The sequence below is a fragment of the Mauremys reevesii genome, linkage group 2, assembly GCF_016161935.1.
Source record: "Mauremys reevesii isolate NIE-2019 linkage group 2, ASM1616193v1, whole genome shotgun sequence".
NCBI lineage: Eukaryota > Metazoa > Chordata > Testudines > Geoemydidae > Mauremys > Mauremys reevesii.
The window spans coordinates 90,913,007-90,985,095 of NC_052624.1; the positions used below are offsets into that span (position 1 = coordinate 90,913,007).

Sequence of the window (72,089 nt, forward strand, 5' to 3'; positions counted from 1 at the left end):
CTATGTCGACACCCAAAATCGACAAAACAAAAATCGCCAAAGGGTGTTCACACTAGCTCCCTCTGTCGACAGATCATGTCCACACTGGGGACACCATCATCGACAGGGTGAGCAACGCACTGTGGGTATGTATCCCACAGTGCAGTGTTGTGGGAAGGAAGAGCTGATTGCTGCGTATCTTGGGATTCTCTCCGGGAGTTCTCCCACAGCCCCCTCAGCAGCCGAGAGCAGCATCATGAGTAGCTCTGTGAGCTCTCTGTGCTGAAGAATGGCAAAGCAGCACAGCAGTCTGTCCCTCTCCGCCTGCAGCAGTGTCTGCCTGATGCTGTGTTCCTAGCGCAGGGCAGAACAGGAGCATTCCAATTATTTGCTCTTTGTTTGTTCCCCAAAGGGAGCAGCACACAGATACTTCCCGGAGCTTTGAAAGGGAAAGGGCGCATGCCTGCAGGGCAGCAGAGATCAAAACACTGAGCAGAACAATCAGGGGCAGGAATTGTGGGATACTGGTGGAAGCCAGTTCTGCCGACAAAACAATCAGCAGTGTCTACACTGGCTCTTTGTCAATGGTAAAGGGAGGGGAAAAGACAAAAGTCTCTCATAGGGGTGGAAGTTTTTTGTCACCAAAACTGGGCATTTTTTGCAACAAAAGTCCCATTGTACTGTGTACACTCTTGCTGTTTTGTTGTCAAAACGCAGTTTTTGGTGACAAAATTTGGTAGTGTAGGCAAGGCCTAAGAAGCAATACTTCCCCTCTCACAAGCACTGAGTCTGTGTACAACAAAATAAGAGAAACAAGGTGGATGAGACAATATCTTTTATTGGACCAACTTTTGTTGGTGAGAGAGACAAGCTTTCAAGCTATCCAGAGCTCTTCCTCAGGTCTGGGAAAGGTACTCAGAGTGTCACAGCTAAATACAGATAGTTCAGCCTAAGTAGTCAGCACATATTCTAAGAGACCATTCAAGGCACGACCTGTAAACACTCCTATGGTCATAGGTCAGAAAGGGAGGTTAGTGGGTTAAAGATTGTTGTAACCAACTAACCCTCTTCTTGTCTTCTGACTACAGGGGTGTTAACACCTTTCACTCAAACAATAAGGATAACAACATTTCATTACCTCTGCATTGAAATACTGGAGTGATTTGTAACTCAAACCAGCCAAAATCGATCATTTTGGCAAAGCAGCTCCATCATGCTGATCACCTAGGCAAAGTAGACATATCTATGCAAACATGATCTAATTCTGAAGTCTTTTCCCCTCCCTGCATTCCTAGATGTCAGGGAGAGCTAATTCAGACCCTGCTTACAGTAGAAAAACAATTTCTTTTTTTTTTTTAAATAAGAAAACTAAAACTTTTGCACAGACACTTATCAGTTCATCTTCATTGTCCTGCTTTCCTGTAGGCAGGACAGGAAATACAGAACAAGAACATGATAGCTGAAGGGTATACTGGTAAACAGTTCTGTTTTAAAGATAGCTTTCGATACAAATGTTGTGGTTGGGGCTGTGCTCTTTAAATAGTTTTGTGGCTTTTAACTTTAACTGATGACACACGGGTTGCAATCATTAAATTTGAAAACATGAAAAAATGTTTGCAGGCCTTCAGATTTCTAATCATCTTATTGAAACAAAAAGAAAATGTAATTTGCTGACCACCACAACCAAGCCATACTGATAAATTACCCCGCCTCCTCCTTAAAATCACAACTGAACACAAGCTGCTGGGTTTATTATTCATTTTCTTTACAATGAGAACACAGTGACCTTTTTCACCAGGGTGCAGATCCTTCTGCTTTTAGTGAGAGCAAACATTCAGAATTTGCCATAAAAGTAATGCAGAACGTTGCTGACATCACAGTAAAGAACATTACAAACAGTTCCAAGTCAGAGAAGTCTGATTCCAATGCCTCTTTCAGCTCTCCTTCCTTTACTTCTCCAAGCAGCCAAAGTGTTTAACATTCAGTATACATTCAGAGACAGGGATTGGTCCTGCTTTGAGCAGGGGGTTGGACTAGATGACCTCCTGAGGTCCCTTCCAACCCTGACAGTCTATGATTCCATGTATTTTCAACTTGAAGTAAATGTTTAGTGAGGTCATTAGCTTTCACAAGTTCAGATGAGAAACAATACTGGGACTGGTTATAGCACAAGAATGGGAATCAGACGACCAGGATTCTAATCCTGGCTTTTCCTCCACATTTGCTATGTAACGTTGAACAAATCCTCTAAATGCACTGTGTCTGAGTTTCCCTATCTGTAAAATGGGGGTAATAGTACATCACAGAGTTATTAAGAGGAATTCATCTGTGCTTTCAAAGCACTTTAGCTCCTCAGATGGATGTCAGGGGATGAAAGCAACATAATAAAGTATTATGGTTATCGTTCGGAAAGTATGATTATTCCATTTAAGGATTAAAGTGATTGTAAGCTTTAAATCCAGGATGATTACAATTTTATAGAAAAGGTTTCATAACCAAAACCTACCAGTAATTGGAGGAATAATTTTCTTATTAAATTTTAAAAAAACCCAACTGTCTAGCCATCATTAGAAGCAGTCATCATTTTTTTCATTATTGCCCTTTATCCTGTATGATCTTTACATTAGACTAGATCAGAAAATGAAATGACCTTTCTGGTTTCTCTAGTTTTCCAAAAATAAATATCCTCCTAGTTTTGTGGAAAACGAATATTCTTGTTTTTCACATGCCTTAGAAAATATCATCACCTTTTATTATTCTATTATACTTACTATTTTTGAGTATAGATAGCATTTATCTGCAGCTCTAAAAGTACTTTACAAACAGATATGTAAAATACGTAAAATACCTATGTATAAACCATAGTGATACAGTCTTTTGTGGTATAGTAGGGAATAGAGTCATCTAAAACCATTCTATGGCATTCACTCTTAATGCTACTCCTTCTCTCTCTTCCTTGTAAACTGTTTGAAGAAAATGCAAGGGATTCAACTTCTTCAACCTGGTCTAATATAAAATATACTGCTATAAGATACCACAGAAGCAGGGATAATTTAAGTGTTGCCCTTTCGCTCTGTTTAGTAATTGGATAACGAACTTCAATAAGAACATGTCTGTCTGGAGATTAAATTAAACCCATTCGCTAGACAAGCCACAGGAAGTGCCCACAGTCAAGTTTGTCCAGTTCTTATGGCGAGCACACGTTAGTCTAACAGCCTTTTTGTATAGTTTAGGGTTAGATATTGTAATCTGGCAAGAAACAGAAACAGATGCTACAGAATATAATATGGATAATATAGTCCCAAGAGTTAAAACATTTAAGAATAATCACTTGGTTGCACCTGCTGAATCGACCTATGGGACAGTTAGAACAAGTGAAGTAATGACAGCCATAATGTAAAATTATATATTTCAAATGTTACCATGTGCCGTGCAGCAGCATGCTTTAAACAAGCAAAGGAAGTGGAGTAATATTTCAGTGTTTCTTGCCAGACTGTGGGCACTTCCTGTGGCTAGTCTAGCGAATGGGTTTACTGGCACGAAGATTCACAGAAAAAGCACATTTTAAGCAAATATTGGAGAGTGCTTGGAGAAGGGATTAGAACAACTCTCTAGCTCACCCCCAGAAGTCCGCATCAGGACAGGGGCTGCTTTCGCACTGGGCAATACAGCGGGATGTGAAGGCATTCTGCTGAGTCTCTATACAACAATAAGAATAGGAGGAGACTTCCTGGACGTAGATGGGTTCCAAATAATTGTGTTTATTAACTACATCTAACCATACAAGGCCTAGCTACATTTATATACTGGCACGCTGCCAGGGTTCTGGTGGATTCTCCAGTAGAAGAGAAGGAGGCACACGAGAGGACTCAAATAGAGAGAGGCACTCACCAGAGAAGAGGCACTGCAGGGTTTAAGTTTTGCAGAAGATCTTGCACAGATCAGTTAGATCCCTGAGTGACTTGTATACACCATGCTTATTGGTAACCACACAACCTCTGGGACTCTAATCCTAATTACAAAAATGATTTATTTCTATCCTTCTTTCACGGCCCCCAGCTGAGGCTGCTTTCCCCAATCAGCTCCGCTTTTCCTTCCCTGCCACCGCCCTCTCCCCGGGCTGTTTTAAGCCTTTTAAGGCAGGAGTGGGTGACAACCCCACTACACTCCCCACCTCAAGATCCCCTCCACTGGGGGGGGGGGGTTGTTCCTATCTCCCTCGCTTCCCTCTCAGCTGGGCCTGCAGGAGATCTTTCTCCCACTACAGGTTTTCTATTAGGAGAAGCAACCTGCTTCCCTTTTCTTCAGTCTGGGTCCCCACCATAGGTTGTCTCGCTCCCACGTGGGTTCCACTTTTTATCTGGGGCCTTTCTGTCCCAGACAATCTCTCTTCTGGGCCCCTGGTCTTCCCCACCCCCTCCTTTCGAGTAGTCTCAGACTGAGCCTCTGGCCTCCCGCTCCTTCTCTGGAGCAAGGCCGTCTTTCAGGCCATCCTTGTGGCACAGGAAGCACAGCCAGTGCCTTCCTTTGGCCACCTCTGGTCTAGGCCTGGCGCTGTGAGTTCCATGAGGGCACTCCCTCTTCTTGTGCCCAGGCTTCCCACAGGCCCAACAAGTTTGGAGCCCCCCTGTTAGCTTCACAGGGGGCACTCGAGTCTCTCCACCATGTCCCAGTCGGAGCCTCTTTGCTCCGTCCTGATAGGAGCACTCCCTTTTCAAGTGTCCCTGTTGCCCACAGGTGAAACAGTCTTTAGGCCCCAGCACTGGCCTCCAGCCCCAGGTGCCTGGCCCCTGTTGAGGACCATATGCCCTCCCCCGCTGCAGCTGAAGCAGCCCCGCTTGCTGCTCGGCGAGCTGGGCCACACAGGCTCTCCAATAATAGTCCCTCATTCTGTCCTGCATCTCCACCTTCAGTTTCTTCACTCAGATCTGGGCAACTGTCCCACAGTCAGTGGTAATTGGGACAAAATACAACATGGTTTTACAAAAGGTAGATCGTGCCAAACCAACCTGAACTCCTTCTTTGAGAAGGTAACAGATTTTTTAGACAAAGGAAATGCAGTGAATCTAATTTACCTCAATTTCAGTAAGGCATTAGATATGGTTCCACATGGGGAATTAGTAGCTAAATTGGAAAAGATGGGGATCAATATGAACATTTAAAGGTGGATAAGGAACCGGTTAAAGGGAAGACTACAACGGGTCATACTGAAAGGTGACCTGTCAGGCTGGAAGGAGGTTACTAGTGGAGTTCCTCAGGGGTTGGTTTTGGGACAAACCTTGGCACAAAAAGTGGGAATGTGCTAATAAAGTTTGCAGATGACACAAAGCTGGGAGGTATTGCTAACACAGAGAAGGACCGGGATATCATACAGGAAGATCTGGATGACCTTGTAAACTGGAGTAACAGTAATAGGATGAAATTTAATAGGGAAAAGTGCAAGGTCATGCATTTAGGGATTAATAACAAGAATTTCGGTTATAAATTGGGGATGCATCAGTTGGAAGTAACAGAGGAGGAGAAGGACGTCGAAGTATTGGTTGATCACAGGATGACTATGAGCCACCAATGTGATATGGCCGTTAAAAAGCTAATGTGGTCTTAGGATGCATCAGGCAAGGTATTTACAGTAAAGATAAGTAGGTGTTAGTACCATTATACAAGGCACTAGTGAGACCTCATCTGGAATATTGTGTGCAGTTCTGGTCTCCCATGTTTAAGAAGGATAAATTCAAACTGGAACAGGTACAGAGAAGGGCTACTAGGATGATCCGAGGAATGGAAAACCTGTCTTATGAAAGGAGACTCAAAGAGCTTGGCTTGTTTAGCCTAACCAAAGAAGGCTGAGGGAGATATGATTGCTTTTTATAAATATATCAGAGGGATAAATATCAGGGAGGGAGAGGAATTATTTAAGCTTAGTACCAATGTGGACACAAGAACAAATGGATATAAACTGGACACTAGGAAGTTTAGACTTGAAATTAGATGAAGGTTTCTAACCATTAGAGGAGTGAAGTTCTGGAACAGCCTTCCAAGAGGAGTAGTGGGGGCAAAAGACATATCTGGCTTCAAGACTAAGCTTGATAAGTTTATGGAGGGGATGGTATGATGGGATAGCCTAACTTTGACAATTAATTAATCTTTGATTATTAGCGGGTAAATATGCCCAATGGTCTGTGATGGGATGTTAGATGGGGTGGGATCTGAGTTACTACAGAGAATTCTTTCCTGGGTGCTGGCTGGTGAGTCTTGCCCACATGCTCAGGGTTTAACTGATCGCCATATTTGGGATTGGGAAGGAATTTTCCTCCAGGGCAGATTGGCAGAGACCCTGGAGGTTTTTCGCCTTCCTCTGTAGCGTGGGGCACGGGTCACTTGCTGGAGGATTCTCTGCACCTTGAGGTCTTTGAACCACAATTTGAGGACTTCAATAACTCAGACATAGGTTAGAGGATTGTTACAGGAGTGGGTGGGTGAGATTCTGTGGCCTGTGTTGTGCAAGAGGTCAGACTAGATTATCATAATGGTCCCTCTGACCTTAAAGTCTGTGAGTCTATGAGAGTCCTTGCCCTGGCCCCTTGTATCAAGGGCAGACCGCATGTGTCTGCATTCTGCACCATAATGTAATGGGGCGGGACTCACCCCTGCGGCACCTTCTGCTGGTCATCTCAGTGAATTAGCATTTCCAGCCTATGGAGCGCCCTCTGCAGGCCGGTGTCCCGCTGCCCCCTAGCAATACCGCCACATTCTGCCTCTGGGTCTCCCTCTCCAGGGAACCCCCAACCCTCTAATCCCCACCTTGCCTCAGTTGTGGGCTGCTGCCAGTCACCATCTAGCCCCCGCTCACTGGGGCAGACTGCAGTGTAAAAGTAACTCATCATACGTAAGGGGGGTTCGGACCCGCTGCACCTGCCTACCCGTGGGCTGCCCCCTGCAACCCCAGTACCTAATTGGCCTTCCACTAGGCCACAGCCTGAGGGGTTTCCAGGCCACAGCTCCCCAGCTCCCTTGGCCTTCCCCCAGCCTTGCTCCACTCCAGGTACCTTCTCTTAGCTCCCTGCAGCCAGGTCCCTCCCTCTCAAAGCTAGTGAGAGTCTCTCTCTGGATCAGGGCCGGCTCTAGGCACCAGCCCTCCAAGCATGTGCTTGGGGCGGCACTTTCTAAGGGGCGGCATTTAGCCCCCTCCTTTTTTTATTTTTATTTTTTTGCTTGGAGCCTCATTGCCGGGAGCCGGCCCTGGCGCAGCCACTTGCCTGAGCCGGGATCCGCGCCCACTGCCCAGTCCGGCGGGCGCCCTGCAGAGCCCACTAGGAAACGCGGCGCCGCCGGGAGTGACAGCGGCAGCAGGACCCCTCCTCCCTCTGTCCCCGGCTCCTCGCACATTCCAGGAGCCCCTTTCACTGCTGCCGCAGGCCGGGCTTGGCTTCCCCTCCGTCCCCGGCTCCTCACACACTCCGGGAGCTCCTCACACAGCCGAGCCCGGGCTGCGGCGACGGCGAGAGGGGCTCCCAGAGTCAGGGCTGCCCTAGTGGGGGGGCGCAAGTGAGGCAATTTTCCCCAGGCTCCGGGCCCCGCAGGGTATGTCGGAGGCTCCCCCAGCCTCCGGTGTCTCAGCTGGTAAGGGGGCGGGGCTGCGAGCTGCAGCCGAGCCGAGGGAACTCAGGCCCCGCTGGAGACACCACGCTGCTGCAGCGCTGTCGGGGAGAGGGGGCAAGTGGCATGGTAAGGGGCCGGGCCAGAGCCAGGCACCCCGCAACCCCATCCCCCCCAGCCCTGACCCCCAGCTCCGAGCCCAGCCCCTCAGAGCTGGGCACTCCCCCGACCCCATCTCCCACTGCCCCGACCCCCAGCTCTGAGCCCAGCCCCTCTGAGCTGGGCACCCCCAACCCCATCCCCTACAGCCCTGACCCCCAGCTCTGAGCTCAGCCCCTCTGAGCCAGGCACCCCCCGACACCATCCCCCCCAGCCCTGACGACCCCCAGCTCCGAGCCCAGCCCCTCTGAGCCAGACAACCTCCGACCCAGAGCCCAGCTCCCCACCCAGCCCTGGGCAACAGCAGCGCCACCCCCAGGCAGCGACAGCCCATTGGCACAAACCATCACCATCACCCAGTGACAGCCCATTATGTAACTGCAAATGTAGACATACCAGTAAAGCATTTAATGTTTTTAAATCATGTATTTGGTGTATTTTCAAATTATTACAAATTAATTTTTGAATGTATTTCACTAGTTATTTTTTACATTTCCAAATACGTTACTATAGTATTACAACTTTTTTTTATGGAAGGGGCCCCTGAAATTGCTTTGCCCCAGGCCCCCTGAATCCTCTGGGTGGCCCTGCCCAGTGTGTGTGAGGAGCTGGGGAGGGAGGGAAATGGGTCCCCTGGAGCCGAGCCCGGGCTGCAATGGCGGTGAGAGGGGCTCCCGGAGTGTGTGAGGAGGTGAGCGGCCGGCTGGGCTCGTCAGTGCTGAGCAGGTAGCCCCGCAGCCAGAGATCCTTGCCTTCCCTCCTGCCGGAGCTGGGCCAGGGCACCGTGAGGCTGAAGAGCAGCAGGTCCGGGGGGCTCTCCAGGTCCTCGGCCGCCAGCATGTCGGGGGTGAGGGCAGTGAGCACGAACTGATCCACCTTGGCCACCAGCAGTGCTGCAAAGCCCAGGGAGGGGGCCGTGTTCTTCGCGCCGCCCCGTAGCTGCACCGCCACCAGGAAGTACTCCTGCTCCGCTCCGCCCAGCAGCTCCACCCGCATGGGGACAGAGTCGTAGCTGGGCCAGAGCTCAGCTGCAGTGTGCTGGTAGCGGATCCCACGTTTGGGGGGGATCCCAGTGCTGGGGCAGCAGGGGGTGTGAGTGGGGGGGGCACCAGTGGGCAGGAGGGGAGCTCATGTCTGGGGGGGGAGGGGGCAGCCAAAAATTTTTTTGCTTGGGGCGGCCCTGCTCTGGATTCTGTCCCCAGCCCTTTTATAAGGGCCATCTGGGCCCTCATTAAGCCAGCCTGGGCCTGATTGGGGAATGGCCCCCAGCTGAGGCTGCTTTCTCCAATCAGCCCCGCTTTTCCTTCCCCGCCACAGCCCTCTCCCTGGGCTGTTTTAAGCCTTTTAAGGCAGGAGAATGTGACCACCTCGCTACAATGATCTCATGTATATGAGACTATGTGTGGCAATTGAAAATATTTTACAAAAGGATTGCTTTGATAAGTTTTATTTGTACGAGCCTGAAGCAACAGAATGGGCCTGTGACAGTATCTCTCATAAGATTTTATGGAAATATGCTTAGAATGTGTTTTATGCTATATATGCCATGTAACATATCTCAAAGGTTATGATCTACTGAATGTATTAATCCTATTTGTATGCATGTATCATTTTTGTATTCGAAGTTATGAATGTTATGAATGTTGGCTGTGTACTGGCTTGATTTCTAAGGGCTTGGCTACACTTGAGAGTTGCAGCGCTGGGAGTTTACAGCGCTGGTCATCCAGCTGTGTAGGACAGGGCTGGTCATCCAGCTGTGCAGGAACAGCGCTGGTGTGTGGCCACACTCACAGCTACCAGCGCTGGTGTGTGGCCACATTTGCAGCATTTGCAGTGCTGTTGGGAGTGATGCATTATGAGCAGCTATCCCAGCGTTCAAGTGGCAGCAACGTGCTTTTCAAAAGAGGGGGGTGGGGTGTAGTGTGACAGGGAGCAGGGGAGAGAGAGAGAGTGGATTTTTGGAGCCAACACTGTGTGTTAGCTTCCTGCCTTGCAAAATCAGAAAATGTTCCTGACCCCTTACTCTTAACTCTTAACTGCAAACAGCCTGCATCCAACGGACTCCCTTTCTCTGTCAAGCAAACACTCACTCCCTGCCTGCCTCATTCACAGGGGTTATCTCATTTGATTGTTCACAGTCAGGTACAGATTGATCACAGCAAACAGGAGCTGTGTTTATTTTTTAGATAAGCAGCTCCCGGAGCAACGGAGCTCCAGAGCTCCGAGTTCACAACAAAACAAAGAGAGGCTGCATAACAAAACAAAGAGAGTAATTTAGTTAAAAGCATTCTGAGATATCTGCTAATACCCTGGAGGCCAATAACAGCACTGGTGTGTGTTCACACTTGATGAGCAGTGCTGGATCACCAGCGCTGCACTCACTACACCCCAAGCAGACCAGGTGGTCAGCCAGCGCTGCAGCCAGGGAGTTGCAGCGCTGGATGTGCCTTGCAGGTGTGGACAGTTACTAAGTTGCTGCGCTGGAAAGCCTCCACCAGCGCTGCAACTCTCAAGTGTAGCCAAGCCCTAAGTAACCTTGGTAGAGAATTTGGTCAGTTCCTGGAGAAAGGAATGTTGAAATTAAGTACCTAATCAAGAAACACTTAAAGGACAATGGATGTTGGAATGCTCCAATCTACATGTAAACAATGGATGCTACCTGTTAAAACTGTGAGTGGTGCATGGACATGTGACTTGCCCAGGTGACTCCTAAACTCCATCTTGGAGCTGGACTTTGCATAGAGGTAAGGAGGGGGGTCTCCATCCACAAGATAAAATCTATTTAAACTCCTGAGAGACCCCTCCATTTTGGCTAAAAAGAGAACCTCTCCACCCCCAGGGCCGGTGCAACCATTTAGGCGACCAAGGCGGTCGCCTAGGGCACTAGGATTTGTGGGGGCACCATTTTCTTCGGCAGTGACCGCGGCAGCCAAATTGCTAGAGCCGCCCCTGGTGGGGGGTGGCATGCAGGGGAACTCCCCGCCTCAGCTCACCCCTGCACCGCCTCCTCCCCGAGCACACCATGGCTGCTTCACTTCTCCCGCCTCCCAGGCTTGCAGCGCCTAAGCTGATGTGCGGAGCAGGGGTGAGCTGGGGCAGGGGGGAGGTGCCTCAGGGCGGAGGGTGTGGGGTGGGGAGCTGCCGCAAGGGGGGCGCCTCAGGTGAAGGGGGGAGCTGCTGCGGGGGCGGAGGGGGGGGGAGGGCGCAAGATGGAAGTTTCGCCTAGGGCACAAAACATCCTTGCACCGGCCCTGTCCACCCGCCAGGATACTTGAAAGAAACTGGAACAAAGGACAGTGTGCAAAGGGTGTGAGTGTTTGCTGGACCCAGGCTAAAAGGAGATTAGTCTGTAAAAGGATGCATTGTGGAACTGGTGAGGATCTTATCTGTATTCAGTTTGATTAGACATAGATTTGCGCATTTTATATTCTTTTGCTTGGTGACTTACTTTGTTCTGTCTGTTACTACTTGGAACCACTTAAATCCTACTTTCTGTATTTAATAAAATCATGTTTTAATTGTTAATTAACTCAGTGTATGTATTAATACCAGGGGGAGCAAACAACTGTGCATATCTCTCTATCAATGTTATAGAGGACGAACAATTTATGAGTTTACCCTGCATATGCTTTATACAGGGTAAAACAGATTTATTTGGGTTTAGACCTCACTGGGTTAGTTGGGCATCTGAGTGTTAGAGACAAGCACACTCTGTTAGCTGCTTTCAGGTAAACCTGCAGCTTTGGGGCAAGTAATCCAGACCCTGGGTCTTTGTTGGAGCAGAAAGGAGTGTTTGGCTCAGCAAGACACAATGCTGGAGTCCTGAGATGGCAGAGAAAACAGGAGCAGAGGTAGTCTTGGCACATCGGGTGGAGTTTCTGTGATCCAACTCATCACAGTGCCAAATCCCCAAATTCTCCTTACCATACTCATGTGTAAAAACATAGAATTTAAATTCCATTGACTTAAAATCCCCCTCAATTTACTTATGGCAGCAGTCCCATTCAAATCAGACACAGATGGTAAAAAAAAAAGAAGCAAATTCAACTTTACGCTTTATGCTTATTGACTCTGACAAAAACCAAAGACCAGCAGGAGTCCTGATGAACTGTTTAACCAGGACCACAGAATGAAGAACAGCCACAAGAGCTACACAAAGTTATAAACTCTTGCAAGCACTGAATCAAATTTTAAATGCTGGCTTGCACACCATGCTACAGATTAGAACTTGTTCCCACTCTCTCACATGCACTCTTTCACACACAATGTTTTCCCCTTTCAATTACTTTGGATCCCTTTTTTATGCAGGTGCAATTGTTTTCAAACAGTTGTCTGTTATAATAATTGGAAATATTTAATGTATGTTAAAATAAAATAAGACACTTAGAAATTTTACATCAGGTCATTGGATGAAGCAGAGTGAGTTTGTCAGACATCCGTTTGTGGTTTGTTGTGATATTTCAGGAACCATAAACATTTGGTCTCAGTTCTTCAGCAGTAGCTGTTTGTACAGTGTTGAATTCCCAATGAACTCTGTGATTCTCCTGCTAAATATCTGCATTTTTCTGCATAATGAATGTGAGGTAAGCACTTTTAATTGTATTTAACAGTGGTACTGAAGTTGGAATCTTGTTCTCAGGAACAAGAAGACAAAGCAACTGAGCTGTCCTCTTAAACTCAAACGAGAACACTTCAGCTTTAAACTGAATTTACCAGATTCCGTCAGGAGATAAAACTTAAAAAAAAAAAAAAAAAGCTACCAGAAAAATCTTTAGGATTAAGTTTTAAAAAAGTCACATTTGTACTTAGGCTGCAGCAGCTGAGGTGAATATTGTGCTCTGTGAAGTTTATGTTAGATAAGTACAATAATGTTAAAAGTGTTTACTTAGTGGTCAGGGATGCATGTACAGGAACGTTGGCCTGCTTCTATCGTACTGTCTACTGTGACCAAGGGGTGCTGGAACAATTTGTATAGTGGGGGGTGCTCAGAGCCATTGAATCAAACTGTATACTCTGTATGTGATGGAAACCGCTTCACGCCATGGGCTGCTGCTGCACCCCCAGCACCCCTAGTTCCAGCACCTATGCTGTGACCACCAAAACCTCTGAATGCCAATTGGCAAGGTGGTTGCAGGAATATCCTGATTCTGATGTATACATTCTGGTTCACCAAAGAATATCATGCAAGGTCTTAAATTAAAAGATGGTGTCACACTGGTCATCAATACCATTGTGACAAGTATGTACAGATACTATGTAAGGAGCTATGTATATGTATGGAAAACATGTCCTTAGAGTCTGTATCAAGGTATTAGTCACCAGCAAAGGTAAAATAGAAACATTTTTGTCTAAGAGAAAACTTGTTTCTCTGTCAGGATGTAAATTAAGCATTGTAAGCTAACACAACGGATGTTTATTTACATATGAAGTCAAATGTTAATGAAGAGATGTGAAATCAACATGAAAAGAACACGCAGAAAAAAACCGCAAATTCCGGGGGGGTTATCCTGTTTATGAGTAAAGACAATGGGCTTTGGGGTTATTTCTAGAAGGCAAAGAAGACACCCAGGCACCCTTTGCTAAGGAAGAAAACAAGGGCTTCTGCATTCATGAAGGTGGGGTCTCATTCTGTCTTGGTTGAAAATGCTGAAGAGAACTTTAGTGAGAGAAAACTTCTTTAGACATGAGGTTGACCTATTAGTTTAGTCTCTAGAATGTGTTTTATTATTTTGTTTTATATGTAATCATTTGTTTCCAATATTCTTACTCACAGTTCCTTGAATCTCTGATCATAAATGTATTCTTGTCTTCACCATAAATATATCTGACTACTGTAGAGTTAAGCAAAGTGCTGGTCCTGAGTTGAATCTTGCAATCTGGTGTGTGCTGTTCCCTTGGGAATAGTAGACCTGATAATTCTGGGAGTGTTCAGTAGATAGGGGGCTGGACATTGCACAGAACACTCAGAGTATTCGGGGGCTGATGTGTGCCTGTCACTACCTATATAGAACATGTCAGGCCTGTGGAGGCCCGGGAGGCTGTGTTTGTATTGTCAGAGGCTGTTGGTTTCAGGGAGCTGACCCCCAGCAAGCACTCCTTCATGCTAAGGTCAGATAGTGGTGAGGTGCCCCAGGGGAGCATCACATCTACACCCTAGAAATCCTTTCCAACATTTAATACACATTTCTGAAAAGAAAATGCAAGACAGAAACATTAACATTATGAGTGGTGCTGGTGACTAGTCTCATCCTAACAATGGATGAAGAGCAACTATCCAATTACCCAAAACCTGAGTGCCACTGCTACCCCATGTGCCACGTCATAATGTCACTTAGGCCTTGGCTACACTTGAGAGTTACAGCGCTGGTGTGGCTTTACAGTGCTGTAACTCACTCCCCGTCCACACTGGCAAGGCACGTACAACGCTGTATCTCCCTGGCTATAGTGCTGCATGTACTCCACCTCGACGAGAGGAATAAAGAGAATAGCGCTGGTGCTGCAGCGCTGGGGTGCCCGTGTAAACAGGGAATAATCTTAGTACGCTGTGACTGATCTCCGGAAGCTTCCCATAATGCTTTTAAGTAAAGATTACGCTCTTTGTTTTGTTGTGATGCCTCTGTTTGTTTTGTTGTGAACACCGGGCTCCTGAAGCTGCTTATCAAAAAAACAAACACAGCCCCTGTTTGCTGTGAATGAGCTCCCTTTGGAACACCCACAGCTAGTGTTTGCTTGAAGAGAGGGGGCTTGAGGAGAGAAGCAGCATGGCGAGCGGGGTGGGGTCCATTTCGGGGAGGCTGATTATCTGGTCTGTGAGGATAAAAACAAAGAGGGCTATTTGCTTTCAGTGAGCAAGAGAGGGTGAGGGAGGGGGTCGGAAGTTGCAGCTGCTGACAGAGTGTCGGCTCCAAAAATCCACTCTCTCTCCCCCCCACACTCCCTGTTACACTCCACCCTTTCCCCTTTTGAAAAGCATGTTGCAGCCACTTGAACGCTGGGATAGCTGCCCATAATGCACCGCTCCCAATGCCACTGCAGATGCTGCAAATGTGGTCACGACAGTTCACTGGTAGCTGTCAGTGTGGCCAGATTGCAGCACTTTCCCCACTTCGCTGTACGATGACAGGTTTAACTCCTAGCGCTGTACAGCTGCAAGTGTAGCCATACCCTTAGTTAAGGGGAACTCTCAAACAGGGGCCTGGGGCAAACTGCCCATTTTGCCCCCCACCATTGCCCCACCACTGACTGTAGTCATGTCTTTGTTGATAATTACTTATGTATCTGCAACTAAGGAGTCTGGCCGGATTCTCAAATATCATTGCATGATTGTCTTTCAACGGTAGCCAAGATGGCTTGTTTTCATTTCATTTCAAGCTAGAAGGTTGAAGTTTTTTTTCTGTTGTGAACCTCACCAGTATAATTCAGGCCTTTGTCACCTTGAAACTAGACTTTTGTATTTAGGACCACCTCTTAAAGCTAGTGAAGAATATGTCAGTCTCCTCGCTACGAGGCGATTCTTGCCACAAGCATTTTTAAGCAGTGCTCAATGTTCTACACTGGCTGCCTGTAGTTTGTGGATAGTTTAAGGTGTTGGTTCTGACATTTAAAGCCTCAGATGGCTCAAGACCATCCCACCTGAGAGACTGACTCTTTCCCTGGGATATTTTGCCACAATTAAGATCTGCTGAGGCACTTGAGCCAGAGCCTTCTCATTATAAAAGAGAAGGAACCAAGGAGGATATTCTCAGTGAGGACTCCTTTCCTTTGAAATATATGGCTGTCCCTTGGTCCAAAACAGCCTGAATCTGCTGACCTTCAGGGCATGCTCCAAGGCACATCTTTTTAAGAGGGCAGCTGAAGATGCACATGTTGTTCAAGACTAATGTGTTGTGAAGTGGGAACTGTGTTTGTTTATTTCAGGGGGGAGGGATAGCTCAGTGGTTTGAGCATTGGTCTGCTAAACCCAGGATTGTGAGTTCAATCCTTGAGGGGGCCACTTAGGGATCTGGGGCAAAAATTGGTCCTGCTAGTAAAGGCAGGGGGCTGGACTCAATGACCTTTCAAGGTCCCTTCCAGTTCTAGGACATTGGTATATCTCCAATTATTACCTATTTTGCTTTGTCTTGCTGCACAATTATTAGTATGATCATGTGCTGCAGGAGTGCTGTTTATTTTGCTATACTGACATGATGCTTTCTTGGAGTTCCTAGGACTGTGAGTCATCATGTTACCCCCTGCCTGCCAGCATGAAGGGGTCTTTCTTGTGGTTGCTGTGAGCCAGCTCCCTACCACAATCAGCCTCACCGCCACTCAAGCACTCTCCTCAGAACTCTGCCAGCCCTTCCTTTGCCTTGCAGAGAACACAAGGTATACCCCATCCCAAAGTCCCTCTAGCAGCAGCTCTTGCAAGGTCCAGCCCCTATCACTGGACACACAGAAATAACCGGCACACATGGAGTGGAAAATACAGGAGCAGGTATAAATACATGAAAAGATGTGATTTGCCTTACCAAGTGTGAGGTCAGTCTAATGAGACAATTCAATTAACAGCAGAATAAAATAAATTATAAATAAATAAAGGGAGGAAAAATAAATTTTGAAGTGGTAATGAGTGAGAGTGGCCCATTTCAGACAGTTGACAAGAAAGTGTGGGTAACAGTAGGGGGAAATTAGTATTGGGGAAATTAGGTTTAGATTTTGTAATGACCCAGTCTTTATTCAGGCCTAATATGATGGTGTCTAGTTTGCAAATTAATTTCAGTTCTGCAATTTCAAGTTGGAGTCTGTTTTTGAAGTTTTTTGTTGAAGAATTGCCACTTTCAGGTCTATTATTGAGTGAGTAGGGAGACTGAAATGTTCTCCTACTAGTTTTTGAACATTATGCTTCCTGATATCAGACTTGTGTCCATTTATTCTTTTGTGTAGAGACTGCCCGGTTTGGCCAATGTACATGGCAGAGGGGTGTAGATGTGCAGACTCAGCCCTGCGGCGCCTCCTGCTGGTGACTTCTGGGAATTAGCTCATTCCAGCTCTGGAGCGCCCTCTGCAGGCCAGTGATCCACCTGTCCTCTGGCCCCCATGTCCCTCCCAGGACCCCGGTGCCCCTTTATCTAGGGTGCTGCCCCCTGGCAGTAACCCCTTAGTCTTAGGGTCTCCCCTCCCCAGGGAACCCCCACCCACTATTCCCACCTCGCCTCAGTATAAGGCTACTGCCAGTCATCGTCTAGCCCTGGGGCAGACTGCAGTATCAGCCTACTCATCACTGGCAAGGAGGGTTTGGACCTGCTGCCTTGGCCTACCCCTGGGCTACCCTCTGCAACCCCCAGTACCAGTTGGCCTTATGCTAGGCCGCAGCCTGGGGCTTTCCAGGCTGGAGCTCCCCAGCTCCTCTGCCTTTCTCCCCAGCCCTGCTTCACTCAGGTACCCTGTCTCTAGCTCCCTGCAGCCAGGCCCATCTCCCTCTACAAACAGAGAGAGACTGTTGCTTCTGGCTTCTCTGGCCGCCTAATAAGGCCCTGTTGCTCAATTTGGGGCGTGGCCCCAGCTGCAGCCGCTTCCCCAATCAGCTTAGCTTTTCCCTGCCACAGCCCTCTTCCTGGCTGTTTTACGCCCTTCAGGGCAAGAGCAGGGTTCACCCCGCCACAAGGGGTATTGTTGCTCCTGTATTTTCCACTCCATGCAGCTGATGAAGTGGGTTCTAGCCCACAAAAGCTTATGCCCAAATAAATTTCTTAGTCTCTAAGGTACCACAAGGACTCCCTGTTGTTTTGCTGATACAGACTAATACGGCTACTACTCTGAAACCTGTCAGAAATAACCAAGTTCACTGTCCCCAAAGGAAACAGTATACACATCAGCTTATTTGATTCAACTGAGGATTCACACTTGGCTTAATACCCTAGCATTAAGATGCATTTATAATAAAAATAAGGATAAGTTTATTAACACAGAACAGAGATTCAAAGATTCAGATAAATAGTGAGTAACCATATTGGAAACAGAATGGTTACAAACAAAACAAAACCTGAATCACAATCCGAGGTCCACACTTATTAATGGCTACCTTTCCTATTTAATAAGCAGATTTTCTCCCAAGGATTCCGTTTTTGACAGAGCTGCTAGTTTCCAGTCAAACCAGGATCCAAGTTTTCATGAATACCCTATGCCCTTCAAGGGTGATTCCTCAGTAAATGGATACCAAAATGGCCTTTTGTTCCTTCTTATATTTCCCCAAACTCATTGATTTGACCCCAGTGACGGGATGAACTCCTGTGATTCCCTTCCTGGTGTGCTCTTGCAAGTTGTCTTCATATCCACATGTTGACTTGAAATGGAAATGTAGCTCCAATTGTGTCTGGCTTACAATATTTAATCTACATATGAACCTAGGCAGATGTATGAATATACAACCCTTTGTCTGTCAAAATCAGATTTTCACCTCTGCTGGGGAATAACACCTTTATACAAACTATAAGGACATATTTTCAGCATATAGACATAACTTTTAAAATATAATCAGTACATACATTTCACAACAGTATAAATGACCATCATGATCCTGGCTTTCATTTAAGATCTCACATGATATTCTTTATACATATGTAACCCTTTGGGGTCTAGAGAGCATGGCCCCTTTAAATCTTTTTCCCAAGGGGGAGGGGGAGAGTAAGAAAAAGGAGGGAAACTCCAGGGGGCAGGGCTGGAGCTGGAGGGAGAGAGAGGAGAGCAACATGGCTGGCCCTGGGGAAGGAAGCAGAGAGAACCTGCTGGAGGCCTGAGGAGGACAAGCCTGATCGGGGCAGCCCAGGACAGGAGCCAGGAGAAGTCCTGTGCCGGGGGGAATCGCCCGAGAAGGACAGGCCAGAGCTGGACCCAGTATCACGGCTGCCCGGAGCTGCCTGGGGCTGTGAGTACTGGGGCTTGTGACTCTGCACTGGAAATAAGGAGGAGGCTGTTAGATAGTTATGGAGGTGGCCGCTCTGTGGGGCTTTGCAGAGAGCGGCAGAAGAGGTACCGGAGGGTTTCCTGGGGAGAGTTCACTGGCGCTGAAGACGACCAGGAGCACCCAAGACTCACCACCGGACTGGAACTTTGCTCAGGCCTCCTGAACACTGTGTACAGACACGTTGCTCGGTATCTGCCCTGTCAGACTGTGCTACCACTGGGTCCGTGGGGCCTTGGTTTGAATGCAGCCTGTTTTACTGCTCCCCCTATATTTCCCCTTGTTGTTTTTCTCCTCCCAGCCCTCTGTAAATAAATATCTCCCTTTGTTATATAGACTGTGCTTTTCCTGTGGGTGGGTGTGTTCACTCTGGGGGTTGGAACAGGTGCCCTGGGGTGGAAGGGATTTCTCCTGCTGCATTCCTGCACGCGCTGTCTGAGCTGCCTGCAGAGCAGACTCCATCTTTTGCAACACACACACATACCCACACCCCTGGGCTTTTTCTTCACAGAGAAAGAAACTCCTGAGTGACTTTCATCTCAGTAAAAAAATGGAGAGGATTATTAGAGGACCTGTGCCGAGGGGCACGAATACCAGTAACCAAAGCTGTGCTGGTGGCGGGGTTCCCAGAAGAGATGGAACCAAATGAGATTGAGGAGAGCCTAGATGCAGCTGAAATACTGGGGAGGGTAAAGGTCCACACTCTTATTTACAACCGCAAAGTGAAGGGCATGGTAGCACTATGTACTCACTCCAAGGAAGCAGATCTTGACAAAGTGCCCAAAGAGGTGAAAGTAGAAGGTATCCCCTGGACAATTCTCAGAGCAGTCCTCCTAGTGTGCCTGAGTCACTTGAGGTGGATTCTTTAGCACAGAAATTGCAAGCTCTGATGGTAGATGAGAAGCGGACAAGAGAAGAATTAATTTTAGCATTAGGAGGGGCTCCAACACCTGCAGCACCCAGCCTGGTGGGATGGGCCAAAGAGCTGGGAAATGCTCTCAAAGATGCATCATTCTCGGGGTGTCACCTGTACCCTCAGGGAGGATGATTATGAAACATGGAGGATTTTACGGTGCCACTTGTCCAAGAGTGGGAATGCTCTGATGCTGAGAAGCGGAAGCGGGTGCTTGAGAGTCTGAGGGGACCTGCCATGCGAATTATCCGAGCCCTGAAAGACTCACAACCAGCTGCCACGGTGCAAGACTATTTAACCGCTCTTGAGAGTGTCTATGGTGCTACTGATAGCAGTGAAGACCTGTATTATCGGTTCCGCCATACCTATCAGCGATTGTCTGATTTCATCAGGAGACTAGAGGATTTGCTACAGCAGGTAGTGCGGAAGGAGGGCATCGACAAGATGGGTTGATGTTGTGGAAACTGCAGCTGAGAAGATCCACCCCATTCCACAAGCTCATTGCGGATGCAGTGTTGCAGCCGAAGACAGCAGGAGTCACACCACCACAGTGCTTGGAGAGATGGAAGATGCCCCATCAGTGGCAGCAGCACTGAGAGATTTGACCGTGGCCATGATGAAAGCTCAGGGACATACTGTGCCATCCTCAAGAGAGGAGAGTAGCAGGAGGGGTGATAGCCAGCGTGCAGGTTTCTGTTATAACTGTGGAAGAGATGGTCACTATGGATTGTCAAAACAAGACAGATCATGCAAGGGTATCTCAGAGATTGCAGCAGACCCTTAGGAGGCTTCAGGAAACACCAACAGGTCTTGGGAAGGAGCAACCCAAGACAAGGCTCCCAGAAAAACAAACAGAGGCTACCATAGAAGGACGATTGTGTGAGGCCTTGCTGGACAGTGGATCACAGGTCACCAGAACACCTGCAGCATTTGCCTGTCTGGCCTGACAGTCTGGGAGGAGGATATATCCTGTTGAATGTTCAGTTCCCAATAAACCAGGAAATAGAAACTTTGGCACTGGTCTGCCCAGATCCAAAGGGAAGAAAGTATGCACCTTTAATCCTAGGGACAAATGCAAACCTGTTCCAGAGGTTGGCGTGGAAATGCCGTGAGATGGCAGGGAACAACTATCTGCAGGAGCTGCCAATGCATGCGTTATGTAAAGCTGCATACCAATCCCAAGAGAAGACCAAGGCTAGGCCTTTTGGGAGGATAGTTTATTCCTGCTGAGTGGAAGGACGAGAAGTTAATCAAGAGGAAGGCTGTTTTCTCTATGCACGAATGGGATGTTGGGTGTGCACATGATGTGGAGCACCATATCCAAATGCAGGATGGTCGGCCTTGCTGATATTGAAGATGTGAGGCAGCACCTACAGGAACTGGTTCAAGCAGGTATCATTGAGGAATCCAAGAAAAGTGGAAACTCTGAACCAGCGGACGATCCTGACCAATACACAATGCCCGGGTGGATGGCGCTTTGGATAGCTTGAATGGTAGCTGCTGGTTCTCTGTCTTTGACCTCCGCAGTGGATACTATCAAGTGCCCATGGCACCCGAGGACCGGGAGAAGACAGCATTCATCTGCCCTTAGATTTTACCAATTTAATCGCATGCCTCAAGGAGTATCTGGAGCTCCAGCCACATTTCAGCGACTCATGGAGCGGGTGGTAGGGACATGCACCTGTTGGAGTGTCTGGTATACCTGGATGACATTATAGTGTTCGCACTTTAGAAGAACACCTGTGCAAAGTCCTGGATCGGTTGGAACAGGCTGGCCTCAAGTTATCCTTAGACAAGTGCATCTTTTGCCAAACATCCGTGCGGTATGTGGGACACATAGTGTCTGCAGATGGTATAGCTACAGACCCAGAGAAGGTGAGCGGTAAACTACCTGGCCGAGGCCCACAACTCTCAAGGAATTAAGGTCATTTCTGGGATTCTGTGGCTATAGTTTATCAAGAATTTTCATGCACTCACAGAGCTCACCAAGGGATACCCCACAAATAAGAAGAAGGAACTCACCTCGCCATAAATACTTCAATGTGGGTGCACCTTTTGGAAACGGTGGACTGCTGAGTGTGAAGAAGCTTTCCATAAAATCATTCAACAGCTCAGCACCTGTTTTGGTGTACGCTGATCCCACCCAGCCGTATGAACTTCATGTTGATGCAAGCTACACTGGTTTAGCGCTGTCCTTTATCAAGAGCGTGAGGTAGCATTTGCAAGTCGAGGTCTCACACCGCCTGAGAGAAACTACCCTGCACATCAAGTGGAGTTCCTGGCATTGAAATGGGCCATCACAGAGAGGTTCCATGACTACCTCTATGGGGCCAAGTTCACTGTAAAACTGATAATAACCCTTTGACATACATCAAGACAACAGCAAAATTATCCGTAGCAGGACACGCACTCTCTGCCTATGATTTCACTCTGCAGAACAAACATGGATGCAGATGCCTTGTCCAACCTCACTCTAAGGATTTATTACTCAATGATCAGATGAATGTGGGGACCTCTGAACTGAGAGCTTTATGGTATCCATTGTGGAGGAAAAATCCACAGCCAATGGAGAACGGGCAATTGACTGTCTGGGTGCACCACCAGAAGCCATACCCATAGCCTACTCAAGTTTTACTAGAGTACTGGACCCACAGCTGCCCAAACTAAAGGATCGAGACTGATCCACGGATGAAGGACATCCTTTATGCATTGGAAAGGGAAAAGATCCCAGGGCTATAGTCACCCAGAGGAGGCCCTTTTGCTGAAAGAATGGGATCGCTTATTGGTTCGGGATGGACGACTTTACCGAGGGCAGAAGCATCCTCAGAGGCCTCACCATAAGCAGTTGGTGCTACAGAGGCCTGCCACGATCGAATGGGGCATCTGGGAATCGAGCGGTTGGAGGCCCTAGTTAAGGCAAGATTCTATTGGCCCGAATGGGGGCCTGACATCGCCACCATATTCGCACCTGCACCAGATGTATCCAACGAAAGACTCTGCCTAAGCAGGCAGCTCCTCTTGTCAGCATCACAAGTTCTGCACCCATGGAGCTTGTCTTTATGGACTTTCTGTCATTAGAGCCTGACCGTACTGCAAATATCTTGGTGGTCACTGACCATTTTACTCGTTATGCCCAGGCTTATCCACCAAAGATCAAAAGCTTCCACGGTTGCCAAGGTCCTGTGGGAAAAGTTCTTCGTCCACTATGGGACTACACTCAGATCAGGACGGGATTTTGAAAGTCGATTAATAAAGAACTTTGTAAGATCATGGGGATAAAAATCACGCACCACCTTATCATCCCCAAGGGGATCCACTACCAGAACGATTCAAACGCTACTGAACATGCTGGGAACTCTGGAGCCTCAGCAGAAAAATACTGGAGCCAGCACGTAGAGCATTTGGTTCATGCATATAACTGCACTCGACACGATGCAACTGGGTTCACACCATACATGTTAATGTTCGGTCGAGAGCCGGCTGCCGATCGATCTCTGTTTTGAAGTGTCTTCAGATGGGGCACTCCCAAAAACATACTTGGGGTATGTGGCGAGAGATCAACTGAAAGAGGCATATCGAATAGCGACGCAAGCAGCTGGTCACCAGAATCAAAAGAATAAAACCCGATATGATCAGCGAGTGAGGCAACAGGAGATTCGGGTTGGTGAAATCTCGGCCTACAGGAAAACACAAAATTGCAGATCGTTGGGAGTCACACCACATTATAGAGAAGAAACTTGGGGATCTACCAGTGTATCGCCCTGAGGGCAGTCGCGGCCCCACCAAAACTCTCCACCAGAATCATCTGTTACCTATAGGACAAGTATTGTTTCCCTGTGAGGATGTTTCCACAGATTCTGAGACTCCCGGACCTGGAAGTCGGACACGGTCCCAACGACGGAAATATACCCGTCCTCTGCAAACACCCAGCTCCTCGGAGAGTGAGGATGAAATAGGGTTTGGTGAACATCCAGTTGGGAATGACCTGACCCTAATGGATCCTTTTGTTGTCACGCAAAGAGATGGTGAAGGGGAAGACCCCACACTGAGCATTCCCGAGGCCTCACTGTCCCAAGCTGTGGACACCCCCCAAGAACATGATGAGGAAGGCTCAGTGCAGGCAGAGAACCCTGTACCCCAAACAGCCACTTTAAACCCAGATGCACTTGAATTCGTGCCTCAAGGACCCATCATCTTGCCTCCATGTCCGGTGGTGTCACCTCAGCCAACATCCGACAGCCAGCCTAGACGTTCCTCTAGGGAAGGGAAGCCCAGGTGTGTGCTGACATATGATCGTTTAGGGGAACCCAGTGACCTACAGCTTCCTGGGGTGCCACGGGGGGCGAGCTGCCTCATGGGAAACCTGTTCCACCCCTCGGGGTCCTGTGGGATGGATGATGGGAATGCTTCTAACGAATGGGGGCCCTGGGTCTCCTGCTGGGGATCCATGGCTTAAAGTTGCCTACCTTGATGGGGACATCAAGGATTATTTCTTTTGGGGGGGGAGAGTGTAACCCTTTGGGGTCTAGAGAGCATGGCCCCTTTAAATCTTTTTCCCAAGGGGGAGGGGGAGAGTAAGAAAAAGGAGGGAAACTCCAGGGGGCAGGGCTGGAGCTGGAGGGAGAGAGAGGAGAGCAACATGGCTGGCCCTGGGGAAGGAAGCAGAGAGAACCTGCTGGAGGCCTGAGGAGGACAAGCCTGATCGGGGCAGCCCAGGACAGGAGCCAGGAGAAGTCCTGTGCCGGGGGGAATCGCCCGAGAAGGACAGGCCAGAGCTGGACCCAGTATCACGGCTGCCCGGAGCTGCCTGGGGCTGTGAGTACTGGGGCTTGTGACTCTGCACTGGAAATAAGGAGGGAGGCTGTTAGATAGTTAAGTGGGGAGGTGGCCGCTCTGTGGGGCTTTGCAGAGAGCGGCAGAAGAGGTACCGGAGGGGTTTCCTGGGGAGAGTTCACTGGCGCTGAAGACGACCAGGAGCACCCAAGACTCACCACCGGACTGGAACTTTGCTCAGGCCTCCTGAACACTGTGTACAGACACGTTGCTCGGTATCTGCCCTGTCAGACTGTGCTACCACTGGGTCCGTGGGGCCTTGGTTTGAATGCAGCCTGTTTTACTGCTCCCCCTATATTTCCCCTTGTTGTTTTTCTCCTCCCAGCCCTCTGTAAATAAATATCTCCCTTTGTTATATAGACTGTGCTTTTCCTGTGGGTGGGTGTGTTCACTCTGGGGGTTGGAACAGGTGCCCCTGGGGTGGAAGGGATTTCTCCTGCTGCATTCCTGCACGCGCTGTCTCTTGGCCAGAGCTGCCTGCAGAGCAGACTCCATCTTGGCCACGAGGGCGCTAAAGTTACACATAAATACTATCGCAGCAATGTGTTAGGTGTAGTGAGTTTGTCAGGCCTGGTAGAAGTTGCTGTTACTGAACAGGGACCCTTTTGCCAGCTGGCACTGAGGGATTCTTAGGGTCACAACTGAATTACTGTATTTTAAAATAAATTGTCAGAGGCACCTAGACTCTCATAAAAGTGCCTCTTCTCATTTTAAGTGTAAAGAAAGAAAAATATAAACAGATGAAATATTTGGAATTCAAAAGTGACATAGGTTACTCAGTCTGGGAAACTTCTTGTTCTTTCATTTGCCATTGATAAGGTCATATAAAATAAAAGAAAATATTAATTAAGAACTAGGCTCTTGCTGGAAACAAGTCTTTCTTGCGTGGGGGTGGGGGGATCATTCCATTGTTGGGTTTTAGCTCAGCAGCTAAGAATATTTTGGTGACGTATGAGGGGTGTCCATGTTGCAATCGTCATTCTTGTTAAGGAATATCTGAGAGAGGGAATTAATTGTGAGGAAACGAAGAGACTGCCAGTGTCAAGAGATGGTTTCTTGAGCATGGATCTGAAAATCACTTCTTTAAGAAAAGCTGGCATTATGCCCTTCTGTAGGGAAGTATTATATTCTCTCTGCTAGCCATCAACTGCCAGGAACAGCAGGGATTTAACTCATGTGGCAGCATGAACATCTCTTTCTGTCAGTGCTACTAGCTGAAGATGAAGCAGAGAACATGTTGCCATGCTCCACCTCTAGTCTCAGACCCAACTTCACAACCACAGATGCAGCAGCTAAGTCTGAATCAGAGCAATCTTACCTACAAAATAATGTGAAAGTTCCTGAAAGGGTGTAACAGTTGACACTGTCACCATATGCAAATAACATGAATTCATCAAGTTGTTTAACACCCAGAAGAGCTCCCACAGTTCAAACATGAACTCAAGGTGGAAATGATTTCCCTTCATGTTGAGTGCTGGATAAGGAACGATGTAGGATTAGAGTTCATATGTCCAACACTTTCTACACGGGGAAAGTGAACCCACAAATTATTTAGGGATTCTTGTTTAATGCTGAGTGGGATTTTTTTTCTTTGTCAGCTTAATATAGACAATGAAATATATTTTTTCCTCCCTGAATCAAACTAAGAAAAAAAATCTGGGTTTGAACCAAGGAGGTAGATTGAGCAAATTGATCCTGGGCAAGTTGATGCCTTTTGGTCCAAATTTAGTAAATCAATCAAGCACACACTTAAGTGTTTTGCTGAATAGGGGCACTAGTCTCTCAGGAAGAAATGGTGAAGACCCTAAATTCATAGTCAACGGAAAGACTTCTACTGATGTCAATTGGCTTTGGCTAAGTGTCAGGGCTTGTAACCTGGCAGTCTGACCTGGAGGTTGAGCTAGGCATTGCGCCAGGGTCAGAAGCCAAAGATCAGAGTCAGAGTCCAAAGCCACACCAAAGGTCAAGCCAAAGCATAGATGACTGGTGCCTCCTGATACCAGTCAGGGGGAGAGGGGGAACAATGTAAAGGAGGAGAAAACACATGACCCCATAATGTGTTGCCTCTGGGAGGAACTTCCAGCCCCACCTCCCTGGACCAGGTCAGCCTATCCTGCTGGCTCCTGAGGGGCTGGGGCCACAGGACCAGGGAGCATGTGCCTCTGGGCTTGGCTGGGGCTAGGCCCAGCCTGGGGAGACTCACAGCATTAGTGTTTCCTCAGAGCTCACAGACACATCAGCAGGGGAGGTGCAGGCAATGCAGGGTGACCAGATGCCCTGATTTTAGACGGACAGTCCTGATATTTGGATTTTTTTCTTATATAGGCTCCTATTACCCCCCACCCCGTCTCGATTTTTCACACTTGCTATATGGTCACCCTAAGGCAATGCCCCTACCTCCAGCTAGGTGGAGACCAGGGAACCTGCTCCCGGTGCCTTCTCTAGAGACCCTCCACCCAGTGCCCAGCCTGGGGCTGCCACACTATCCCAATCCCATTGGAATTACCTTGCGGGGGTGGGGGAGCTCTGTCCTTCTCCCGCTGTACCTCCCCGCTGGCATATTCAGTCCCTTACTGGCAGCCAGGCCCAGGAGGGGCGTGGGAGGGAGATACTTCTCACCCCGGCTGAAGGTGGCTGCTCTGGGTCACTGTCTTTGTGCAGCGCGGCAGCTGCTTGAGAGAGAGCCTAGCTGGGAAGGCAGGAGTGGCCCACCCCTTCTGCTAGGGTGACCAGATGTCCCGATTTTATAGGGACATTCCCGATTTTTGGGTCTTTTTCTTATATAGGCTCCTATTACCCTCCCCACCCCCGTCCTGATTTTTCACATTTGCTGTCTGATCACCCTACCTTCTGCTCTCCACCCAGGCCTGGCTGCCAGGGACAGGGGCCAAGCAAGCCGGAAATGTGCTGGGGGCACGGAGGAGCTCTGCCCCACTCAGCCTCTGTCCCTGGCAGCCAGGCCTGAATGGGAAACGGAGAGGGTGGGCTGCCACCACCTTTCCAGCCAGGTTCTCACAGGCAGCTGCAGTGCGGCACAGAGCAGTGACCTGGAGCAGCTGGCATGAGACTTGGCTGGTCCCACCCCCTCCACTCCCTGCCAGGGACAGGGGCCGAGCATGCTGGTGGGCAGATGCAGCAGCAGAAGGACAGAGCCCCTCTCCCTCTCCCCTCATCCCAGCAGGCCAAGCAGAAATCTGGAGGTGCACTTGAGCCCGGGATGCCCTCCCCATTGCAGTCACCTATAAGCAACAACCCCTAGCAACTAGGTGTTAGACAAGGGGTGGGACAGGAACATGAAGCTTTATGCCTGGTGATATCAAATCAGCAGTCTGCTGCTGGTCACCTGACCCTGCTGAGTCACAGCCGTAGCCTCTGGTGGTAGGGTGTTAGTTGCAGTACCCAGAACTGCGGTAGCACAGAGGGTGAGGCTCTCATTTAGCAACCCTCTAGGCTGGGGATTACTGTTGTAGTGCCTGCTACTAAGGTCTTAAGAGTAGTGCTTCTCATATCAGACAGCAGTATGCTGCCAATCTAGCTTCAGTGTGAGGAGGCTGGGGAATTAACACCCTCCTGGACTGGCACACTTGTAAACTCCCCAGGGTGAAGGCTGAAAAAGAAGGGAGGACATGTAGAGAATCCAGGCTTCAGCTCCTAACATGTTCCTGCTGCAGCAAAAATGCACACAGATCTCTAAGAAAGGCTGATAATGAGATTATTGTTAATGCAATTAGTTTCACACTTTTGCAAATGCTCACATTAAGACGCTTAATCTAACATGCACACGCAGATATTTACCATTAGCCTGGAATAGAAATCTCAGAGTTTATTCATTTTACTGCAACACACACTGTGTCGGGCCAAACAATTTGTCTGTAATGGAGCAATAGGCGCTTACAGTGCCTTGTTTAATTATGCATTCTTTGGCTTCTCTAATTAGGAAAGGCTATTGCACACCACTGTACTTTTAAAATACAACACAGAGCTATTCCTGTGCTGTAACTCCCCAGAAAGAGGTACAAGGAGAAAACCTTTCATCCATGCCCCTGTTTATCCCAAATGATTTCCCTACCGTAGTGATATAATAATGTATTTAATATTTATGAATGTTGAAATAGGAAAGAATCGTCTGTATCTATTCTGTTTACCAATGGTATTTCTACAAGCCTATTCCCATGGTATTTTTAATATTGATACTTGAGTGTAATGTAGATAGATCAGGGGGATTCATACAGCACACTTTATTATATTATGCTTCATACAGATTATGTTTTTGCAGCATGAAAGAGACTTTTATTACAAAAATTAAAATTTGCTGCACATCTTATAGCCGTTGTATTAACCTCTCTAAATGGACAGCAAAGGCAAAAAATTGTGGGAATAAGAGCAAGAGAGCAGTGGCTTCAATAACAGTTTCGATAGACAGTAGTGTGAGACTTGCTATTTTGACAGAATTTTTTCTTCTTTTGAAAGAAACTTCTTCAAAATATGCTACCTGCGGTGGCAAGCAGGTAATGATGAACCCACGTGCATTTGAAACAAATGTTAGGGTGGATACCATCTTTCTGAAAACACAAGTGCTTAATTTTCTTGGAATGGCTTGTAAGGTAGAAGTGAGTCTATTCCCTGCAATCTAATCTCACCTTTAAGCTGGGAGCAACTGTCCTTCCCTGTCAATCACTTTTCCCTCAGTGATTTTTATCATGCTGCTGAGAACAAGTTCTGATAACAAGTGAATGGCTGTACTGGATTTTTGATGAAAAGCATGTCTATTGAACATCTAGTGGTATGTGACAGATGTGAACCAGCAAAAACCTGCAGGAAGAGATAAAATTAAGCAGGTGATATATTGCTAGAAGTGTGCCGTTATTAAAAATAAATAACAGCCTTTCTGAAAATATCAGAGTCTAGATTGGAGTCTGACTTGGCATTTTGTGTAAATTGTTCTGGATGCTTCAAATGCTCTCAGTAATAAGGAACTGAGGGCAAAGCAGAATGTCAGTAGAGAATGTAAATAGATACAGGAAACGTTTGGGTGGTTGTTAGAGTCAGAGCTGTTATTTTTATAGATTTGTGAATTAAAAAAAATTAATTATTCATTGGTAAAGAGAAGCACAATGGATTGTGATGTGTTTTAGTGGGTAACCATCTACAGTATTGCTCTTACGAAAGTTCTGGTATAGGGAACAGCTACCATGAAACTTTATGTGGGTGGTTTTGGTACTTTATTCTTTAACAAAAAATGGTGAGTGACTTTCGTGCTTGTAAGTGAGACATTACCAACGCTGGTTTGGCCCAGACAGAGAGCTGCTGGCTACCACTATATACGTTTTCTCCACATAATCCTGCCTCCTCTCCTCACTCTTGATCTGCAACACCCTAGGCATTTCTGTCGTGGACCTCCTGAACGGACACAGCCAATGAATCAGGATGAATTGTCTGGTGGTTTTGTGAAGTAGGAAAAGGGAACCAGCATTAGACCATCTCATTTAGTTCACACGGCAGCCAGAATTTGAATCCTTGCTATGATAAGATGTATGCTGGTGTAAAGCCATGGTAGATGAGAGCAGAATCATGATCATAGGTTATTATCGTGGGCTTGTCTACCTGGCGAATTACACTGCAGTAAACCAGGGTGCGAATCTACAGCCCACCAGCTTTGCTACAACACACAATGAAAGTGTCATAAAAGCACCGTAGCACTGCAGATGGTCACATAGTAGTTCACCGTGTAGACAAGCCTTGTGTCTAACATGAAATGAGAGGCCAGTCAGTGGTGGATTAGCCACTGGGCTGATGGGGCCCGTACCCTGGGCCCCAGCCAACTGGGGGTCTCTGGAAAAAATCCGCTGCTGGAGCCCTGGCTGCTTGTTGGGGTGAGTCATGGGATGCCCCTGTACCCCGAATCCACTCTGCGGCAGCAGCGCAGGGCAGGCAGGGTAGGGGAACCCTTCTCCAGCACCCTCTGACCTGTCCCTGGCAGAAGTCGCGGGATGAGGGAAGCTCCCCTCAGCAGCCCCTGACCTCATCCCTGGCAGAAGCCACAAGGGAAGCCCCCTCCAGTGGCCTCGACCCCTTCCCCATTCTAAGCCCCTGGGCAGGGGTAGCCTCAGCGCTCCCCACCCATCCCTGACAGAAGCCGCGGGCAGCCAGGGAAGCCCCCACGCTCGACCCCACTCTCTGGCTGAAGCGCCGGGCGGACAGGGCAGGAGAAGCCCCAGTGCCCTGACTCAGGTCTCCTGCAAAAGCGTGAGGGGCGGCAGGGGAAGCCCCAGCAACCGAACTCCCACTGCAGCCATTGGACTGGAGGAGCTCTCACTCCTCACTGCACCCCAGTGCCGTGGCATGGGGTCAGAAATTCTCCTGTCTTGGGGCCGCAGTGGGGGGGGAGAGGAGCAAAAGGGGTTGTGGGCCTGCAGTGGGGAAGGTGGGGGGGACGGACCCTAGGTGGTTCAGGTTCTGTAGTTTCCTCATCGGAGTGTTGCTCTTTTAAGACTTCTGAAAGCATGTTTCACACCTCAGATTTTGGAAGACACTTTAGATTCTTAAACCCTGGGTCGAATACTGTATCTACCTTTAAAAATCTCGCCTTCTTCATGTTTTGTCAAATCTGCAGTGAAAGTGTTAAAATGAACAACATGTCTGAGTCATCATCTGAGACTGCTATAACATGAAATATATGGCAGAATGTGGATAAAACAGCTGGAGACATACAGTTCTCTCACAAGGAGTTCAGTCACAAATTTAATTAATGCATTATTTTGTTAATGGGTGTCATCAGCACAGAAGCATGTCCTCTGGAATGGTGACTGAAGTTTCAACTGGTATTCTATTGTTTAACAGTGCAATTAAAACGGTGATGAATCACGATTAATTTTTTTGAGATAATCACGTGAGTTAACTGTGATTAATTGACAGCCCTAATCAGAAGTAATCACTCACAATACAGTCAGGCCAAGAAGATTTAGTAATCTGGCCAGATTCTCAACTGGTGTAAATTAGTGTAGTCTATTGGAGTCAATGAAGTAATGCTGATTTACACCAACTGAGTATCTGACCCTGATGCCCAAAGGACAGTAAATAGTGATTCTGCAACTACTACCTATTTGCATTTGTTTTATTTGGCATTTTATTAAGGCACTTCCCTGTTAGTCACAAATTTAAAATAATGTAGATTTCTAGCACCTGCATTCTAACACAGCTGGAGTTGTATAGTATAGCTTTGATAAAGTAATCACAGTCTCTGTTTGCTGCTCAGTATGTTGCTGATGGAAATGTAAACTTTCCCTCCCATAAACTATTCTCTGCAAGGTGGTATGTAACACTTTGGGTTTTTTTTAATGTCCAAAGAAAAATATAGATATATACTGTAGCAAATTCTTGGCCATTAGCTTAGTGAGGATGACTGAATTTCAGGTAGGTGTACCCAGATCTTCCATACCTATCTAGAGCTTGAAACTAGACACCAGTTAGGGCTGGTTAAAAATCAGATTTTCTGTCCCAAAGGAAATTCCAGGGTATCAACATATGTCTTAATCCAAAATCTAGATGAAAAGTAAAATATAAATTTTTTTAGCAGAATGGAAATTTCTGAAGAATTTCAGTGTAGAAATGTTGAAACACAGGGTAATGAAATCCTGCCAGGGAGCCCAGCCCATAAGGGAAGATGGGGGCATGAGGCAACTGCATTACAGTTCCCATGAGGCACCTTAGCCAGATGCTGTTCCGTGTCTAGCTGGTTTGAAACAAAATGTTTCATTTCAGTTCAACATACCCAAATGTTTTAATTCAGATTGCTTGAGTCCAACAGCAAACATTTTGTTTTTATTTTCCTACATGGAAAATCAATATTTTTTTAGCAAAATTGCAATGTTCCCATGGAAAATTTTGATTATGCAGAAACTGCATTTTCTATTGAAAATCAGAGAAAATTCCCACTAGCTCTAATGCCAACCAAAGCAAAACTATTATGTAGGCTTGTTAAGGGCTGTGCTAAGTGTGGCTCTGCATCGCTGTTCTCACAGAATCCTAGAGATAAGTGACCAGTAGCTCATCTAGTCTGACCTCCTGTATATCACAGGCCATCAACTGCACCCTCCAGCACCAAACACAACCACCAAAATTAAACTATTTCTCCTATGCCCTCACCATTTTCTGTAAAAATTATGCACTCGTTTAAAACAAAGTTTACTGCCCATAACCTTGTGGATATAGCATGATCTGAGTCTGCAGATATATAAAGGTATGGACTGCTCCCATTAAGCATAGTGGCACATTAACTCTGAAGCCTAATGAAAACAATTGAAAATGCCAACGTTGTTGCATAATTTTCATAAAAAACAGCCGGCTAATGTTTCTATGCTGATTTTAAGAATACTGTGACTATTTCCCCCATCAGTAATCTGACCCGTGGATACACAAACATTCTAGACCCACCCGATGCAGAAGACAAGGCAGAGTGGCCTAGCCGCAAAGAGCACTAGATTGGGACTGAAGAGACCTGGGATCTATTTGCATCTCTACTACTGGCCCGCTGGGTGACTTTGGGCAAATCAGTTCGCATCCTCGTGCCTCAGTTTCTCCATCTGTAAAGTGGAGATAATGATACTAACCTCCTTTGTAAAGTGCTTTGAGATCTACTGCTGAAAAAGAGCTAGGGATATTTTTATTACTATTATCTGATACGTGACCATCTCTATTGTCATTACCCATTACCAAAATTACTAGGACAATGTAAGCCAAAGAGCCTTTAATGCTACTGTTTAGTGTCCCATTGTGTAAATACCACAGAACTACATTGCATCATGTATGGTAACTTTCTGGGAAACAACAGGATGTAATAACGTAAGACGGTATCTAAATGGTGAAAGCTTTGCATGCTTGCTTTCAAATCCAGTATTCTATATTCTAACAAACAACAACTTCATTAGAAACCCACGAAAGGCTCCTTACACGCAAGACCCACTCATACAAACCCATACGAGTAAGGAAATCCAAAGCTGAGCCACACTTCTTAACACACACACGTTATTACACTTTCCATTGTCACTGACAGGGTCTGAACCTCCACCCTCCAGTGAGAAAGAAACACACTGCACATAACAGACTGACATAGCCCAGGCTGTATTGCAAAACCTCATATTTCTGCGCACACACTAGAAATGACACATTTACTATGCTCCAAATAGTAGTGGATGGGGGGAAGGGGCAGCCCTAGCTTTTCTGTTGGCCTCCCTTGCTTTTTGATAGTACTATTGCCGTTCCTTCCCCGTGGCCTGACATTGCTGCTTGTTCCTGTTGCATTCCAGCTTCTGCAGCTCCTTTGAAACGTCTGCAGAAATGTTTTTATTCCTGTGGAATTCCCCACTGCATTGCTCCTTCTCGCCAAGCTAAAGAAATCCAGGACTGGGCAGCAGCACAAGGCTTCCTTGCAGCTTTACAGGATGCCATATCCTGTGTGCTCAAAAAGGGGGGATAGCAGGAGGAGAGGCATTTCCAGAACATCCTGGGCATTCTAAAGGAGGTGGGGGGGTAGGTTTGCGGTCAGTGTGGCCTCTGGGCAGCAGAGTTCAACACTGTGACCAGTGCAGTCATTGTCATGGGGCACTGGGGAATTGTTGCTGGTGCACCGTTTTACTGGTACAGGTGATACACAGGTGCTGTACCTGTGGAATGGTGCCAGTTGAGGGATTAAGTCATTCAGGAGCTGGTTTAACTTAACTGACAGAAAGTCAGGCTTTTACCGACAGGACTCAAAACTGAGTGTGGACTCATGCAAGGATATGCAGAAATAAGGCAAGTTTTACCGGTAAAACTTTTTAGCATAGACCAGGCCTGAGTCACTGCACATATAACAGCACACAACATAGGCTAATCACGGTGAGGTCATGTTACAGGTCTTTGTGTTGTAGCATGAGCTACCTTCACTCCTTCCAACTGCAGCAGAGACAGAACAGGGAGAGGGGAAGAGTGTCAACTCCCACAGAACAGAATTGAGAGTTTCATCCCTGAGGTGGCCTCTGTTTGACAAAAACTTTCATCATTGCCAGAGAGGTAGAGGGGGAGGAGAAGCTACATACACGGGACATACATGCGGGAGTGAGACATCCAACACAAGAGAAATAGGAGGGATAGCTTTAATAATGATGGATGTGGAGGTAGAGGAGAAGGCTGTGTGGGGGATAAATGAGGGTCCGTGCAGCTAGGCAGCACAGAGGACTGAGCTCATCAAAGCCTTCTCAAAGCCCTTCCTACAAATCTCCTCCCAGATTCCAAGAAATAATCTCACAGGCAGTCTCAGTGTGGAAAGCCATGTGTGGCTCTTCAGAGTGTCAGCCCGTGATCCATTGAGAAATCACCAACTGTAACTGTTTGGGCAGCAGTAGAACTTAGAGCTTTGATCTTTACTGCTCATCTCCTCTGTCTAACCCCAGTGAAGTCCTTTGTCTGGAGGAGGATGAAGAGTGGGCAGCTGCTAATTAAGAAGCTAGCTCCAAGGTCCACTATTCTCCAAGCAGCCTCAACCAGCCACATATCTGTGGATTGCTGGTTGAGAGTCTCACTTCTCACTGTAACTTCCCCAGCCAGTGAATCATGGTTAAGGCTAAGATTTTGTCACGGGTATTTTTAGCAAAAGTTATGGACAGGTCTCGTGCAATAAATAAAAATTCACAGCCCATGACCTGTCCGTGAATTTTACTCTATAAATACCCTGGACTAAAACTTAGCATCTCCTAGGACCCTGCCACTGTGCTAGCCCCTGCACTGGCTGCAGGAACTGACTGCCCTCAGCCATCCCTGCTCCGAGGCATTGGGAACTGCTGCTCAGGTGCTCCCCACAGCCAGCTGCCCCGGAGACAACTGCTCAGGCACTCCTCAGAGCTGTCCCTGGGACCGATGTCCCGGGGCCTGCTGCTCTGGGACCGCTGCTTGGGTGCTTCCCCTGTGCCAGCCGCCCGAGCAACAGCTGGTGTGGCTGGCCCTGGCCCAGTCCCCGGGACCGCTGCTCAGGTGCTCCCTGGGGCTAGTCGCCCTGGGACTACCTGAGCAGCGGCCGGTGCAGCTGGCCCTGGGGCCACTAGAGCAACACTTGGTGCGGTTGGCTGCAGGGTGCCCAAGAAGCTGGCCCTAAGGTCACTGCTCTGGCAGCCCTGGGATCAGCCACACTGGCCATTGCAGCTGCGAAAGTCACAGAGGTCGTAGAAAGTCATGGAATCTGTGACATCCACAACCTCTGTGACAGAATCGCAGCCTTAATCATGGTTTTCTGGCTTATCTCACTGCTCTATCACAGACACACCACCCACCCACCCCTCAATCACTTCAGCACCGGGGAATGTATAATTTACAGAATTGTCTATAACTATGTATAAATGATACTTTTATATTTCTGAAGAGTGTAACAATATCAAAATTATATGGATTGAGGGCTCCAACATGCAAACCACTACTCACATAGGTAGACCTCATTCATATGAGAAACCCTGTTGACTTCAGAGTAAATAGGTCCTTTTGGCATAATATGCATGTAACCCTTCTGCCCCTCTGAGTTGGCAGCAACAAGGGCCGGGTTCAGTATCCAGGGGTTCCGTTTCAATAACACAATGCAAAACCGGCTCGAGCCCCCACCCAGTGACCTGGGACAATTACCTACCACCCCCCCAGGCGCCTCTAGGAGGCAATACTTCCCCACTCGCAAGCACAGAGTCCGAGTGTAGCAAAATCCTTTTTATAAAGGAGGGAAACAATGCGGCATCACGTTGGAGAGACACCGCAAACAGGACTATACACAAACCATAAGCAAAAAAAACACCACCTCCAAGTACATTTGGCACTGTCCTCTCCCCCTTAGGGTCTTAAGTCCAATCACCCCAAAGTCCAACAATCCAAGAGTCTCTGTCTCTGGTCAGTGCCACCCCAGAGTTCAAAAGTTTATCTGCAGAGTTTTACCCCCCCAGCCTGGGTGGAAATGTGGGGGGGCACACACAGGGTGTTAAGGGACACCTTACGTGGGCCAGGGCCGACTGCCCCACTTCTCCGTGGAGTTCTGCTGCAGCCTTCACCACGACTGGCTCCACTCCATCAGCTGTGCCGCTCCTCCAGCCAACCCGTGAACCGCATCAGCCGTCCACGCGAACCGCTCCACACTGCTCACTGTTCCACGGGCTGCGCCAACGTGCTGCAGACTGCTCCGCTCTGCCAGCTGCTTAGCGATCGATCTTCAGGCTCCCCCACTCAGTGATCTCAGCTCAGTAAGCTTAGCTCTTTTAGTGATTTCAGCTTGTAGTAGAGGAGCCCCAGTGCCACCTTGGGCCAACGTGAATTCAGGTCAGCAGCCTCCAGATGGACTCCTAAAGGATTCAAAATTAGCTCTGCTCTTTAACAGTGGAGAGAGGAGGATGTGCAATTGGTGTTCCAGGCCCTCAAAAGGGACCCATACCATCAGGTACACACACCATTCCCCAGCCTCTCTCCCTTCACTGGGTTTTGGAACCCATGTCCCTTGTCTAGCAAGTACTATTTAATGTAGGTTGAGTCATTTCTGTCATAAAGCAGTCTCATAGTTCCTCATTCACATAATTAAGGTAACAGCCCTTTTTTTTCCTTCCTGCCCCAATAACAAAGAAATTGGGGATTCCACAGTGTGAAAATAACCATCCCATGCTGCTGTGTGTTATGCTAAGTGGAGTGGGTTTACCAATGCAAATGCACATTCCTAAAATTCCTTTGCCCACTCCTCATAATGTACCACCAGATGTCAGGGTAAATCTCATCCTGACTCTGCTTACATGCATAATGGCTTTAAAGCAAAACATTATATAGTACAGTGTTTTTTCCCCTGAAACAGCATAGAGGATTCTGTGATATAGAACACAAAGGATTCTGGGATATGGAACACAAAGGATTCTGGGACATAAAGATCACAGGATAAAATATGGGGTGTTTTGGGAGCCACAGAAGAAAAAAGAGCATTGTTCAGATTTTAAATCTGAGAATCCATTGTGGCATACAAAGGGCCTATGACAGAAAACATTACGCTGACTGAATACCAGTTGCTAAGGAAACTCACAGCATGCCTATTTTAAAAATTTTCCAGAGAAAAAAGAAAAGCCAGTTGGGTAGTAAGGTTGGATCCTTGGCTTAGAGTGGAAATGAAATCCTAGGGTCATCTGAGGAGTGGACAGAAGGGGTTAGTACTGTAGTTAGCTTAGAGGCTCCCTGGGAGTGAAGAACAATAGGTCAAGCTTCAGAAGTTTGACTGATGAATGGGGGAAGGGGAAGCGTCTCTAAAATTTCCAGACTGAGATTAAGTGACAAGGATTCTTATTATAAGATTTTATTATGGTTCGTATTGCCATTTTTTTCTTGTTTTTTTCAAGCATAGTTTGATTTCTCCTTCAGTTTCCTGGCATAATTTAAAGGAACTTGTGGCTTACTCTAAATTGTGCTGAATGCCCTTACACCAAAGGGGAGGGCCAGATTAACTTTTTGTGGGCTTGGCACCAAACATATTTGTGGGCCCCCCTGGGGAATGAAGGAGCCAGGCGCAAGAGCACAGCAGAGAGGGTGGATTTGATTTAAATCATGATTTAAATCACTAGTCAGGAAAACTCGATTTAATCATGGATTTCTACATAAAACTGCATTCTTGTTGGTTGTTATAACCTTAATACATATTCTTCACAACTCAGAGATGTAGGCTTCATTTTTAGAAGGTACACACTATACATTTTTAAACAGTGATTTATTTTGAAAACTTTTCAGATGAGTTTTACAGCTATATCAGAAAATGAATGATTGTTTGGTTATTTCATTTACCAAAGATAATTGAAACAGATATTTATGAAGTCATTGGGAGGTGAACTATCTTCAATTCCACAGGTTAATCATTAATATTTGGAGGATTTTCTTGCCATGCTGTATTAGGAGAAGAACATCATCAGACAGACATTTAAATTGTTTTAGTTAACTAAAACAACAACATTAAGTATTCTGGATATTTTTCTTCAACAGCAAACATAATATTTTAACAAAAAAGCATACGTCCCTCGCTTCTCACAGACTTCTTCTCCTTGTCCAGATCTATTCTGCCCTCAACAATCGTCTATTCATTGAACTTTTTGAAACTTTGCACTTTTAGAGAGAGGTAAGGGATTGACTCTATGTAGACAAATTTGAAGAGGGACAATAGAGTTGAGGTCTGTTATTTCTCACCTCTATATATTATTTATTTATTTAAAACATTTTTGCTATTAACAAGCATATTACCTCTGGAGACACAAATCCACAGTTTGAGAACTGCAAAATTAAGCATCTCTGATGGTATCTTCTAGACTGAGTACTGAGTCCCATTGAGTAGATAGAACGATTAACTTAAATAATCTCTACAGACGCCTGTGGAACCCCATAGGATTGGGTCCCTAATCCATGAACTATTAGAACTCATTTACAAAACTCTTAAACATTACATGAATATATTGTCTCATACTATAGATTAGAATTTATAATCCCTATTGCATGATGAGATATAATGTATCTTAATGAAAACGATCTTTAGGTTTTTTTCCCTCAAAAATCCGATTTAAATTTTAAAAAATCCAATTTTTTTATTTAAAAAAAATAATTGATTTTTATCCACCCTGACAGCAGGGCATGGTGTGCGGGGGGAAGGATTGGTCCTCAGCTGGAGCGAGGCAGGGGCCAGGAGGAAGGTGAGCACAGTGGGGCATGGGGGAAGGATTAGTCCCTGCTGATTGGATCAAGGCAGGGGCCGGGAGCAAAAGCATAGCGGGGCAGGAGCTAGGGTTGGTCCCTGGAGCAAAGGAGGGCCCGGGGGTAAACTGCAAGCGCAGCAGGGTTGGGGAGGGGGTAAACAGGATTCCCCACCCCCACCCTGCCCACATAGAGCGAGTACCTACCTTCTCCCTGGTTCTAGCCCATTCTCTTCATCTCTCTCTGCACTGAGCTGGGGGGGGGGAGGGATGCACTGAGCACAGGGCTGGGGGTGCAGGGTCTGGGAGGCAGTTAGGGTGAGGGAGGGGGCTCAGGGTTGGGGCAGGAGGTTGGCGTGTGGAGCGCTTACCTGGGACAGCTCCTGTTTGGTGGTGGTGGTGGGGATGTGGAGGGTGAAGGAGTCAGGGCATAGGATGTGGGGGGACTAGGTATGTGTGGCAGGTGCAGGAGTCAGGGCTGGGGTCGTGGCGTTCTGTGAGGGGGTGCAAGAGTCAGGGCAGGGGGCTGGGGGCATGGGGCTACCCCCTTCCCCAAGGCCATGCCCCCGCCTCATCTCTGCCTCCTCCTTCAAGCGGTGAGCGCGTTGCAGCCCTTCTCCTCCCCTTCCCTCGTGCCAGCAAACAGCTATTCGGTGGCAGGGAGAGGGAGGGGAAGGGGCAGGAACGTGGCACACTGGGGGAAGAGGCGGGGGAGGAGCTTGGCTGCCGGCGGAGCCTGCCCTACTGCAGCAGAAGCCCCAGGAGCTGGGAGCATCAAGCTTCTGCCCCCACAGGAGAGAGCGGGGGGCAGAGAAGAGCAGGCTGCGCCGGGGCCCCTTTGGACCGTGGGCCCGGCACCATGGCGCCAGTGGCACCATGGTAAATCCGGTACTGCCAAAGGGTCATTGGGGCAGGTAGAGATTACTAAGGTATTATGGCATTCCAGTGTCCTTTCCCCTGCCCATATCCTCTGGACTGACTCCAGGGAGGTGGAAAAGGTATAAAAGCTGTTACTGAGGCTCTAAACCACTTGAGCATCCCCTTATGCAAGGGAAACCCAGGGACTAGATAAAACAGCTTTAGGCACAAAGCTGCCTAATGCAGCTGAGGATCATGGTCACCAATTTTGACAGGGTCCAAAGGAGAAAGTAACATAATGACATTTATTTGAAATTGAAAACCACTTATTAATTTAGGCTCAGATCCTCAAAGGTATTCAGGTGCTTAACTTTCATGGATTTCAATTAGAGTTAAGAACTTAAATACCTTTGAGAATCTGGATCTTAATTATTTTAGATTGTACAAAATGAAGATACAAATCAATGAGCTTCAAAATGTGGAGGACAAACCCTGATTAGGAACAAAGTGTATGTGTTAGGCAAAGCAGAATCCGTTTTGTGATTCAATTTGTAACTGGTTTTAAAGCAAGGTTTGTAACTAAAAAAATGCATCCGACTGGCTCTTTTTCTTTCTTATTTTAAACACATGTAAGAGCTTTTATGTATGGCCATTTTTCATAACTGTTACGTATGGATGCTGTTCTGACACATGAAGAAACATTTTTTGTGGTATTATTTTCCTAACACATACTCTTTTGGGTTTCCGGTATACAGAGGTCACTTTTCCTTCCCTTCCTCCTTCCTCTTTTGTGCATAAATCTTGGGTTCGTTCTCCCTTCTTTTCTCTGACGCTGCTGGTGGTAAATCAGATAACATGCCCATGGCAGCTAGGATGGTAAAGAAGATTGTGAGGAAAGTTCTATTGTGTAACCACACATTATTTATTTGTTTATTTTCAAAAAAACAGAACTAAGAATACAGCATTTTTGGAAGTTTCCTTTATTCAGTGGCGAGTTATATGTCCTTTGTCTACATCTACTTCGATAGACTGGATTTCTACTGCAAAGTTTCAGTCAAATGGCAGCACACACAGAGGGACCTCCATCTCACATCCAGTAAATGAACTACACAAAAAGTGACAGAGATCTCCAAAACTTGTTTGGAAAAATCATAGGTATGTACAGTAAATGTCTACTCTTCTATCTGATATATTTAATCACTGCAGTTTTCTCTAAGCAAAAATTTATTTTACAAGTTTCATATGGGTCTGTTTGTTTGTTGAAGTGTGGGTATTGTAGTTACTGTCAATCATGAATCTACAGCATGAAGAATCATAGAAATATAGGGTTGGATTTCCTAATATCTAACTTAAACCTCCCTTGCTGTAGGTTAAGCCCATTATTTCTTGTCCTATGTTCAGTGGACATGGAGGACATGGAAGACAACTGATCACCATCAGGTCCCCCTCAGTCTTCTTTTCTCAAGGTTATTTTTACCTTTCCTCAGCAGTCAGGTTTTCTAAATTTTTTATCCTCCCTCCTCCTTTCCCTATTTGTCCACATCTGTCTTAATGTGTGGCACCCAGAATTAGATACAGTCCTCTAGCTGAGGCCTCACCAGTGTTAAGTAGAGCAGGACAATTACCTCCTGTGTCTTACATATGACACTGCTGTTAATACACTCCAGAATGATGTTAGTCTTTCTTGCACCTGCATCACATTGTTGACTTGTATTCAATTTGTGATCTGCTATAACCCTCGGATCCTTTTCAGCGGTACCATCACCTATCCAGTTATTTCCCCATTTAAGAGTTGTACATTTAATTTTTCCTCTCTAGGTTAAGTACTTTGCATTTGTTTTTATTTAATTTCATCTTGTTGATTTCAGACCAATTTGTCAAGGTCATTTTTAATTCCAATCCTGTCTCTCATGTTTTTGCAATCCATCCCGGCTTGGTGTCATCTGCAAATTTTATAAGCATATTCTTAATTATAATTAGTCAAAAATCATTAGAATGAGTCAAAAACTGTCATACTTTTTTAACATAAAATAGCTTTTTGACTAAATGAAATTTTTTGTGAAAAAATTTGTTTAAAATTTTCCAGGTTTTTGTAAAAAAAAATAAATTGGTTTTTGGTTGTCGATAATTGGTAAAATTTGGTTTAGGGTTTTCAGCTATCATGAAAACCAAAACAATTTCTACTAAAAACTTCAACTCAAAAGGAAAATTTTCATTCTCATTGAGATTTTGAGAGGGAAAACAGGTCCTAGCAGCTGTACAAAGAATATATATATCTCTTCCATGGAGTCCAACCTTTGGATTACATGAAAATCTACATGATTATGGAGTGCAATTCTGACAGTCCTGATACAGATCTTTATCACAGGATAAATTTTGCAAAGACACTTGTGAGAGAGAGAGAAAGAGAGAGAGAGAGAGAGAGATTAATTCATTCATCAACACAGATTAGAATACATTTTAGAGATTTTGTCAAACTTGATTTTTTAAAAATGAGATTACAAGTTTTCTTGATTAAGGTAATAGTGTTGATGTAATAAATTTAGACTTCTGTAAGGCACCTGGCTTGGCACCACATGACATTTTTATTAAGAAACTAGAACAATACATAATCAACATGGCATACATTAAATGGATTAAAAATTGGCTAACTGATACGTCTCAAAATGTAATTGTACATGGGGAATCATCATTAATCATCATGTGTTTCTAGGGAGGTCCCACTGGGATTGGTTCTTGGTCCTAAGCTATTTAATATTTTTATCAATGACCTGGGAGAACATATAAAATAATTAATAATAAAGTTTGCAAATGAGACAAAGATTAGGGGAGTGGTAAATAAGGAAAAGAACTAGTCACTGATCCAGTGTTCTGGATCTGGGCACAAGCACACAATATGTGTATTACTATGTGTATAGTACGATATAAAGTCATACATCTAGGGAAGAAGAATTAAAAAAAAATACGTACGGGATGGGGGACTCTATCCTGGGAAACAGTGATGGTGAATTATAGCTGAACATAAGCTCCCATTGCAATCATCTGACCAAAATGGTTAATGTGATCCTTGGATGTATAATCAAAGGAATATCAAGTTGGAATAGGAAAGTTATATTTAGGGCTGTCAAGCAATTAAAAAAATCGCAGTTAATCGCACTGTTAAACAATAATACAATACCATTTATTTAAATATTTTGAATCTTTTCTACATTGTCAAATATACCAGTTTCAATTATAACACAGAATACAAAGTGTACAGTGCTGTGTACAAAAGAAATAGTATTTTTCAATTCACCTAATACAAGTACTGTAGTGCAATCTCTTTATCACGAAAGTTGAACTTACAAATGTAGAATTATGTACGAAAAAACTTGCACTCAAAAATAAAACAATGTAAAACTTTAGAGCCTACAAGTCCCCTCAGTCCTACTTCTTGTTCAGCCATTCGCTCAGACAAACAAGTTTATTTACATTTGCAGGAGATAATGCTGCCCGCTTCTTTTTTACAATGTCACCTGAAAGTGAGAACAGGGGTTTGCATGGCACTGTTGTAGCCAGCGTTGCAAGATATTTACGTGCCAGATGAACTAAAGATTCATATGTCCCTTCATGCTTCAACCACCATTCCAGAGGACATACTTCCATGCTGATGACGGGTTCTGCTCCATAATGCTCTAAAGTAGAGTGAACCAATTCATGTTCATTTTCATCATCTGAGTCAGATGTTACCAGCAGAATGTTCATTTTCTTTTTTGAGGTTCGGTCTCTGCATTGGAGTGTTGCTCTTTTAAGACTTCTGAAAGCATGTTCCACACTTCATCCCTCTCAGATTTTGGAAGGCACTTCGGATTCTTGAACCTTGGGTCAAGTGCTGTAGCCATCTTTAGAAATCTCACATTGGTACCTTCTTTGAGTTTTGTCAAATCTACAGTGAAAGTGTTCTTAAATCGAACAACCTGTGCTAGGTCATCATACGAGACAGCTATAACATGAAATACATGGCAGAATGCTGGTAAAACACAGAGCAGGAGACATACAATTCTTCCCCAGGGAGTTCAATCTCAAATTTAATTAATGCATTATTTTTTTAACAAGCGCCATCAGTATGGAAGTATATCCTCTGGAATGGTGGCCGAAGCATGAAAGTACCATATCTGGCATGCAAATACCTTGCAATGCCGGCTAAAACAGTGCCATACAAACACCTGTTCTCACTTTCAGGTGACATTGTCCAGAAGTGGGCAGCATTATCTCCTGTAAATGTAAACAATGTGAACAATTGCCTGAACAAGAAGTAGGACTGAGTGGACTTGTAGGCGCTAAAGTTTTACATTGTTTTGTTTTTGAGTGCAGTTATGTAATTTAAAAAAATCTACATTTGTAAATTGCAATTACACAATAAAGAGATTGCACTCCAGTACTTGTATGAGATGAATTGAAAAATACTTTCTTTTGCTTATCATTTTTACAGTGCAAATATTTGTATTAAAACTAATATAAAATGAGCACTGTACACTTTGTATTCTGTGTTGTATTGAAATCGATATATTTGAAAATGTTGAAAAATATCCAAAAATATTTAATAAATTTCAATTGATATTTTATTGTTTAATTGTGTAATTAAAACTGTGATTAATCATGATTTTTTTTTAGTTAATCGCATGAGTTACCTGTGTTTAATCGACAGCCCTAGTTATACTGCTTCTGTATTTGGCGCTGGTGCAACCGGTACTAAAATATTATGCCCAGTTCTGGTGGTTATATTTCAAGAAGGATGTTGATAAATTGGAGAATGTTCAGAGAGCCACGAGAATGATTAAAGGGTTCGAAAACATGCTGTATAGTGATATGCTAAATAAATTGAGCTCCTTGAGTCTAACAAGGAGAAGGTTAAGGGGCAACTTGATTGCAGACTATAAGTACCTACATGGGGAACAGAAATTTGATAATAATGGGCTCTTCAGTCTAGAGACAAAGGTATAATAAGATCCAGTGGTTGGAAATTGAAACTAGACAAACTCAGACTAGAAATAAATTGCTAATTTTAATGGTGAGGGTAATTAACCACTGGAACAATTTACCAAGGGTTGTATTGGATTCTCCATCACAGGAAATTCTAAATCAAGATTGGATGTTTTTCTAAAACATATGTTGTAGTTCAAACAGGAATGAATTCAGGGAAGTCCTATGGCCTGTGTCATATTAATAATATATAATAATAATGTAATCTATGAATTTATGAAACATCAATACTCAAATTTACCACAAAAATCTTTTTGTGAATCATTATTCTGAAAGACTCTAGTTTCTAGACTTCTGCCTGGCATAAACTGCTACCTCTTCTGCTGAAACAAAATATTGATGTTTTGATGATTTTCTGAAAGCCCCCAACATCAACAGATGCGCCTCTGGCTTCTATATGATGCCCAATTAGGTGGTTGTGTGCCCTTGTGCTACTATTCTTCAAAACCCCTGTCTCCCAAAAGTTTAGCCAAACAAGAAGACATTTAGTGTAGAGAAGGATTTGAGATTTGCTTCTGATCTCACGTAATACCACTGACCATGATGTAGCCTGAGTGGGAGGGAACCAGGAAAGGAAGATGACACAAGCCCCTCCTTGAAGTGCCCTGAACATATATGTTTCAGGGTCAATCCAATCCCCCTCCATTGTCATGGGCATAGTAAACTGGTGTAATTCTGCAACACAGAAGTGAGGGCCAGAATGAAGCAACCCTATGCAGCAACAAAACTCAATCCTGCAGTGAATCCATAGTGTGGAGGAGTCTTTTGGAGGTGGGACTGAGCCAGCAGATCTGCAACTACATAATCTTAGTGGGGAAACCACATGGGAGAGAGAGTCATCTTCTCAGAAGCTAGTGCAACCAACCCTGACGCTGCATTAGTGGCCACAGAGTGGTTTCCTCTGCTGTTTCTCAGCCTGTGGCAGTTATTTGTCTGCCCTTTGACCCTCAGATACAGTCTATCTCTTGGGCTGCACACAGATTCCAAGATCCTGCACTAATGTCATAAAGTGTTTACCTTTCAATACATAAGACTTCATGTTCTCATTCCATGTGTCTCCTGCTAAAAGTTATGTCTGTAAGACCTGGCACTTGCAATTCTGGTCAGTGTTTTCTGGCTCTTCAGGTGTCTGCACAGTAGGAAGCTGTGTCTTCTGAGAAGGTACCAATTTTCTCTGTGAAGCATATTATGCTATGTCATGCTATGTTACGTATTCTCAACATAAATAAGTTTCAACTGGATGGCTGTAACAGTGGTGGGCAGATAAGCTGATTTTGTGTGCTTTAACATCACTGTTGGGGAATGCTTTTTACACACAATGAAGATGAGCCTTCCTGCAGAATCATTGCAAGAATGGCGTGTAGATTCTCTATAATGCTGTAGAAACTTGCATTACAATGCACTGGCATGCCCTAGGGGCCATAGGTAACTTTTTCACTGTCTCAGTAGCAGAGATGTGTGAAAAATTCAAAACGTGGTGTTTCTACTTTGTTCTATGTGAATTCTGAAAAGGTTTCATTGTTTGAACTTGAGAAGCAACCACCAGGGGTCATCCAACCCCAACCACAGAACTACTGTTAATGATGCAGATAATCATATGTCTGTCATAGCAACCCAGATTTGCAGCAGTTGCCTTTAGTATAGTAGTACTTTAAAACTGTAAATACACATTCCAACTTGAGACTGTCTGATAATGCAACATTATAGTGACGTTTTCTAATTACAGTTCGACAACTTAAAAAATTGACATACAAACAGCTATTGCTAATCCCTTCTGGTATGAACATTTTAAAACTAAAATGCAATGTTATAGAAGTGGCAACAGTTAGAATAGGAAGGAACATGTACTCTTTCCTTTCCAGTGCAATAGTTGAAATATGTTGTAAACGGTAGTTCCTTAGAGAAAAATCCCTTTTGCAACACATTTTACTTTCTCATAATTTACTGGAAAAAAATGTTGAGAGAACTTCATTTAGAGCTACAAATATAATTTTAACCTCTAAAATACAGAGTCAACCATTAGAGAGTCAATATTTACCAGCAATTCCTCTACAATATCTAAGGTCCCATAGTTATTGCTGATACTAAATATAGTGAAATAATTGGTCCTTTGGATATGTTGAAGTAACAGTTAAAGCAAGTGTTGACTTTTCAGATAGTGGCCATTGTATAAAGAGAGCTCAGATACTACAATGATTGGCATGCTAAAAATGTGTTAATAGCTAAAATCTTTATTAAAAAATGAAGTCACTGAGAAATATCACATTATTAATGTCCCATTGCAACTGAAACCTGATATTAGAAATATCAAAGGTATTTCCTCTTCTCCATGAATGAGGAAACTGTTAAATAGTCTTTTGACCATCAAAATGTGTATTACTTAAAATGGAAATCACCTAAAAGATCAGTGATATAATAGATAGAGGATCTACTTATCACACTGCAAATCTAACACTGCTTTGGTGTAAAAACAAAACCAGGTCAGGTTTTACATTGTAAGATCAATGAGTCAAATTCAAATAAAAGTGCTTCGCGCACAAGGACCCAGGAGGAAGCTGGCAGGGGTGAACCCAGACTGAGACACAATTCAGGGCACACATACCATATCCAGGTACTGTCAGGTATGCGAAGGAATACGGGATCCAATCTACCTGCTTGCTCCAACAGTATGTGGTCATGCGGTCCTGTGGTCTGCCCATCCCCACATGTCACCTTCCAACATGTCAAGATCTCGTCTTTCCAGCGAGCTGCAGAGTCCTGCCATGGCTCTGTCTTCTGCTGCATGTGTTAATAGTCCCCCAGGATGACAAAGATGTCCCCATCTATGCAGCAGAACTACAATTTTCACTTTGCTTTTGGTCCTGTGCTCCTGCAGCTGCCTGACTGGCTGGCTACCTTTATAGGAGTCCTAGTCAGAGAAGCCCCGCCCCCTAATCAGTGCTCAGCTTCTCTCTCAGCACACTTAATTTTAATGAATAGATAGCAGGATTCTAACAATGACTTGTGTCTTCTTTATGATCACCAAATAGATCCTCTATAATAAAGATTTGAGCTGTTAACACAAAGGGCTGATAAGAATCATAGAATCATAGAATCAAACAACTGGAAGAGACCTTGAGAGGTCATCTAGTCCAGTCCTCTGCACCCACGGCAGGACTAAGTATTATCTAGAAAATCCCTGACAGGTGTTTGTCTAACCAGCTTTTAAACATTTCCAGTGATGGAGATTCCACAACCTCCCTAGGCAATTTATTCCAGTGCTTAACCCCCTGACAGTTAAGAAGTTTTTCTGAATGTCCAATTTAAACCTCCCTTGCTGCAAGTTAAGCCCATTGCTTCTTGTCCTATCCTCAGAGGTTAAAAAGAACAATTTTTCTCCCTCCTCCTTGTAACAACCTTTTATGTACTTGAAAACTGTTGTCATGTCACCTCTCAGTCTTCTCTTCTCCAGACTAAGCAAACCCAGCCTTTTCAATCTTCTCTCATAGGTCATGTTTTCTAGACCTTTAATTGTTTTTATTGCTCTTCTCTGGACTTTCTCCAATTTGTCCACATCTTTCCTGAAATGTGGCACCCAGAACTGGTCACAATACTCCAGCTGAGGCCTAATCAGGGTGGAATAGAGCAGAATTACTTCTCATGTCTTGATTACAACACACCTGCTAATACATCCCAGAATGATGTTCGCTTTTTTTGCAACAGTGTTACACTGTTGACTCATATTTAGCTTGTGGTCTGCTATGACCCCCAGATCCCTTTCCGCAGTACTCCTTCCTCGGCTGTCATTCCCCATAAGGATCGTACTCAAATAATTTGGCCAAGCAGCAGATCTCTTTTGCCTATCTTTGTTTTGAAATATTAATTAGTAGTAACTGTTTTTAAGTACATGGCTGGTAACATTTCCATAACTTGATCAGCTTCTCCCTCTAACTTATGTATATGCTTGGGTTTTTTCCATCTTTAAATTCAGCTTTTGCAGCCATTCTTTCCTAACTAGCAGGAACGCTGAACTGCCTTTCCTAACAGAGCACATTTCAGTAGTGGGGAAAATCATTTGCAGTAACTGATATCAGAAATGAAATAATCCAAGCATTTCTAGGATTATATACAGTATATGCCCTGGAGCCAGAACCGGGCTGAAGACTCAGTTAGTTTTAAATCTCACTTTAATCTTTAATGACACTAATGTCTTCTTTTATAGAGTCCAAAAGAGAGATTTACAGGACCATGCCTGAAGAGACTACACCCTTCCTGAATGAATTTGAGACTACATCTCAGCCCAGTATAATTCATTCTGACATTGCACGTTACACAATGATTACAATATATACAGTAGTATTTATTGGAGGTACAATTGGAGCCATCGCAATGTCATTTTTGTTGGTTAAAATGAACACTCTGTCAGTGACCACGGCGGCGATCGTCAACCTCGTGGTGTTGCACAGCCTGTTTCTCCTGACTGTGCCATTTAGGCTTTATTATTATTATATCAATCAGAAGTGGATTTTTGGATTTGCCTTTTGTAAAGCAGTGAGTGCTATGATGCACATCCACATGTACCTCACTCTTCTATTCTACATAATCACGCTCATTATCCGGTGGCTCATTTTCTTTCAATGGAAGGACAAGGTGGAGTTCTACAGGAAGCTGCACGCTGTGGCTGCTAGTGCTACAGTGTGGATAGTGGCCATTGTGTTTGTGCTGCCTGTATTCATTGCTCGGTATGGAAAGTCTGGGGAGTATGGAAATACCACATGTTTTACATTCCAACAAGAACTCAAGAATCCCAATGTGAAAGCACTGAACTATGTCATAATTGCCGTTGTAACTGCCATCACATGTGTCTTCTTGGGGTTGCAAGTCTTCATCATTCTAAAGGTGGTGAAAAAGCTTCCAGGTTCTGTCTGGTCACATCAAGAATTCTGGGCCCAGATTAAAAGCTTGATGTTCATATCTGTGATAATCATTTGTTTCCTCCCATATCATCTCTTTAGGATCTATTACATACAGCACATAGAAGAAAAACAATTAGCAACTTACAACGATATCTGTCTGAGTATAACTGCCATCAGCTGTCTTGATTTGCTGTCATTTGTTATAAGTGGAAACCGTTTCTTTAAGCAAAAGATAATTATGCTTCGAGACAAGCTTGCATGTTGTTAGGTTCGTTCATTTTTAGAGACCATCTTCCACACTACAGTGTTTAGGTGGGAGGAAAACATATGGCTTTGTCGGTATTTTTTTTAAATGATAATTTATGGAGACAAGTAAAAAAGCATTATAAATTATGTGTATCTATTTATTTTATATGCCTTAAACACAGTACCAGCAAAATAACATAGATTCTTTGAGTAGGTGAAATACTTACCAGTGTTCACAGTGCCAGCCTAGCAGACTGGTAGTAACTGTGCTGTATCACAATGGAGACAAAGGATCCAATCCCCTGCTGCAGAGGGAAAAGAAGCAATAGCCCAAGATGATTTGTAAAGAATGTGGAGAGAGAAAAATAAAGCACAAAGTCAATGAATAGTGGCTTATGTAATAAAATATATAGACATTTGAAGTTCCTAGATCTGTATGTGTAATGTTTATAGGTTATTTATTAACAACAATCTGTGATAGAATGTGGTGGTTCAACAGGTCTTCGTTGAGGAATTTTGGGCTTACACTGCAATATGGCTTTCTAGTTCAATTGATCAACTGATACAACTCCTAAAAAGCAAGCAGTAAATGTATCTCTTAAATTTTTTTCCACTGAACTCACTCTTTTGAAAATGGCTTTATCGTGGAGGGAAAGGTCTGATTTATCTCTTTCCTGTGCTGTAAAAATGTCTCCATAAATAATTACGTATCAGTGGGCACTATATTCAGCATTGGCAGTTCAAATCAAAAGCCAGTGTTTATTCTCTTTCTTCACAGAGTTGTCCAGTTTTTTCAAGAGCTCCTTTAGTTAACGCTACAGATAATTTAACTTAGAATATTATTCAGACAGCAGTTGTATTGTTTCTCCAGGTCATTTATTTTAGTCTCCAAGGTACCAATAATTTCCTTTTCTATAATACTTTTGCCTATTTTTGAAGGCCAGAATGTCCCTGGGATAAAATTAGTCCTACAGAATTTTGTAATCTGGGCAAGTAAAAAAGATAGAAACAATGGCTGGGAAGGGATGAGGTTAGCATGTGTGGTGTGACTGAGCAGCCAGTTATATTTCACGTGGTGAGTAGTGGGGATTTTTTTAAAACCTAGAATTACCCATTATCAAGCTAAGGAAAAAATGTAAAAAAATCACTTTGTGGAAGATACTTAAGCCTACACAGATCTACTGTATTGTACATGTCCCAATAGAGAACATATATCATTGATGGCTGTAGCTCAAAATAGTGGATGGTTAATTTCTATTTCCATTTCTTTTTGCCTTCTACATCAAGTTCAAACTTTTCATCTAGAGTCAGTTGAATAATATGTGACCTCATTTGGTAAATTTGGTGGCATTAGCTGGACAAATTATCTGATTAATTCTTTTTCATGGCTCTGCCTACGTTCTCACCGCAAGACTGCACAACCTCACCCTTTCATATATCTCACCTTTCATGTTCTTTTGCTTCACTGTCTATCGTCAAGACACGAAATGTACTGCTGCTCTCCTTAATATCCCTTGTGTTGATGTCTACCATTCGTTTCTCTGAGCCTTCTTCCCTCATGCTTAGAACTCCCTACTTATTGCTCAGTAGGTCTGACCAGGTTATAATATCCTGAACTGAGAGAGACTGAGTAATTCTCATGTGCAACAACAAGAGTTTGGAACCATCAACAAAGGCTATAACACCAGGGAGAGAAGGTGAAAATAAATTTGTGTTTGTATTTTTTTTCTCTGTCATCTTTGGTGTGCAGCATATACTTGGTGTAGGGTCTGTAGAGCAACTTATACCTTAACAACACTAAATAATTCTTTTATAATAACAATAATAACTGTGGTGGTTTGGCTCACAAGCACATCTTTTCATTCAAATCTTTCCTACAAATATGCATAAATTAAATAAAAATTGCTTTATATTCAAGTTTTGTAAAATTTTATTTTCAGAACAGATAGTTACATACAAGAAATACAGTAAAATGTTGACACTTGAAGTAAATATAGTGTTCATATATTGTGAAAAATTATATGTAGATTAAGTAATTCTTCTAAGAATACACCCACACCACGCTCGGTGTAGTTACTGGTTTCTCTCCTTCTGTTGCAGTTCCAGAGCTTCACTCAAAGGGGTGCAGTTGAGTCAAAATCTCTTCATTTCCAGGGTATGTTAATTGTCGGCATTCAGTATCACAAAATAAAAAATAGTTATGACAAATATTGGAAATAACTTGAAAAGGAATTCTGACTCATTAGAAGCAGTGTGCCTGTGTTGTAAGCAAGCCTTAGTTACTAGGCCAAATCTGAACAGTATGTTTTGTATTTTTTGAGATCATTTGGCCTGACAGCCAAGCCTAAATTTCAAAATAGGTGCATTTTTAAAGAGTTTATGTATAAAAAACCCTAAGTAATGAATCAAGAAGATAATTATGAAAATTTAGTCTATGGAGAGCAATTGACTCTAATCTAGTGAAAAATAACAATATTTCATTTATTTAGCGAGGGGCTGGTATTCCTGCTTTAAATGGAAATTGGAACACAACCTCAGCTATAGTCACGACCAGAGCTGCCATCATAATAATTATATTCTAAAGTATAATATATAATGATATTGTTCATATTATCCTGAAATAACAAGGAGATTTGAACAAGAAATTATTTGCTTTTGTATATCTGATTTTTTACTCCAACTAATACATTAGTGGGATTCATTATTGCAACCCAAATGTTTGTAGCAGTCTGTGTAATTCCACGATGTATGTTCACAATATGCAATCTTTTACTAAATAAAAATTGAATAAATGCTGTAGCACCATTCTGCCATCCAGCAATAGTTCTGTTCAGGGTGGCTGCCGGATATTACACCACTTCATGCATTTTAATTTGACTGAACAATAAGTGATGTGGAAACTCACATAGCCACAAAAAGAGGTAGGGAAAAATGATGATACATTGCAACCTGAGAGTGGAATTCTCAGCCTGTTCACTGCTGTCACAGGATTGCTAAACATTACACTGCCCAACACGACACCTCTTTTGGTGAAGGATGCTAATGTTCAGTCAGTTAAGCCATCTGAATGGCTGAAGATGTGTATGTGCTTTCTGGGAGGGCATTGTTTATAACACAATAGCAGTGGTGGGGAGGGAGAATTACACATGATGAGGCTAGAAAGTTACATGAGCAAAATTTTAATTCTATGGAACTGATATATATGAGGCAGCAGCAATTATAACAGCAAATGAAAAGCCCGAGAGGTGAAATTAGGAAGTGAACTCTGTAAGAGAGATCACAAGCAAAACCAAGCTGTGAACTATGCATCTTTGTGTGGGAAAAAGTAAATGTGTGAGAAAATGTGAAATGTGTTATCACCAAATTCCAAATCTAATCAAGATAGTGGGTCACCAGCGGTCACATTTAAATATATGATGGATGTGATAAAAGTGGCAACGGAAGGCGAATGGAAATACACTGTGTGCAAAATGCATCACTATAACAACCACTTATAAAGCTATGTAGGAGCAAAAAAGTACGTGAAACCATTGCAGTTAGTGATTAAGTGCAACTCAAACAAAAATCTTTATCAGGATCAAAAAGTTTCATTTCTTTTAACGTCAGAGGCTATTTGTGCTATTCCTGGAAAACCCCTGAGCTGACAAAAGTAGCAAGCACCACAGATTTGCCCTGGAAAACTGTAGGCAGATTCTTCCTCACAGAGGTAGAGAATCTCCCACAGTCAAAGCATGTTAATTTTCAGACAGCATCACCCACATTTGTGGGTCACAGTGAATCCCCCTCCCCCCACTCCCATAAGAACACAACCATCTGAAAATGGACTGTAGCCACTTTGCATTGCCATAATTCACTCCCCCTGTGAAGAAGTTTTACCACCAGAGACCTTATGATGGTGTAAACCATTACTGAAATCGGTCCTATGTTTTTCCAAAGATTTTAAGCGGTTCCAATAGAGTGGATAAAAGATCAAACATCAAGGGAGAAGGAGGAAAACTAAAAAAAAAATCATTATGGACCATAAAAAAAGCCATTCCAGCAACAAGTGACGAGAAATTCTCCTTTAATCATGGAACAACATACAGTGTAATATGAAGCGTTACATCCTCAGGAGACCCTTTGGAACTACAGGTGCCCATTTCTAAACAAGAGGTGGAAAAATTTGGAGCAATATTAAATACTAGTCTAACAACCAGAAGCAGGGCCATATTGTCCTCAAGATGAGAGTTGTACTGCAAAGCAGATTGCTTTATTACTTGTAATAATGGTCCTGCAGGGCTAAATTAAGTTATGCCTTCAACAATTACCTCCACACGACCCCACTGTCTTCAGATTATGTCCCTGTTGTGTATTTGGTTGTCATGGGTTTTGTTACTATGGCAACTGAGTTAGACTATTAAGGGATAGCTCAGCCGGTTTCAACCGGCTGAGTGAGCTCTCTGTCTCTGTAAATAAAATGGAGGTTTTGGTTAGCTGTCTGCTCTCTGGCCTCAAGTGATTGCTTCCTACACCGGCTGCCCCAAGGATATAACACTGGCGACGAGGATGGGATTCCGGTGCTGCTCCAGTAACAGAAGGAAGTAGAAGTTAAGGTAAAGAACAAACAAACAAAAAAAGCTGCTTGTTTGCACTGACTGTGAAAGTGAAACTAAAATCATGGCTACTCTGACCAGGCCCCTGGAGCCTTTTGATGAGAATACAGAGCAGTGGCATGTGTATACTGAGCGTTTTGAGCTTTTTGGTATTGCAAATGACCTTACAGAAGCGAAGAAGGTGCCAATATTCTTAACTGTTGTAGGGGCTAAAACCTACTCTCTGCTACGCAGCTTACTGCACCCTGTTAAGCCTGAGACTAAATCTTACAGTGACATTGTGGAAATCCTGGGGTCTCATTTCTCCCCAAAACCACTGGTAATTGCTGAAAGATATAGGTTCCACAAAAGAGACCAAAAGGAAGATGAAACAGTTGTACAATTTGTAGCCATTCTAAAAAAGCTAGCAGAACACTGTGAATTTAAAGAAATGTTAAATGATGCCCTGTGTGACAGGTTAGTGTGTGGCCTGTACAGTGAAGCTATACGGAAGCGCCTACTGACAGAGGCTCAGCTTACCTTACAGAAGGCTGTTGATATTGCTGTCTCCATGGAACTGGCTACAAGGGAGGCACAATACATCGGTGCACCCCTAGGGTGCAAAAAGTGTCACAAGAACCGACCCACAAAACTGTGCAGAGTCAAGAATGTTACCGCTGTAAGCCAGGACACCAGGCATCAGAATGCTGGTGTAAGGACCTGGTGTCGACACTGTGGCAAAAAGGGACACATTGAGTATGCCTGTAAACAAAAGAAAAAGAGGCCTGTGGTCTGGCCGACAAAAAGAGGAACCTTGCATACTCTAGAGCAGACCCAGGATGATCAAGGAGACACCTCATCACAAGAGGAAGTGCCACTGCATGTTTTGTCTTTGGCAGCGGGCTCACATGACTACTGGGTAACCCCCTTATTGGAGGGCAAACCTATACGCATGGAACTAGACACCGGTGCAGCTGTCTCGCTGGTTCCTGAGACTGTGTATAAGGAAAAGCTACAGCATCTTCCGCTTAAGGCGACAAAAACTGTTCTGAAGACGTATACAGGTGAAGCTGTGCCCATGTTGGGCACTATTGATGTTAAGGTGGAGCTCAATGGACAGGAGGCCAAATTGCCACTGTTTGTGGTGAGAGGTAACTACCCAGCCTTAATGGGTAGGTCATGGCTTGGGAAGATTCAGCTGAACTGGGCAGAAGTGCACCGGATGACTAAAGAAGAAACCAGTCTAACCCCTATACTAAGAAAACATGCTGCTGTTTTTGGAGATGATTTGGGAAGTATGAAGGGAATCACTGTGACATTGAACATTAAACCTGGCAGTCCACCAAAATATCTGAAAGCCCGAACTGTGCCATATGCCATCAGGCCAAAAGTTGAAGCAGACCTGGAGCGCCTGGTCACCAATGGAGTCCTAATAACAGTTACCCATAGCTCATGGGCCACTCCTATCGTTCCAATAGTGAAGAAAGATGGCTCTCTCCGGATTTGCGGTGATTTTAAAGTCACTGTCAACCCAGTGTTGTGTGCAGAGCAATACCCGCTTCCCCGCATCGATGACCTCTTCGCAGGCCTGGCTGGGGGACAAAAGTTCAGTAAGATTGATCTGAGTCAAGCATATTTACAGATGCACGTCGATGAAAAGTCCCAAGAGCTGTTGACTATTGTGACTCATAAGGGGCTTTATCGATACTGTCGCCTACCCTTCAGAATCACATCGGCTCCCGCCCTGTTCCAGAGGGCTATGGACCAGATCTTGTGTGGCTTGTCAGGAGTTCAGTGCTATCTGGATGATATCCTGGTCACTGGAAGAAATGAAGAGGCTCACTTAAAGAATTTAGAGGCTACCCTACAAAGACTGGAAGAGTATGGCCTACGAGTTCGCAAAGACAAGTGTGAATTCTTCAAGCCCTCTGTTGAATATTTGGGACACATCATCGATTCTGCAGGTCTTCATAAGGCCCCTGCAAAAGTTAAAGCTATTGTGGAGGCTCCCCCACCTCGAAATGTAAGCCAGCTGCGCTCATTTCTAGGACTACTGAACTATTATGGAAAGTTCATCTCACAGTTAGCCACACTGCTAAAACCACTTCATGAGCTCCTTGGGCAGAACAAGGCCTGGAAGTGGACTGAAGCCTGTGATGTTGCATTTAACAAAGCTAAGGATGCATTGTTAAATTCTGAAGTTCTAACGCACTTTGATCCATCGTTACCCCTGCAATTGGCCTGCGATGCTTCCCCTTATGGAGTGGGAGCGGTCGTGTCACACATTATGCCTTCGGGAGAAGAAAGACCTATTGCTTTTGCTTCACGCACTCTAAGCAAAGCAGAAACTAACTACGCCCAAATCGAACGTGAGGCATTAGGAATTGTTTTTGGAATTAGGAAGTTTCATCAGTACCTGTTTGGGTGAAAGTTTACTCTTCTTACAGACCATCGACCTCTGACATCAATTTTTGGACCCTACACAGGCATTCCCCCATTAGCTGCTAGTCGTATGCAACGTTGGGCATTGATACTTTCTGCACACACATATGAAATCAAATATCAGAAATCCACTCTGCACGGCAATGCAGATGGCCTCTCAAGGTTGCCTTTACCGGTCAAACATCAAGATAGTGCCCAAAAGGAAATCTTCTACTTTGAACAGGTAGAGAATACACCCATCACTGCTACTCAGATAAAGAAGGCAACCCGCGTTGACCCAGTATTATCCCAAGTTATGGACCTGGTGATGCATGGAAAATCTCGACAAACCTCTCCGGTCTCACCCGACCTTGTTCCCTACATGTCCAGGCGGACGAAGTTATCGGTCCAATCTGGTTGTTTGTTGTGGGGGAGGCGTGTCATTATTCCACCACCCCTGAGATCACAGATGTTAGAACAGCTACATTCCGGTCACTGTGGAATAGTGCGCATGAAGGAAATTGCACGAAGCTATTTTTGGTGGCCTAGATTGGACGGTGCTATTGAAGAGAAGGCAAAAGCTTGTATGTCATGTCAGGGTGTAAGAAATGCACCCCAGTGGGCACCCCTACACCCATGGGACTGGCCTGAAAACCCATGGCAACGTATTCACGTTGACTTTGCTGGCCCCCTTGAAGGAAGCATGTTCTTGGTGGCAGTAGATGCCCATTCTAAATGGACAGAAGTCTCTATAATGCAGTCCACTACTGCAGAGAGTACTATCCAAAAACTACGAGGACTCTTTAGTCGTTTTGGTCTGCCAGAACAACTTGTGAGCGACAACAGACCGCAGTTCGTCTCTCAGGAGTTTCAAAATTTTATGAAGGCAAATGGGATACACCACATCACGTCAGCACCATATCATCCATCCACCAACGGATTAGCTGAAAGATTTGTGCAGACAATGAAAAACACTTTGAAATCAGCAAAGGGACAACACTCCATTCAAAAGCGTCTGGATACCTTCTTACTTTCCTATAGAAACACACCTCATGCTACGACCCAGGCTTCCCCAGCCTTTCTAATGATGGGACGACAGCTGCGCACTTGCTTTGATCTGCTGAAACCTTCTGAACCCAGACAAACTGTGCAACATCAGCAGCAATATCAAGTCATCAGACGGGCACCCAGAGCAAAAGACCGAACCTTTAGCCCAGGACAGCCAGTTTTGGCTCGGAATTATACTTCCAGAGCTAAATGGGTCCCGGCCACAGTCATCACTCAAACAGGACCTGTTTCCTATACAGTCCGGACTGCAGAGAATCTTACCTGGCGGCGACATGTAGATCAGCTGTTGCCAGGTCATGCCAGTCTTCAGGACCCATCTGCAGTTGAGGGGTCTGACTTCACCCCTCCTGGTGAGACACCGAATCATGAGTCACCTGTTCCTGACTGTTCTCCTCCATTACTGCCAGCAGCTGAGATACCCCTTTGCCCAGCACGAGCTGATACCACCTCCTCACCTATTCGTGCTGCGGACCCTGAGCCCCTAGTACTTTCGGGTGCAACAACACCAGAAGTTCGCTGTAATCCACCTAGAAACAGAAGGCCTCCTCATCGGCTGGATCTTTAGTTAGGGCGAACCCACGGTTATGGGGCAAAATAATCCCCAGGGTTTAGCCGGGAATGGAGGCAGTCTACCCTCCTTCTCTAGTTTAGTGTGTGTTTTATTTAGGGGATGTTCTTATTAGGGGGGGAGGAATATGTTGTGTATTTGGTTGTCATGGGTTTTGTTACTATGGCAACTGAGTTAGACTATTAAGGGATAGCTCAGCTGGTTTCAACCGGCTGAGTGAGCTCTCTGTCTCTGTAAATAAAATGGAGGTTTTGGTTAGCTGTCTGCTCTCTGGCCTCAAGTGATTGCTTCCTACACCGGCTGCCCCAAGGATATAACAGTCCCCAATCACCTATGTAACATGAGTGTCTTCAACTAGCTTTGGAATTTAACAAACAATACTGCATCTGATGCAAAAGGAAGAACAGAATTCAGTTCTGTCACTCTTAGGTATGCTGACTCTGCAGCAGGGATAGTAGGAGTAAAAATCAAATTCTTAAACTTAAGTCCACAGTGAAGTATCTAAATACACTATTGAGAAAGAAGTTGCTATTTTTAAACATAGTCACCTTATTACAGTGCCTGAAGGTGGGCTAGGTAGTTTACAGAAACATAGAAAGACAAGAGACATACATCATAGTTAAGGCTGCAATTCTTTCACAGAGGTTGAGGAACTTAAGGATTCCGTGACTTTCTGTGACTTCTGCAGCAGCTGGAGCAGCTGGCCCAAAGGTCAGCTGCTCGGTCGTCCCACGACCAGCTGCACCAGCCATTGCTGGAGCAAGCCAGGGCCAGCTGCTCTGGTGGTCCTTGGGGCCAGTCCTATCAGCCGCTGCTTGGGAAGCCCCAGGAAGCTGGCTCCAGGGATCGCCCCAGCAGTGGTCGGTGCAGCTGGTCCCACGGACCGCCCAAACAACAGTCCTGGGGGCCTTCCCGGGAAGTGCCAGAGCAGCAGTCCCGGGGGCCCCCCCAGAGACAGCCACACCAGCCGCTACTCTGGTGGCCCTGGGAAATTGCCTTCAGGGACCATGCAAGCAGCAGCCATTGCAGCTGGTCCCGGGGACTGCCCAAACAGCAGCAGTCCCAGGGTGACTGGAGCAGTGGCCCCAGGGGCACCCGGAGGCCGTCCAGAGAACGGTGCCTTGGGCAGCAGTCCCCAGGATAGCAGGGCCCCAGAAATAGAGATTTAGTCATTGGTATTTTTGGTAAAAGTCATGGACCGTGAATTTTTATTTATTGCCCATGACCTATTCCATGACTTTTACCAAAAATACCCGTGACTAAATCTTAGCCTTAATCATAGGGACTGGATAGATGGCAAGCAGGGATTATACCTTTTGATTTAATTAATTATTTTTATACAGTTTTTTTTTAACTGACTCCATATCCTTTAACTGCTGGTGAATCCAACCATGTGTTTAGATCAAAGTTACCCTCACCCTCCCTTCCCCTATTCCTTCGAATTCTTCATTACACCATTTGTTGTGCGACCTTAAATTAGACTGTACAGTCTTCAGGAAAAAGACTGTCTCTTACTAATGTATCTCCAGAGTACCTAGCACACTAGAACCCCGATCCTGACTGGAGCCTCCAGGCACTATTCTAACACAAATAATAAGTAATCCAAAGATCTTGCAATCTAATTTTAAACATAGAGAAATGTGAGGGTGACCAACAATGAGGGGGAGAGAGGACAACAGCATAATAGGAAATATGAACTGTGGTTTTTCTTCTAAATTGTGAGTCCATGAGCTGTCAGGAAACTACAGCATTTGGGTATTCAGATTGCATCATGAGGATGCTCAATTTAAAAAAAAAACAGTGAGGAGAATCCACTTTGATCTCATTTGCCTCAATGAATTTCTAAATGTTCATAGGCAAAAAGCTTTTTCAATGTTTACCAAAGCTTTGAATTTCACATTTAAAATCCTGTCTAGTAAAACAGGAAGAAAAACAAAAGAGGATCACCTTTCTATGCCCTCTTTTAAACCTAATATATGAAGGATGGAAGCCCTGAGTTTAATGTCCAGTGTTTACAACTTCTGATGCATAGCAAGATTATTTTGAATTGCTGTATTGAATAGGGTCCTAGAGCTCCGTAGATCAATTTTAATATGTATGATCCTATTCACTAAAGAGACTTGTTCCCTGTAAATTGGATACTTTCAGTTTGTTCTACTGATTCTTGTACGTTTTCAGTTTGTAGAAAAATGGCATCAAGTATTTGATTTATAATTAAGTGCAAGTTAACCATTATATTTAAAATAACTCCCTTCCCATAAGTAGTAAGCAAATTAAGTCTCACAGAAAGCCTAGATTTGTGTGCAGGTAAGAAAAAGACCTTGGAAAGAAAATCTGCTTCTCCTGAACTCTCCATAAACTCTGCATATTGGCGTAAAAAATTGGTCTAAGAAATTTATTTAAAATGGCACCTGAGCAACTTCAAGCCCTTTCAAATATTTCAGTATTTTTGAGCAAAACTAGAACTTTCCCACCAGGAAAGCTCATATTCAAAAATACAAGAACATTTTTACTGCATTATTTTATTTGTAAAGTGGCATGCACCCCGCTACTGAGGCACATGGGGCTTGGTACAAACAGCTAAATTGTAACACCACAAAACAGACTACATAAACACAAATAAAGATCCTTAACAAGGTAGGTGACAAATTAGCTTCGCTAAAAACTTGAAGTAATTGAATCTTTCTGCATGTTATGCAACACTTTTCCAGACCCCCACCTCATTATCACCAGAAGATGCTATTTCGTTTTGTTCTTGTCAGTTTCTGTGGCTCGATAGACAAAAGTGACACATACATTTTTCAACCACATGAATTTTTTTCTCCTAGTGTTTCAATATGAAAGCTTACAGCTAATTGAACATGGAACTATAGACAGGTCAATACAGTACTACAATTTGAACAATGTGGGCCTCATTCTCTTGTCTTGCACTTGGTGCAGTTATTTACACCTATGCAAAGGTGTGAGGGATAGTTCAGTGGTTTGAGCATTGGCCTGTTAAACTTCAGTTGTGAGTTCATTCCTTGAGAGGGCCATTTAGGGATCTGGGGCAAAAATCTGTCTGGGGGTTAGGGTAACCAGATGTCCTGATGTTATAGGGACAGTCCTGATGTTTGGGTCTTTTTCTTATATAGGCTCCTATTACCCCTCACCCTTGCCCCAATTTTTCACATTTGCTATTTGGTCACCCTACTGGAGGTTGGTCCTGCTTTGAGCAGGGGGTTGGACTAGATGACCTCCTGAGGTCCCTTCCAACCCTGATATTCACACAGGTCTGAACCCAATGGAGTAGGGTGGGCTAGGGTTTCTCAACCCCACCCCTGAGCCCTGAGCTACAGGTGCTAGGCAAGGCGGCTTTAGCTCTTACCACTGGGTAATGCTTTCTGTACTGTTGCCACTAGGCAAGGTGGCCTGGAACTCTTACCATTGGTTGATTGTAGGATGTAATATGTAGAACATATATTTTAAGTGTTGGGATATGTGAAAAGATGCCTGCTTGTCTGGCAAGGAAAGAGAACCGCCAGATAAAAAGCTGAGCCAGCAATCCAGTGAGGTAAACAACTGAGTTAGTGATCCAATCAGGTAAACAGTTGAGTTAGCAAACTAATCTTAGTGCTAAGCAGATAAAGTGTTTATACAATATAGAGTGAATGACTTTGTAACGGCATATTTAATGCAAGCAGCAAATAAACAACATACTACTTCAGCTCAAGAGTCTGTCTGTAAACCTGTGCATTCTGTGCGGTGGGAAAGAACTGCTCAATAGCGACACTTCCTGAACTGTGGAGCTTTTGCCAGTGGGAAAAATGCCCCTGAACTATAGCCATCAGGTGTGATGGATCCAAGACCATCCTTAGGCAGTACTGCAGGCTGTGGCCAGAACACATGTACACACTCCCTGACTGGCATTAACAGCTGCCTAGCTCATTCTTCACTTGCAAGCCGTGATGGTGGTGGAACAGAAAGTGATTTAGTTAATCACTTCATTTTAAATGCTTTTTTATCCTTCCTAAGTCTCTTTTAATAAGTTTATTTTTGTTACAAGGGAAAGACAAGTCCGACAGGACTTTGCTGAATGGTTCATTTGGAGCCTGTCACATATTTCCTTTTTCAGCAGGTGGCTTAAACTGTTTTAATTAGCTGGAAGGCCCAGCTATGTTCTGAGGGAGGAATGTTCTCACAGTTACAGTAATTGCTCAGTTACTTGTACTCAAGAAGGAAAAAGAGGGTGAGAGAAATTTGAATCTGCTGATGCAGAGTTCTATTCTATTTCGATTCCCATATGGCGCTCATCCCCATAGTACGTGAGCACCTCTGTTGGTTGCATTATCTGTCTTTACCCTCATAAAGAGGACATGGGGTTGAGGCAGACAGATGCCATGTGTACCACCACATACATCAGAATAAAGTAAGTATGACACTCTTTGTTTATTGGGGACAGTATTTCTAGTGACATAGTGATGGTGGGCTTTTTGTTTGTCTTTCATCCAGGTGACAAAAGTGGAGCTGCTATATAATAATTTTATAAACACAGTATGTGACCAGGTGAGTGAGGGGAAGTTAGTCTATATTGGGTTATAATGTATTGATCTTGTTTTAATGTATTGATCTTACTTATAATGGGGAACACCGGGGCTGTTGGAAGTGAAACAAATGGAGTCTCATATAAAAACACTGAAGTTTCTATTAAAATGTCAAGCTGTTAGCTTCTGGTATCATAGAATCATAGAATATCAGGGTTGGAAGAGACCTCAGGAAGTCATCTAGTCCAACCCTGGCTCAAAGCAGGACCAACACCAACTAAATCATCTCAGCCAAGGCTTTGTCAAGCCGGGCCGTAAAAACATCTAAGGATGGAGATTCCACCACCTCCCTAGGTAACCCATTCCAATGCTTCACCACCGTCCTAGTGAAATAGTGTTTCCTAATATCCAACCTAGACCTCCCTCACTGCAACTTGAGACCATTGCTTCTTGTTCTTCTGCCACCACTGAGAACAACCTAGCACCATCCTCTTTGGAACCCCCCTTCAGGTAACTGAAGGCTGCTATCAAATCCCCCTCACTCTTCTCTTCTGCAGAATAAATAACCTCAGTTATATCTTGTCTCCAACCAGTTTCAGACCTTGTCTGGCTAGGCTGGTAAGCTGGAGATCAAAAGAGTAGAGCTAAAAAGCCTTTCTGAGGTGGAGATGAGGGAACACTTGTCAGAAGCCACTTACGGAGACACACTAGCACATAGAGACTCTGGGAGGGAAGTGTGAAGGAACTGGGCCTGCCCAGATACAGGGAATGGCAAACCTTAGGGAAAAACTAAATATGCATACAATCTGTTTAATTGTTTGCAAGATGTTTTCTCTTAAATGCTTCTTATTCCAAATAAAGGATAGTTTACTTTAAGGAAGCTCTTGGTCACTGCATGCCACGGTCATTGCCCTGGATGAAACAGAACTGCTGGGTCTGAGATTACATTAAACTTGCTGAGGTAATCACAGTCGATATAAAGGGACTGTAGCCCAGGGCTTGGTCTGCAAGTGGGAAAATCATGTGATTCCATCACAAAAGAGGTGATGATCCAAGGCCTGAGAGCTAGAGGCCATGCACTCAGAGGGTATGTCTACAATGAATGTAAGCCCAGGCTCAGACTCAGGCGTGAGCCCAAACCTCAATTCCATCTACACCCAAATCTGCATTGTGGTTGTGAAAGCACAGCCACATTTTGGTTAATCTTTGGTGCGAGGCCAACAAGAGTGGATTTTAGTAAGAGCACCAGGAATGGTCACATACAAGCAAATAGCAAAGAAGCTGGCTCTGTTGGAAATTTACAGACCAGTGGCCAGGGTAGGGAGCGGTTTAAGTGGCTCAAGACCAAGTACCAGAAAACCAGCACCAGACCTGCACCTCGGGTAACTCACCAATGTCATGACCATTTTATGGTGAGTTTGACCAGATGCTGGGTACTGCACTGAGCACACAGCTAACAGTGGTGCACGTTGAGCTGGTCTGCTGGGATGGCAACTTGCTCTCCCCAGAATCCAGCATGGGAACTGGTGTGAGCCAGCAGCAGGTTCTGAATGAAGACAGTGAAATGATTCTGCTGCTGACACCAGTCCCTGAGGAGGCTTGCCACAAGAGCAGCTGCAGGACATCGTGGGACCATACTCAAGAGGAGCTTTTTGGTGTACCCAGGAGGAACAGCATGCTGTGCTACTGGCAACAGAATATAAGAACGGCCATACTGGGTCAGACCAAAGGTCCATCTAGCCCAGTATCCTGTTTTCCGACAGTGGCCAATGCCAGGTGCCCCAGAGGGAATGAACTGAACAGGTAATCATCAAGTGATCCATCCTCTGTTCCCCATTTCCAGCTTCTGACAAACAGAGGCTAGTGCCAACAGAAGTGGCAGAAGCCACCCTGAAGCCTGATAAGTTTCTGGCTCCACTTTATCATTTATTAATATAGGAATGGGAGAGATTTCCATTCTGTGAGCCAGTGCGAAAGTTATTACAAGCTCCGGGTAGCAGCATATATCCACTAATAGCAGATTGTAAAGTAAGCTTTGAAAAGTGAATTTTTACTGGAAAGGCGCACATTTTGCTAGGCCATTCCTGTTAAAAATAATAATGCTGCTCTGTAACCACTCAACAGTGTAACAAGCTGCCTGAAAACAGCGAACTGAGGTGGGGGGAAAGAAAGTGTGTGGAAATAGGTTCCATTTACAAATCCAGTAGATTTCAGCTACATGTAGTCCATGCTGTCCATAGGTGGCAAAATCATTTGTCCAAAATACTACTGGGGTTTGAATTTTGTCCATAAATGTGCCAGGGGGTGATGGTGGTAAAGGGGATGGCAGTGAAGTTCTATGTGTTTGCACGCAGTCATAACAGGCACACTAACATGTGGACACTACCATAGCATTCTGTTGATCCCCTCATGAATTCTGACCCAACCCTAGATGCTGATAGCTGCAAACTTTTCCCATAGCAGGAACTTCAAATAATTAGTCACATTTTGGGGATGGGCATATATTCCAGGGCCACCTCGGTAGCTGACCAGGCCACTCCACTCATAAATATGCTGTTCAGTCACTATAAGTTTGAATACTCCAGTGACATATACTACTGGTTTCTCATTGGCGGCTTGGAATTACACTTTTCTTTGCCAGTCGGGCAACCACATACCTTTATGGTCTCTAAAATGTGGAATGCCTGAAATGATAGTGAAACCTTTTGTAGCACAGCCACTGATCACACCTGAAAGCCCAAGTTGTTCTACTGATCCCCTCCCCTGTGGATGCCTCCATTCCCCTGCCCTGGTGTGAAGACCATGACAAACATGAAAGGAAGAGAAAGGAGAGTGAGGGAGCCAGGGGACATGCAACAGTAGATGTCTTCTGTCTTGAACATGGTTTCATTGTTTGCACTTGTTCATGCACTTTGTTGGTAGTGGTGTTATTGGTGTTTTGGCATGGAAATGGCTGCTGATCTACCTAACAATGGGTGAATGTTGTACTTTTCTAATAAATGCTGTGACGGGGCAAAGCCAGATGGCTATAGGAAAGTAGTGACAAACAGGTATGTTAGCCCCAGGCTAAACAAATCCCTGTTACCATAGTAACCAAATGGCAGTTGCTCTAGGTTAATCAAGACACCTGGGACCAATTAAGATCCTTCTAGAAAGCAATGGAGAGAGCTAGGTAGCTAGGTTGATTGGGACACCTGAAGCCAATCAAGGGATGGCTGGAACTAGTTAAAAGCTTCCCAGTTAGTCAGTTAGGTGCATGTGTCAGGAGCTGCAGGAGGAAGCCACATTGCTGGAGAAACTGGGTAGTACAAACTCTAACAGACACAAGGAAGGGTGAAGTAGATGTTGAGGAAGTGGAGGGCTGCTGTGGGAAAGTGGCCCAGGGAATCGTATTTGTCCTGTTTCAAAAAGTCAGCTACCAATAGCTGCTACTATTAGGGTCCCTGGGCTGGAACCTGGAGTAGAGGGTGGGCCTGGGATTCTCCCCGCAATCTCCACAATTAAACACAGAGACGGTGAGACAACGGAGACTGTGCAAGGGAGGGTTGCTTCTTCCTACCTCCCTTGTGGGCTTATAATGAAAATGGCTCAGTAGGCTGTGACCTTTGCCTCTAGAGAGAGAAGGGCTACGTGGAGGGTCACAGTGAGCCTCTGAGGCTAGCATAATCAGCCAGGAAGCGTGGGACCCACTGAGAAAAGGTTGGAGCTTTGTCACGACTGGTGTCAGGGGTGGTTTCAATTGTTCACAGCATGGCAGAAGAAAGAGATTAAGAAAAAAAAAAGAGAGTGCACTGGGGTTTTGGGGTTTTGTTTTGTACCACAATAGAGGAGGAGGTGAGAGCTCCCTTGCAAGCCACGGTGGCCCAGCAGGAGGCCACTGGGGTTCAGGTGATAACACAACAGGAGTCTATGTGGTTACAGCAGGAAACCAACCAATTATTAGTGGGCCAGGCAATTTAAGATCGAGTCCTCTTGTGAGAGGTAGTGGATGAGCTGAAGACCCTCACCACCCAGGCCTGGGCGCTGACGGGATGCGAACGCTTAAGGCCACTGGTTGTCTGCCAAAGATGATGACAGAAGATGGTGTAGAGGCATTCATTTAAAAGGACTGCTCAGCATGAGGCACTTCCTGGCACAGCAATAGGGGCACTCCCAGTCTGAGTGTACCAGTTCAGCAGCCCCTCACTGTCATAGTTCCATTCAGGGGGAAATGACTCACCTTTGGCTCCACAATGATTGCGAAGAGCACAGCAAGCCACAGTAATGCTCACAGCACTGATGACTCTAGCATCCAAAGGGATCTGTAGATTTCAGTCTGCCAAATGCACCTTCAACAACCATTCTGCACCTGCTGAAAGTGTAATTAAGCCTTCTTTTACCAAGGCCCCTGAGATCAGGGTATGATTTCATAAGCCAAGGGGGCCATGTAGAGTCCCTCACAATAATGGTGGGGACAGTAACTCCATTTATGACATAATCATTGGGTGGGAATAGTGTCCCAGCTTGTCCACGAATGTAGACTCCCAATTGGCAGAAAACCCTGACATCATGAACTTTTTCCAGTGCAGCCCACATTGACATTCATAAATCAGCATCTTTGGTCCACAAGGGCTGGCATAACCATAGAGTGGTACCCTTTGTGGTTTATGTACTCACATGCTCCTTGAGGAGGGCAAACTATGGACACTTTCTAGACACCACGGTGCAAATAAGTGATGGTCACATTAACACCACCCTATACCGAAAACCTACCGACCACTATGCCTACCTTCATGCCTCCAGCTTCCATCCCAGGCACACCACACGATCCATTGTCTACAGCCAAGCACTGAGGTACAACCGTATCTGCTCTAACCCCTCAGACAGAGACCAACACTTAGAAAATCTCCACCAAGCATTCTCAAAACTACAATACCCGCATGAGGAAATAAGGAAACAGATCAACAGAGCCAGATGTGTACCCAGAAGCCTCCTACTGCAAGACAAACCCAAGAAAGAAACCAACAGGACTCCACTGGCCATCACATACAGTCCCCAGCTAAAACCCCTCCTACGCATCATCAGGGATCTACAACCCATGCTGGACAATGATCCCACACTTTCGCAAACCTTGGGTGGCAGGCCAGTCCTCGCTCACAGACAGCCTGCTAACCTGAAGCATATTCTCACCAGTAACTGCACACTGCACCATAGTAACTCTAACTCAGGAACCAATCCATGCAACAAACCTCGATGCCAACTCTGCCCACATATCTACATCAGTGACACCATCACAGGACCTAACCAGATCAGCCACACCATCACCGGTTCATTCACCTGCACGTCCACCAATGTAATATACGCCATCATATGCCAGCAATGCCTCTCTGCTATGTACATCGGCCAAACTGGACAGTCTCTATGGAAAAGGATAAATGGACACAAATCAGATATTAGGAATGGCAATATACAAAAACCTGTAGGAGAACACTTCAGCCTCCCTGGACACACAATAGCAGATCTTAAGGTGGCCATCCTGCAGCAAAAAAACTTCAGGACCAGACTTCAAAGAGAAACTGCTGAGCTCCAGTTCATCTGCAAGTTTGACACCATCAGCTCAGGATTAAACAAAGACTGTGAATGGCTTGCCAATTACAGAACCAGTTTCTCCTCCCTTGGTTTTCACAACTCAGCTGCTAGATGAGGGCCTCATCCTCCCTGATTGAACTAACCTCGTTATCTCTAGCCTGCCTCTTGCTTGCTTATATATAACTGCCCCTGGAAATTTCCATTACTCGGTGTCTGTACTGCTGGTCAGCTGCGCCTGGACTGTGGTATATGCATTGTAATTTCTGTAAATACTCTGTTTGCTTAGCCTCTTCCCTTTTTCCCATCCCTTACTTAGTGCAACGTTGCATGTGTACAGTATGTAAGAGTATTAATTACTGTTCTAGTTAATTGTTGTATCTTGCAATATTTGGTTAAATTATGTACAGTTTACTCAGTTTTGTGTATTTGTTCGGGATTTTAGTGAGCAGTTGATCACAGGTTGTTTAGTTTCTTGTTGTTAGATGTAAAGAGACTGCTTCAAGTTGTATATATTGCTGTTCTGGTGATATTTTTGATTGGTGATTTGTTTTTCTCTTAATTAGAGTTGTGTAAATGTTCTTGTTCTAACAGTATTGTTAGTTGGTAAGAGTGCTCCTCCCCAGCCCAAGTTGCAACTTTCCCCCCTCAATAAACGCCCACGTGGTTTTCAATTTCAACCTGTCACGTTTTAATTTTCCTCTCTCACTCGAATAAACTCAGTTGAACCTGTATTGGTCTCGGACATGGCGTCACGAACAGGATCGAGTGAGGCAGAAAATTGTTCCCTGTCACCAACGCACTTTAATTGTCCGTGGCGAACCAAGGTCACCGACAAAACCCCTGATGATGAGTTTAATCATCTCCAGCATCATGTTTTACTCGATCGGGGGCATTCTGAGGTAATTAGTTGGAATTGCATTATTGGGAGCCAAACTTACACTGTTAGTCTGTCTATCAGTGCTGCAGGTTGTCTTTTGACATGTCATATGGGCCTTCGGCTAACCTCCATAGAGGCCAGTTATCGGCTGACTTGTATCAAGTCAGGGGAAGCCGGTGCTGGGACTGATCCAGTGCGTTTGTGGAAAGATACTCAAGAAATTTTGGAAGCGGTCGGGGGCATCTGTCCGCCCACCATTGATCCCCCAAGGCTTCCAAGAAGGGGCCCTGCGCATGAGCTAGTAATTCAGCTCATTCAGGAGTTAGAGGCAGCTCTCAATCTCGTTGAGGCTATCCCAGTACAATTGACACAACTCCGCACTATTATTGAGAAACCAGACTATAAAGGCTGGCACTCGGCCCTGTTACAGGCTCTTGTTACTTTAAATGCAGCCTATAATCAATGGCCACATATCAACCCGGAGCCACCCCCACCCCGGATCCAGGCTGTATTTTCCCTTAGTCACCTTTAATAATCAGGAGGCCTTTGGTCAGTGGGTATTATGTTCAAGTTCTATAGTTAAGGAAAATCCCAGTTTAGTTGAGTTTAGTGCGTTATAACCCATAGAGCTTTGTAACCCTTTCCAGCTGTTGTGTCTAAGCCTGGATATACCATGTTGTGTGTACTGGCCAGTCAGAAACCTGGCTGGTTCATCATAACTGGCTTAGCCGGCAATCATAACAGGACCTGCCCTAGGGCTCGTCCTATTTTCTGTTTTCTCGTTTCAGGTCCATTTGCAACCATATCCACATCCAAACCCTCTGGTGAACTGGGTCCTAGCCTACGCCCGTCAGGAACTTCCAGTTGCCAATTCAGGCGATGTTTCTTCCATTCCCCCGAATTACTATTGTATCGTATGCTCTAACCCCCTTTCCACCCTTGGGGAGATCCCCTTTTTCCCGTGCTCCCCTGCTAACCTTTTAGGAAGGTATTTGCTGTGTAAATTCAACTGTACTATATATTGCACTCCTGAGGGACTGTATTTGCATGTGGCCGATCTTGCCCAGGATGAAGTTCTGGCAGTGTTGCAGGAGCTTGCCCAAATGGGGGACCCTGACTCCAGCCCTTCCTTGTTGCAACAGGAACTGCTGGCTACGGTTCCCCCTACACTATGGGTGGAGCTTGTTACCAGAGCGGGTGTATTGGCTTTGCCCGACTGGTTTGAATCTGTTTAAACCCAGCAAAGCCCTTCCCTGAAACTACAGTACCCTTTGTCAGTGCGCAAACCTGGTAAGTAGACCTGGCGGTTTGTCCAAAACCTCCGGGCTGTTAACGCTGCTGTCCTTCCTCTCATTTGTAATTCCTTGGGATAGAAGCCATAGCGAGCAATGAAGCTCTAAGGTCGAATTGAAATCCTTCTGCCCCCACCCCCGTCAGTGGTGTGGTAAACAATATAATTATAGTGATCAACACAATTGGCAGCGGTCAACTTCCCCTAATTGGTATTGCCAGGCATTTAAGTCCACCTTAGCTATCTTTAATCAGTTTAATGTCCCTGTTACTGTTTTCAATGCCACCTCATGTTTGTCCTCTTTCCACCTCGTATTCTCTACTAAAGGGAAAACAGTTGGTCTTTCAGTGAACTGAGAGACACTTACTAATCTTACAGCTCTTGGATTTCAGCAGGTTGATAATTCCCTTACTGTGCTAGCTGAATATACCGAGCAGAATCGCCTGATGATACAGACCTTTGCTGCATCGGAACTTTTGTGAAGCCTTAGAGAATCTTGATTCTCGCTTTAAAGGACAATGTTGCCTTCGTTTATGCCCCAGATGGAATAATATCTCTGCCATCACCCAGCAGTTATCATCTCTGGCTGTCCGCATTCGCGAGGAATGCCAATCTTGGGACTGGTGGCAAACTACTTTATCAGACTGGGGACTTGGACAATGGGCACAATCTTTCAAGTACTGGTTAATTGCTGCAGCAGTTGTTATTGTTCTCTGTTTAAGTTTTGCTTTTACCAAGGCCTTGGTGGTTAGAACTGTGTCTGCATTACCTATTCAAGTTACGTACTCCGCCTCCCAGTCAGCTGGCGATTAGTCGGACACCGAGCCCTCTGTCTAAATTCCATTTTGTCTCTTCCCTAGGCTCGCCCCCCTTCCTAGGTGTGAGCTGACCCTTTCGTGATGGACCGCCAATCGGCCATGGGGCATGTCGCAACCCTATGCTCAGTTATGGTTTCTGTATGGCCAATTGTCGGTCTACGGCCATCTTGTTCTGGTAAAAGGACAAGGCAACCTCCATTTTGGGTCAGGTTCTTGTTCCTCAGAAAAGGAGGGAA

General features: G+C 45.0%; 1 protein-coding gene across 2 annotated transcripts; it reads left to right on the forward strand.

Moving 5' to 3' along the window:
- The first annotated feature begins 12,224 nt into the window (after window positions 1-12,224).
- On the forward strand, window positions 12,225-51,089 carry LOC120396404 (probable G-protein coupled receptor 141). Of its 2 annotated transcripts, none has more exons than XM_039521233.1 (3): window positions 12,225-12,317; window positions 40,934-41,140; window positions 49,209-51,089. In XM_039521233.1, exons 2-3 carry the CDS (start codon window positions 41,086-41,088, stop codon window positions 50,168-50,170), a joined length of 1,017 nt encoding a protein of 338 aa, XP_039377167.1. In that variant the 5' UTR covers window positions 12,225-12,317; window positions 40,934-41,085; the 3' UTR covers window positions 50,171-51,089. The 2 variants fall into 2 exon arrangements, with proteins under 2 accessions (XP_039377167.1, XP_039377168.1); XM_039521234.1 differs by lacking the exon at window positions 12,225-12,317 and adding an exon at window positions 30,200-30,292.
- Window positions 51,090-72,089: the final 21,000 nt, after the last annotated feature.

Coding starts and splice junctions, on each gene's coding strand:
- LOC120396404 (XM_039521233.1), top strand. CDS start 41,086: ATGAACTACACAAAAAGTGACAGAGATCTCCAAAACTTGTTTGGAAAA. Junction 41,141..49,208: donor CTTGTTTGGAAAAATCATAG/GTATGTACAGTA, acceptor CTTCTTTTATAG/AGTCCAAAAGAGAGATTTAC.